This window comes from Toxorhynchites rutilus, chromosome 3 (genome assembly GCF_029784135.1).
Source record: "Toxorhynchites rutilus septentrionalis strain SRP chromosome 3, ASM2978413v1, whole genome shotgun sequence".
Classification (NCBI taxonomy): domain Eukaryota; kingdom Metazoa; phylum Arthropoda; class Insecta; order Diptera; family Culicidae; genus Toxorhynchites; species Toxorhynchites rutilus.
In genome coordinates, this window is record NC_073746.1 from 68262547 (window position 1) to 68329717 (window position 67171).

Consider the following 67171-nt stretch of genomic DNA (forward strand, 5'->3'; position numbering starts at 1 on the left):
GCGCTTGTGATCTTTTTCACTGACGGAACATCCATTTTTGCCGTTCTTCACCTTCCGGTCGATGGTTAGGTTCTCGAAGTATCGTTTTAGTACTCTGCTGACCGTGGATTGGACGATTCCCAGCATCTTACCGATGTCCCGATGTGACAACTCCGGATTCTCGAAATGAGTGCACAGGATTAATTCACGACGCTCTTTTTCGTTCGACGATATTTTTCCAAATATACGAAAAATTGACAGTGAAGCATGGCCAACGTGATCTATACACTCTCATCTGATTTTAAAGCGAAAGTTGAAGATATAATTCCTAAAAATTAAATTTCTACAGCGTTTTTTCCGTGATGCAATTTGATGTGACACACCCTTTATGTGAATCGCACTTTAAGCTTCGTGTTCCGTTAGTGTGAAGCGAAAATTATTCTCAGGTGGTGAATAAAAATTATGAATGAAAAATTTCTTTTGTGTATCAAACATGAATTCCATGTAACGGAGAAACATGTTATTTGCGAGTGAATCAAGAATTTTCAGCGAAAATTATGTCTGAAAAATAAATTTATATGATAGTGCTGAGTTTTGGTGGAAGTAATAGGAAATTTATAGTGAATGGAGATTGTAAAGATCAATCAATGGAGAGTTCTGCGATTGAACCTACGAACGTTCGCTCGGTAAGAAAACGAGGATGTTCGGAAGAATTCATAACAAAAAATATTTTGGGTGGGACGAAATTCGCCGGTTCAGCTAGTAATGTAGTATCATTTGAATCGGTACAATAATTCAAAAGTTATGAATTTAAAAAAAGTCATTTTCGGAAAAAGGTGGATTCTTTTGGATCAACTCAAAATGGAAATTGCCACCGTAATGAAAAAAATATAAAAAATACGGAACTGATATTTTGTCATATGGAAAAAAAACTACTAATTTCTACGGAAAAAACCTGACAGTGCGAAAATAGCATGTTTACATCTAAGGCTGATGTCACATTAGGCGGAAACCGCAGCGGAGGATCTACAGTGTATTGTGAATGAGCCATGTCACACAGAGCGGGGCGATTTTGGAAGCGATTTCAAATCGAGAAAAAAACCGTCGCGATATCCGCGGTGGCGAATCCGCCTAATGTGACATCAGCCTAAAACTTCCAACTGAAAATAGCTAGTGGAAAAGATTTTATTCGATCGAGAACCACGATTGACTAGTTTTCATGTGTTTATACCTAAAAGGTTCAAAAGTAAGAAAAGGCTTACCACAAACAATTAAGTAGTTTCTATTCAAACGATCCTTGTATCTGAAAAATTAAGTAAAGTTGATGTTGATGTTGTGAAGTTGATCCATATTTATTTCCAACTAATGACAGTTTACTACCTTATCCATGCCATCCATTTTTGGAATAGGATTCACAATTTATTTCTTCCGAGCCTCAGGCATGTGGCATGTAGGAAATAAAGCATTTTTTTTCTTATTTTCAATCTCCTCTGCGTTGACATTGTCTAAGCTGCCTTCGGATTCGAATTGTCATTGCAATATAATGCATGTTTATTACGAATACACTCGACAGAGAAAAAATGGAGAAACAGAGGGCGAAGTAGACATTTTTAGCTAATTTTGAAATGCTGTAACCTCGTGAAGAATCAACGCATTGAATTAAATGTACATCATTTGAAAGCTTCAACGAGAGCTTTACAGCTCACGAAAATTTTATTCTTAGGATACGCATAGCACATCGTTCTTCTGATACAAATCGCAATGGATGCAATGTTCCTTTAATTTACTCGAAACATTGATCGATCGGCTGAAAAAAAATACTAACCGTATCCTTTTGGAACGTTCACAGAGAATATACTCGGCTAAAATTTTTCTGCTTAAATTAGAAATTATTGCAATATTGGAAAGAAATACCGAAACATTTCTAAAACACTATAAAAACCTAGTACTTTTTTTTAATTGATGCAAAAAAATTAATAGTTTTTGTTTTGTCAAACCATTGAATTGACCTCGTACAGCATTTATTGAAGTTTTCATAACAGCCTTTCCATTTCCGATGCGAATATAATTCATTGATCATTCATTAATCATCAACAAATACGAAGGGGAAACTTTATACTCAAACAAAAATATCTCTGTATTTTAGACCTTTCACAACATGAACGTCATAGGAATCAAATGAAAGCTGATTGATAAGGATTGCTGTATGGCTTGATTGACAAAAGATTGTGTTAGACCACAAATACATTGAAAAAAACAGAATGAATTTTCTGTTGGTGCACACACTAACATGAAAGAAGTAATTGTAGAATATTCCAAAACTAAAAAGCTTTAAAATTATGTACATTTCATTTTTATGCGTTGATTTTCCACGAAGTTACATTATTTCGAAAATGAAAAATCTCTTTTCCTCTATTTGTTTTGTCGAGTGTATATGAGGTAGCATTTTTCCAAACATTTATTTCAACGCTTTTTAACATTATTTTCTTCACACTCACTTTTCTCATTCTTAAGCAAAACTAGTGTCGCGGTTCGTAATGTTTTATTAGGCCTCTGTCAAACATTGAGCTTATTACAAATTGCACAACGAGAATGATTTGCTAGTCCCAAGCGTCATTCTGTGTGTTCTTGGTGCATTTTGGTTGGTTCAGGTCAATCACGGAGAGTAACTTCGAATTGTACAGTCTACCCAAGCTCAAGCTCAAGCCCTGTCAAAGATTGAACTTATTACATTTATTATACCCTTTGTTCTAGACGCGTATTTATATCTGACAATCGTTATTAGACATTGGACGGATAAGAGACAACTTGTTTTTCTTTCTTCTTCATAGAGACTATCAGCCATGGGTAGGTGGTCTTTCCACAGACAACTCGTTAATAATAGTCGTTGTGGATGAAGTAGCATACCATGCTGCCAGAAAACTGGGTTTATTCTTTCTGATATTTGCACAAAATGAGTTTCAAACATGCCTCAAAACTCGAGCATAGAAAATTAATGTTCCATATGAACAGAGTCGATAGAGAAATTTGTGTGTTTTGTAACACTAGTGGTGAGACTTTGCAGCATAAACTCAGTGAATGCGTACGAGTAGAGCCAGCTTGGAGAATACTGTACTGCTTGGGGGATGGCACAGACTTGACATAAGAGAATTATTAAGACCTTATTTGAGACCTCATTAACCATCAACTGAAAAGGTTCTAACCCTATTTTTTTAAAAATTCGTCATCTTGATTATGCAAGGTAACAATGATATTGATGTAGCTTCGAAATCGAATTGGGAAACGAAGTATAAAAAAATTATTTTGTAATTACTTTTTATTTAACTTCTGAAAAAAATGGAGAATTCATACACCGCTAAAAAAATCTAGAACCCTCGGAATACTGCTGGTTTGTTGATCAGCTTGAACCTAGACGGGACCAGAAGAAAAAAATATATATTTGTGTTGTGTTCAAGACACGACCGCATTGTTGACGTAGAACTACGTTGTAGTTTAATTCAAGTCGCTTGTTTATAACTGCCGATATTATTTTATGATGCTACGAAATTTTTCAAATAACCGTTCTACCAGTTTGATCGCCCTGAAATGTTTTTTTTTATTGTAGAATCATTTGACGATAATTGTTTGATGATTCATTCTTGTGCTCGCAGAACAATATATGCGAAGCGAAACCAAATCACATACAAAATTCCAGAACGACATTTACTTTCTTGGAAACTAAATAAGTGAAATAAACTCTATCTGCTCACGAACCCAAATAAATTAATGAATTATTATAACTTATTGAATAACTTTGTATTCCCCAAAAAAATATTTGGTGAACAACCTTGACACCTGCTTCACCATAGCGTCAGTTCAATGCATTAATGCAATGTCGAATGCACCAACGAAGGCTTTATGATGACAGAAAACAAACAATGTTAACTGCTTGGAAATAGGCTGAATATTTGCCTCAGCCGAGATTCATTACTGATGCCCTAGCGTAATTAATTCCCTCCCGCTATCACCCCTCCTTGTTTAGCTTTATCATTAAAAATGGGGTTTCAGCGTAGCGAAGATGCACTATTTTTATGTACGGGTTATGAAGCACGCACGTACGCACACAAATATCCTCATATCGATGGCTTGAAGCAGAAATATACACGAACTTACCTCTGTTTCGCGCTCTTCTCAACAGAAGCGCTTTCTGGACAGATAATTTATTTTCTTGGTGAGCTGACGAAAGCCTAGCTTCCCCACACAATTGTGTAGTTCAAAACATTAATGCAATGGCGTCAGTTTGATGCAATGATTGCAATGCCAGAGACATCAGCGTGTGAGTAATTTGGTAAAGAGACTTTGAACTTCTTCAGTTCATTCGTCTCTAGCCTTTAAAAAGGCCCTTGGAAAACTCTACTTTTTCCTCATATTACTCCTCCACCCCCATTGTCTTGAGAAAACCATTCGATAACTCGCCGTCCAGCTCGCCCAGCAACGGTGTTGTCCAGTCGGTGTCCTCACGAAGAATGAAGAATTTTTTTTTTGCATTAAAATTAGTTTTATTCAGAAATCTTAGAGCTAAGCTATAATTTATAGTAGAAGTGATTAAGATTTTCTTTTTGTTTGATTTTTGTTTTTCTGTTATGGATAACTATTCTACATTAACCGCAGTCGCGGCTATTTTTTTGTTGAAAAAGGAAAATAAAATAAAATTTATAATCCTAACTATTTACATAAATGAGAAACCCTACCTAAACTATAGGTGATTAGTTTAGGTTGTTTATAATGGTTTGTTCCGAGTGTAAGCAGTCCTCTCGAAATTTATTTAATTTGGTGGCAAATCTGGTTTCCAGTGTTTCAATCTCAGCCAGATCATGGACCTCTGTTATTCTTGTCCAGCGGGGAAGATTGAGGATCATTCTGAGGATTTTATTTTGTATTCGCTGGAGTTTGAGCCGATGCGTCTGGGCACAGTTACTCCAAATAGGCAAGCCATATTCAATCACCGGAAAGATGATTTTTTTGTAGGCAGCAAGTTTAACAAACACAGACACAGAGAAGACTTTCTATTTATGAGTGGGTACAATGATCTGATCATTATACCACACTTAGTCACTATTTTATCAATATGTTGTCTAAATAACAGTTTGCTGTATAAGGTGAGCCCAAGATATGTTACCTCATTGGATCAGTTTAAGGCATTATTTCCCAAGCTGATCCTGAGGTTTTCAGGCGGAACAAGTCGCGGGGATTTCGAATATGGAAAAAGGATGGTCTGGGTTTTCGTCGCATTCACGCGAATCTTCCAGTTGTTATAATATTCAGACAGGACATCAAGACCCCGCTGAAGCTTCTCCGTCAGAGCACGTGTTATTCGTCCCTAATAGATAATGGCCGTATCATCTGCGAACAGAGGTAACTTACCATCATCTGGTAAGGGAGGAATATCCGATGTGTATATATTGAATAACAATGGGACCCTTGTTATTCAATATGAGGATGCTGCCTTGGGGCACCCCTGCAATGATGTTCAGTTCCTCTGAACAGATATTATTCAGTGAGACCCTGAATGTTCTGTCCGAAAGGTAATTTCTGATTATTTTAATCAGAAACACTGGAAAATGACGCTGATGCAACTTATACACCAGACCATCATGCCAGACATTATCGACATCCAATAATGCCATTGCAGTTGATTTGGCGACAGTTTTGTTCCGCCTGATGTTGTTCGTTACCCTGACGAGCTGATGGATTGTTGATCGACCTCTCCTAAATCCAAAGTGCTCGTCAGGGAGAACATTATTATCTATGGCGAAAACTGTGAGCCTGGAGCTGATCAGTTTCTCAAAAACTTTGGAGAGAGCAGACAATAAGCTGATTGGGCGATAGTTTCCGGAGGATGCTTCTTTCCCCGGCTTTAGGACGGGTACAACTTTAGCTAACTTCCACCTCGAGGGGAAGTAGCCAAGGTGTAAGCATCGATTGAAGATCGATAATAAATGTCCGTATAACCTGGAGCTTAGGTGTTTCAGCTCCAGGATGAAAATATTATCAAAGCCGGGGGCCTTCATATTTTTCGAGGCTTTAATTTTAGCCTCAACCTCTTCAGCGGTTATTCTCTGCTCATCATCCAAAGTCAACCTCAGCCACAACTTCCGCAACATCAGCCTCCCGGGGACTGAGCATGGCTTGGCCAAGACTGTGTGAATTACAAAAGTGATGGCCCAACGCATCAGCTTTCTCAGCAGGAGTTATTAAAAGATCAGGCCCACTAGCATAGGGAATTAAAGGAGGGATAGGTTTGGGTTTGGTTTTTAGTATTTTTGATAGTTTCCAGAAGGGACGGGAATGGGATGGGAGCTGGTTCAATTTTTGAGAAAAAAATTTGTTTTTGAGATCCAAGATTCTGGCTAGGACCACTCTGGAAAGCTGATTCGCCGCCAACTTCTTTTCTAGAAGGCGAGTTCGCTGAAACTACCTTCGATAGATGTTTCGCAATCTGATAAGCTGTTTGGTTGGATCATCAATTTCGAGAAAGCTACTTACACACGGAACTTGTTGGACATGCTGTTGGAACACTCAGCGCACTATCAATGTCTTCCTTGGTATGCAGCGAATGGTCAAAAATCACGCCAGCATCGACCAGTTGCTGGAAATCTGGCCAGTTGACTCGATGGTAATTCCTGCGCTGCAACCTACTGGTCTCCACCTGTTCACCAAGAACTATCATTACCGGGTAGTGATCACTACTTAGCTCGTGCACCACCGTTGGCTGCTGGACGTAAGTCAAATTTGTGACAAAAATGTCGAGAGTTGATGGAACGCCAGCCGGAGAAAAGTATGTTGCCTCCTCGGAGCACAGGATGTTGTAGTGCCCGCAGGAAGATCACTAAAGAGAACTCTGCCATTCATGTTTCGTCGAAGATTCCCCCAGGCTTCATGTTTGGCATTCAAATCTCCAGCTAGGATAAATTTGCCACGATTCCGGGTAAGTGCGATGAGGTCTCTGCGTAACAGCAGACTGGAGCCGTCTCCTTCCTTCACTTGGTAGGGGCAGTACGCTGCAATGATGTTGATTGGCCCTGTTGTTGTTATAAGTTCGATGCCGATAGCCTCAATAATTTTGAGGTTGAAGCTTCTTCCGTCTATTTATTTTATGTACTGCAATCATTTTCAGGTTATGTTCGGTCAAACCATCTTGCACTTCTTTGGTTTCCCAATCCAGCAGTCCACGAAGCACAACCTTGAATGGTTTGTTTGCCACTATGTCATGAGTGAAATATTCCACCCCTTTTCTTTTCAGATATTCCTGAACTGAACTGAACTGAACTGAACAGAACAGATATTCCGGAACAATTATTTTATAACCATCAGTACACAGGCTGTATTTAAGATGAAGGCCCTTAGAGATGAGCAATTTAATTTCCTCGCGGAATTTGTCCGGAAAACCTTTTGTATAAAACGGTGGCATCTTTTCTTTTTTGGTTATAATTCCGCCATCTTCCGCTGGAAGCGCCGCAAATTTATTATTTGCAAGTAGCTGTTGTGCTTCTTCAGACTGTTCATCACTTAGTTCTGCCTGAGAGCGAGTCCTTTTCGCAGTGTTTGGTTGCTCTTTATTAGAGCGTTGTTTTCCCATATCGAGGGTAAATGCACTTGCCGAATGCAACGCGCCACGCACACAACAACAAAACTAACTGTTTTAAAAATCACATGCTCACTAAACAAGCGACCGAGATTAACACGGGAGCGGAGCAACGAATCAATTGTGAAGTTTGCCTCAGCAAGGTCCAATGTTTATACTCTAGGCAAATTTTCCCCTTCATTCTTCTTCTTTTCCTTTGTTCACGGAGACTTTCCATCTTACGATTTCCCCTTCGTTGCTCGTCGATAAGTTGTTCGTTATTGACAGCTCTGTTCGGGAAAGCATACAAATGGACAGAACAAATGTATGAGGAAATGGGAATGCTTCCAATTTTCATCAATTTAAACTATATACAGACTATGGTATTGCAATGTATAGTATATCATCTTAGGGAATTTCCGATTCGTTTGGTATGTAAATCGCCAGAGTCCGTTCACGACAAAAATAGTTATTAACGTTTACTTTATATAACTTTATAAAACGTGACCTGTTTTCTGATTTGGCACCCTTAATGAAAGACGTAGTTCTACGTCGAAAAATTCTCAAAAGGTTCATAGAGTTTAGCAACATAACCTACAATCGATTGTCATGTATGTTAGATGTTTCACAGAATTTCACAAATCCCAATTTTTGAACATCATCGTTTGATGCAATGTCCTCTGCAATGGATATGTTCATATTACATATAACCCAAGCAAGTAAGCTTCTTGTCCTGAAGCTCCGATCAAATAATCATTTGGATCAATATCGATTCTCGCGATGTTCTCAAGAATCAGTAATGTTCTAATTTTTAATAGACTCAATAATGAGTATGAGTAAATTCTTGTATTGTTTGTGGTTGTTGTTCAATGTAAATACCTTATTCGAATAAGCTATGTTAACCGACAAGCGCAAAATCAGACCGATGTGGCAGCATTGTATGCATACAGTATGCAAAAAAATTATCCAGCCGCAGTGAAAAAATGTATTTCTTCTAAAAAAACTATCAGAAAAGTAAAATACGGTTAATTGTTGTTCAGTTTATTATTATTTGTGTAAAAACAAAACAAATTCATGCGAGTTCAAAATAAAAAAAACTAATTATCTTGCATTTGAGACATAATGTTGAAAAAATAACACAAAAAAGTATATCCACCCCTTTGACTCACATAGTTATAGTACTTTGTGTGACCACCTTTGGCTTCCATAACTGCTCGGCATCGTCGTGGCATCGACTCAAAAGCTTAGCAGTCGTTTCCGGGGTGATTTTGTCCTATTCAGTTGAGATTATCTGCCGCAATTGCTGGATGCTTGAACAACTGCGAAACCAGCTTCGAGGTGTGCTTCGGATCGCCGTCTTGTTGGAACGAATGCGTCCAACTTTACCTTTTGTGCAGACGCTTCAAAATGTCCAGATAGACCTCCTTGGTCATGATTTCATCGATGATCTCAAATTCTTCAACGCCGGATGTAGCCATAGATCCCCACACCATGATTCTACCTGCAGAAAAACATCAAAGTCATGCTCAGTTGGTTGAAAAATCTATGTTGGTGAAGTAACTCACCACCGCCATGCTTGAATGTAGGCCGCAAACACTCCTTTTTCAAGCTTTCACCAGTTCACCGCCATCAGACCGAAATTTTCTTATTCCAGTTATCACTGGTCCATGAAATGTGGTTCTGGGCCCACTTTAATCTCATCAATGTCACTGACAACTGACAACTGAAAAATCTTGGTCAAATGGTGACTGACGGAGTACGATGCAACACTATGCATTAGAGTGCCAATGGATGTATGGGAAAAAAGAGATCCTCGAATTTTCAAAGCGAAGTTGATTGAAAATGTTGATTCCCACGAAAAACTACCTTATGCAAAATATTAGCTCAATCGGACTTCATTTACTAGTGTCGCACAGCGGTCAAAGTTTGAGCTTTTTGAAAACCGAAAAACTACCCAAGGAGAGCAAGGGGGGAGAAAAACGAAATCGGGGTTTTCGAAAAAAAAAATTTGATGCCAAATGTCTTCAAATTGCATGAAACGTCGAGATCTACTGTCATCTCGATTTTTTTTTTTTTATAAAAAGTCGACGCTCTGGGACTTTGTCGTTTTTTTCGGAATACGAGGCAAAACGTATGGTTTAGGGTGATAATAAAAATCGTCATATCGATTTTTCATACGGGACTCCCTGCGAAATGTTGATTTGCACGTTAAAATACCCTCTGCAAAACATTAGCTCATTCGGACTTCATTCACTATTGTCGCAGATGTCAAAAATTAAGTTTTCTGAAAATCGAAAAATCACCCAAGGGGAGAGTAAAGGAAATCGGGTTTTTCAAAAAAAAAAAACTTTTGATGCCAAACAACAAAAAAAAACAAAAAAAAATTCGTCAAAAATCGACTTTTCAGACAAAAAACGACCAAGCGCCAGAAAGTCAATTTTCGACAAAAAAAAATTATCACGAGATAACAGTAAATCTCGACGTTTCATGCAATTCTAAGACATTTGGCATCAAAAGTTTTTTTTTAAACCCCGATTTCCCCGAAATTTTGACATCTGCGACAATAGTGAATGTAGTCCGAATGAGCTAATGTTTTGCAGAGGGTATTTTAACGTGCAAATCAACATTGCGCAGGGAGTCCCGTGTGAAAAATCGATATGACGATTCACTTGCACCCTAAACCATTCGTTTTGCCTCGTATTCCGAAAAAAACGAAAACGGAAAAAAAGTCACAGAGCGTCGATTTTTGACAAAAATTTTTTTCAAGATGACAGTAGATCTCGACGTTTCATGCAATTTGAAGACATTTGGCATCAAAATTTTGTTTTTCGAAAACCCCGATTTCCTTTACTCCCCCCTTGGGTGATTTTTCGGTTTTCAAAAAACTCAAACTTTGACCGCTGTGCGACACTAGCAAATGAAGTCCGATTGAGCTGATATTTTGCATAGGGTAGTTTTCGTGGGAATCAACATTTTTAATCAAGTTCGCTTTGAAAATTCGAGATGGCCATTTTCATTGTCACTCTACTATGCATGTTACTGAGCTTCGTCAATACGTTTTGATCGACCAAGTTGGCGGTAAAATTGTCAGCAACGAATTGATGATTGTCGCAGATTGCGTTTTATCTTCATCAAGCAAGGGTTCGATTTTCGTTCTGTTTGGTAGTCATATATAAGAATGTATAAGGTATAAGAATGGTAGTCAGGTAGCCCAACGTAACCCAGGTAAACGTGTAAAATTCCATTACATCAAGTAATGTGGTATTTCCCGTCTTGACGATCATAGGGCACTGACTTGCAACATGCTTTGTTCGTCAACACACTCTGACAAACTATTTATCATTGAAGAGGGAGGAATTTGTTTTGTCGGTTTATATTTTGTTGCACGTCGTTTGGTGATAATGTTGCAATGGTCGTCATAGTAGCCCAGATATATGCAGTGACAGTGACAAATTGCAGCTCTGCTTAAGACCTCTCTTATGAGACGATTTCGTACGGATTGTGATGTTAGTTGAATGGAAAACTCGCTTTCAATCGCTAAGACCACGCTCTTTGTACATCTGCACAATCCTTGCGACTGTTTCTTTGTGATGCTGGATCAAATTTCAGATGATGATCGAAATTTGTGCGTTTTGGGAGCGTTTTGTAACAAATAACTTACAATTTAGAAGACGAAACTGAAATTTTGAGCAAACAAACTTCAAGAGCACTAAATGACAGCTAGACACAATGTTTACGTTCGAGAATGTTGCAGAATACACACTAAAACTCCGTAAAACACACAAAAATCGTAGTATCCGTTTGGGAGTGAATGAACATTCTTTGCGTAAATTTTTACCCGTTTTCATAATTCATCACATAAAATCTATAAACACCGTATTTCTAATGGCAATGTGATAAACTGTTAAATCATGAAGGAACACTCATTAATTGAACTTGATTTTCACCAGAAACAATTGTTAATTGGTAGGGATGGATAAACTTTTTTTGCAAACTGTATCTTTCGCTGAAGAAGGAAGAGGTGAAAGGAGGGAAAGGGCTACAGAAGAAAAAAAACTATAACGAGCAACTAACATAGCAGCGAAGCACAGTTTATAAAGGAGAAAGATATTTTAAATTAAAAACCTCTATAAAATGAACGAATAAGAAGAATAAACATTTTTGAAGTATAATTGCGAATCAGTCGCGTGTAAATCGCGGCTAAATGCAAATGCAGTGCTATACGGATCAAAAAATAATTCAAATTTTTTTTTATTCTAAAATAATATCCGAATTAATAAACATGCGAATTAAACCATCGTGTCGAGATTTTCATCGTGCAGGAAGGAAAAAGGAAACTCATTATGTACGCTAGTTTCTAAGATCCATCATTTGACGAAGAATTTACTACTACACAATCGCAAGTAACCTCACTTCGTCTGAAGCCAGGCATGTCGTCGGGAAGGTGGAATTATTTTTTAACGAGCACAATTATTGAAATTCTTCAATCCACACATGCTCGGATTACAAAATGACAATCATCCAATTGTCATCAATCCTGATAAAACACCTGCTGGAGAGCACGTGTGTTGCAGGTGTTGCTAGAATCATAGTTGGGGACTGCATAGTGACGCGAGAAATTGGGATTTGGAGGAAAAACAATAATCTGGGATTCATCGTTAAAACACATCGTTCATACGACTATCTCCATGTTATTTTTCAATAGCACTAAAGTTCCTAACGTTCGCCTTATCATCCTAGTACCGTTCCGGATCATATTTCGGACGTTCAAGGCATATGATGCAGAAAACAGATATAAACTTTATGCACAGGTATTATTTGGTAGATATTTTTAATAAATTAATTCAATATGCTTTCAAGCTTTCTACTTTGGTACCTATTTCATTGAAAACATAATAAAATGCTTTTCAAATGAAGCGAATAAGAATCAAACTTCGGACACTAAATCAAATTTCGGACACATTATTTTGTAATTTTATGGACGAAAATTACATTACACTTGATTATATTTTATAGTCAACTGCGAAACACTTACCAAGCAATCACAGTAAACTGTTAACGATGATGATATAAATATTTATTAACGGGTAAAATCTACGTGCTCACGCAAAGCAAACGTCAAACACAAACGATAATGAGTGGTGCTGTTGAATTTTTTCCTACTATGTGATAATTCAAATGTTATTCTCAAATAAAGTGATAGTGAAACCAAGGAATAATTCTAAAGAAGCAATTGTGATATTAAATTTATAGTTATATCATCAGTGCATGAAGCATTTCAAGATATTAGAACAAAGTGTCCGAAATATGATTCAGAACGGTATTAATCGCATCATTTTTAGTAGTACTTGGTTGAGATTTCTATGTCAAGCAATACGCATTGAATGTATTCTAAGTGACTAGCTCTGGAACATGTGTGACTATAATGCAAGTCAGAAGTGTCAGTATTTTTTTACTTTTAATTGGTGCTAAAAAATCTACCGTTCTGAATCATATTTCAGACAATTTGTTCTAATATCTTGAAATGCTTAATGCACTGAAGATATAACTATAAAATTAATATCACAATTGCTTCTTTAGAGTAATCCCTTGGTTTCACTATCATTTCATATGAGAACTACATTTTAATTATAACATAATCGGCAACTATCGTTTGTTATCGTTTAGTGTCCGAAGTTTGATTTTTATTCGCTTCATTTGAAAAGTACTTTATTCGATGATTTTTTTATGTTTTCAATCAAATCGGTATCAAAGAAGAAAGCTTAAAAGCATATTGACCTAATTCATTGGAATATCATCCAAATAATACCTGTGCATAAAGTTTATACCTGTTTTCTGCATCATATGCCTTATGCGTCCGAAATATGATTCAGAACGGTATCTTAGTTTTTGAACGCAAACTTTCATGATATGACAGTTCACCTTTTTAACTGTCAGAATTTGACGCAATACTTTCAGATACACACTTTGTATTTACCAGGAGTACGACTAAAACGTCAAATCTCTCATATTGCCAGTGTACCCAATATTGCTGCGGTTCACTGACATTTTGGTTCTATCAATTACTGTTGTTTACAACTCGGTCCGGTTATATAGTCGAATAGTGGCTAACTTTAAATTCCATGTTAAATGTGAACACCTCCATGTGAAACCGAATTATGAAAATCGCTCATGCAGTTAGAATAAAGCAGCGCATTTTTCGATTTCAATCCTCGTAAATGATATGTTGATAAACAAATGACGCCATATTGATTTTGATTTTGGGTAGCCTATATTCAATTGATGTCTAACCCCTGGTATTTACAAAGGAAAAATCACGCATTTCAGGGTTAAACAACGAGACCCCACTAAAGGTTATTAATTATTATGAACATCATGTTTCATTTTGAATTGTATCATATGCTGATTCTTTATGATCAGGACAACGCCATTCTACGATGTCGTGAGCTGTCCCAACATTTTATATATGCGCGATGGTACAGAAATGCAAGAAAATTCATAAAAAAGGTAAGTTAGGGTCAGAACTGTGTCTTCTATGTATTCGAACGACATCGAGTAATCATTTTCAATTAATCATTATTCAAATCAATTTGAATTTGTTTCCGTGTCTGCCAATCTGATAGAGAGTAAAATGCTCTACAAATACGGATGAATCATTTTGACGTTTGTTTTGCGACAAACCTTAATTTACATAGAACGATTGAATTTGAGAGGAACGGATTTAAAAATGCAAACGATGGTTTCGATCGAATCGTGAAATCGAGTTTCAAACCAACCTTGTTTGTGGTAACAATATCGTACAGTCGCCCACAGTCTTCAAAATGCAACTCGGTGCTGATGCGCAACAAGATTTTTGTACCCAGTTGAGCTCCCACTTCTTGTGAACACATGCGCTCTGGCGAATGAGCACGCTCCGAAACACAGATGAAATGTTTGGTTGTCAGCGCCGTTCTATCGCAAAGATTTGCGCCCAGTGTTAAGCTGAGTTTTACGCTAAAATTTGCGTCGTGTTTCTATACTGCGCACTTGAATCTGGATTGCTCTCTCTGTTGAGATATTTTTATTCACACAAGCGTATACGGTTCAAATGGCGGCGGGTTGTTGTTTTTATGCTTTACTTAGAACGAACGAAGACAAAGCGGGCACTAGAATTTGATGTGTATGCTCGTGTGTGTGTGTGTGTGTATAAATTGAGACGCGCATCACACAAGTGAGAAGAAATATTTAGTATCTAAGTTCAGCGCCGGGTACATTTTGCGCTGTCGTGCTTATGAATTTTGTGCTCTTCGCACCAAGATAGAATACGAGTTTTCTTTGAGCGCGTGCTGATGAAAATTAAACTCAAGCGCAGCGCTGCGTTTGTTTTCTGAAAACTAATCGCCCACATCTCAGAATCCTACAGCTACAGCAACATCTTGAAAACGGCAAGCGCGTATTTTCCACCGAGACAACAATCGAACGAAATTTATATTGATTTTCTTCATTTGATTTTTCTACTTTACGGCAAAAATATACAGGGAAACTTCGATATAACGTCACTCGATATAACGTACACATTTTCAAAGTCCAAAGGAATAATTTTTTGAATATTGTTTTTTTGAAAGAACAATAAATTATCTGTATTTTGATACTAAAGCTTGAATTGTACTTTTAACCAATCCCGAAGTACAACTGTTTTGTGATTCTGGATTCTAAATGAATTAAATTTTAATCAACAGGACGAAGGGAAACATCATGAGAAAGGTTGACTACGTCTAACCGGAATATATGGGGGGTAAAATGAAAACCTAAACACAGAACATGCAGGAAAACATGAAAGATTTCGATTGTTTATTTCTCTAACATTTTTTACTGGATCGGAATGATGTTTGCATCAATTGATAGGGAATATTTCTACGCATCTATCGCAATTTATAAAATTTTTAATTTTTCATTGGATAAAAAGATTGAATAGCTGTAAAATGTTAGGCGTTATCTAAACACCCTAAGGGCGATTACACATTATCCGGTTTCAAAAAGCGCCGCTGGGTTTGGACGGATAACCGGATAACAATGTGAAAGAGTCATCGCACTACACAAAACCGTACATCATTCACATACACATACATGCATTTATTAATATAGTGGAATGACAGGTAAACATTGCAAATATTTCAGCTACATGCAGCTGATTGCATATGGGAAATCCTGAAACCACAACTGCTGCGGCAACCACGAGCCTTCCCAAATTTGTGTCCATTGGAGAGTACATTCGGCCGGGGTGTAGTACGCCAGGCCTCGCGTACACTACTTGCACATCAGAGCGGAGTTCTTATGTTAAATAAACATGAAAAACCTACTGGACAAAAAACATGGCTGTAATAAACAGTATTTCAAAAAAACTAACTTTAGTCCAGTTGCGGTGTACTTATTCACACGCTAAGTTCTTTTATTTCCAAACATACACAACTAGCATGATTTATTTCACACGCTCTGTTGCCACATATTTTTTCAACAGTCTCAGAAACACGGTTAGAAAAAAGTGTAAAATTTGATGAACCAATAATTATATCATTTCGTAACAAGGGGGGGGGGGGGGGGTACTTAATTATATGTGATATGTGTTCAGTTCCTGTGATTATCCTTAGAATTTACCTACGAGAGAGTATATGTTTATTCATCCATTCTAGACTGTCTATTTTATTCCACCATTGCAGTAATTATTCTTACGATTAAAATTACATAGTAATTTTCCTTCAAACACTATCTCACTATCTCTTCGTCCAGAAAGGCGCTCAGCATACATATGTCGCAATTCCTGGTGCACGTACTCCTGGAGCAAGGACAGCTTCTCGAACGCATTTCGCTTCAACGCACAGCTGTTAATAAGCGGATCCTGGGCGATGAATGACGAATCAGAAATGCCAACAACTGGGTGATTTCGCTCTATCTGAACCGATACTTTTGTGTCGGACAGGGGAACATCTTGATCGCCGAGCACAGATCGGACAGTTTTGGTTTGAGTTCCTCGAGTCGAGTTGCGGACACCTCATCGTCGATCGTGTTCCGGGTCAGGACGAACTGTGTGGAATACCGTATAAGAATTAGAAGAGAGAACTATTTTGGTGTATTTAATTGAACAAAAACTGACCTTCACATTCAGCTCGATGAAGTCGCTCAAAATTTTGCCCTTGATGAACCAGTTGGAAATTTATTTCACATCCTTGATCTCGATCAATACTGATTTCGAATAAGGGAAGTTGTCTGTGAACAAAACAAAAACAGAGGTTAATTAAGAACTCGATCAATTTGTCGAAAGACACTACCCACCGTTAATAACACAATCCATGGCAATATACTCCATGATGCCCTCGTGCGCCTGTGACCATTGCTTCGCTTTGATCAGAAAGGTTCATCACTTAACTTGTTCCATAGCAGCGAAATAAAAATTTCGGCATCCATATCACTTGCGACTTCTGAATTGACTCCAAAACAAACAAACGTCAATACCACACATACTAATGCATGAGAGGAAAAATTGAATAGAGTAGCACGTTTTTTGCAAGAGAGGAAATACCCCGGAACAATAATTATGTTTGATAGTGATTTTATATTACAATATTGAGTTTTAGTGAAAATATCAAGAAAATTATACAGAAATGATTAAACAAGAATCAGTACCGCAGGTTTTAAGAAATGAAATAAGTAATGAAATAAATTTTCATTAAAAATTTAAACAACTCAAAACTGTCTTAAGGTTTAATAATCTTATAGAGAATGATTTGCTTTCCCAAACTGATGTCTCCACCAGACGTCGACACTATACTACTTTCATCGCGTATAATACTTGTCCGATCGCCGGACATGTAGTCGCAGTAGACGGCTGCATCACGGCGCCGTAAATAGGTTGGTACGGTTGAAATTTGCCATTTGGGTTTCAGACCGGTCCGGCAGAAACCGGATAATGTGTAATCGGCCTAACTGCCTCGTTTTGATTGGCCCGATTTACGGTTTCTCCGACATATTTTACAGTACTACTATGACAAAGGCAAAAATGCATCTCAAGCTGCCAATAAAATTTGTGCAGTTTATGGATCCGATACAGTTTCCATTTCCACCGCACAACGATGGTTTCAACGTTTTCGTTCTGGTGTAGAGGTCGTCGAAGATGCGCCACGCTCCGGAAGGCCTGTCGTCGAAAATTGCGACAAAATCGCTGAATTAGCCGAGAAAGACCGGCATAGTAGCAGCCGTAGCATCGGCCAAGAGCTGGGGATAAGTCATCAAACCGTTATTAACCATTTGAAGAAGCTTGGATTCACAAAGAAGCTCGATGTATGGGTGCCACACACGTTGACGCAAAAAAACATCTTTGACCGTATCGACGCATGTGAATCGCTGCTGAATCGCAACAAAATCGACCCGTTTCTGAAGCGGATGGGGACTGGCGATGAAAAGTGGGTCACTTACGACAACGTGAAGCGCAAACGGTCGTGGTCGAAGCCCGCTGAAGCGGCTCAGACGGTGGCCAAGCCCTCATTAACGGCCAGGAAGGTTCTGCTGTGTGTTTGGTGGGATTGTCAAGGAATAATCTATTATGAGCTGCTTCCCTATGGCCAAACGCTCAATTCGGACCTGTACTGCCAACAACTGGACCGCTTGAAGGTAGCACTCATGAAGAAGAGGCCATCTTTGATAAACAAAGGCCGAATTGTCTTCCATCAGGACAACGCCAGGCCACACACTTCTTTGGTGACGCGGCAAAAGCTCCGGGAGCTCGGATGGGAGGTTCTTTTGCATCTGCCGTATAGTCCGGACCTTGCACCAAGTGACTACCACCTGTTTTTGTTCATGGCGAACGAGCTAGGTAGTCAGAAGATAGCCACAAAAGAGGCCTGTGAAAATTAGCTATCCGAGTTTTTTGCCAATAAGGAAGCGAGGTTCTATAACAGGGGTATTATGAAGTTGGCATCTCGTTGGGAACAAGTCATCGAACAAAACGGCGCATATTTGACTTAAAACAGATGATTGTAACTAATTTTATGAACAAATGAGAATTCAAAAAAAAAATACCGCAGGACTTTTTTGTTAGCCTAATAGCTGACTCGCATCTTTTTTTTTTTTTGCTTTCCGGAAAGTGTTTTCCTAACACGGATTACATAACGTTTTGGCTCAGTTATTCAAGACTACATTGAAGAATATGCCTTCATATCTTCATCTCACTGAATTTCTACCCATATCATTGGAAGATTTGGCAAAATGTTGATATCCATTTGCTGCGATAACGCCTATTGATTAAATAATATGCGTTCGGCGAACATGTCAAAATAGAAAATGAGTGCCTGAACTTCATCAAGTCAAGTAAATTCGGGATTCGAGAAGCACGTACACATGAGAGATACGAACTTCAGAGGGAAATGTAAAATATAATAATCGTTTGATAACTCTTCCGTCGACATATTTTGTAAATCCTAGGCATCATACAAAACGTAAAAGGACAGTAATTTTATGTACTTGTAATGAAGAACATAATCTATCACAATGCATGAATTGACCTTACAAGGCATTTGTTCAATCTTTTTACTCACAAATCAAATATATTGAATTCAATTCAATTCGGAAATTGTTTTATTCAATCAAAAATTTATTCAATACAAATAAATGATTACTAAACTAAGATAGTCCCACGTCAACCTTGCGGTTATATCTAAGATATAACCCACCCATTTTTTCATTAACCTTACTCTAACAGCAACACAATAAAGTAACATAATCTACGTTTGTAGGTTCTTTATTATGCTTCGATATAACGTACAATTCGATACAACGTGTAATTTTGAAAGCAAAATGTACTATATGTCGAAGTTACCCTGTATTACTTCTTTCGCTTTACGTTTAAATTTTTAGAGATCAAACATATCAGTTACATCAATGAAATACATTGAATCAAGAAACATTACACATTTTCGTTCTAATCTTTTCATTCGTTCTGTTTTGTTGATCACATTCGAATAATTTTATAGATCATTGAAACATTCAAACACGTTTACAAAACATTATATATGTTTCATTAAAAGCCATTAACACATTTAACATTTTCACTAGGAATAATTCATATGGCACGTTTGCCGGGTCAGCTGGTTTGCTTATAAAATGTGGCAAGCTCTATGTGATCGCTATCAAAAAATAGCAAGAGTTCCGTAACGGTTTAAAAAAAAATTCGAATTTGCAAAAAAAAAAAAGAAATTATAAAAACCGATTTTACTTTACTCATCTTCATTTCCAAAATTGGAATGGACAGAATCAAATATCGTATCACAGCTTATCTACATTTACAAAGTTTACTTCCGGAAAATAAATATTTCAATGAAACAAGAAACTTCACATATATGCTTCGTAAGTATTCAAATGTGCTTGTAAATATAGTACGATCGAATTTTTATCCCAATAAAGCCAACCACGAAAGCTCATCCAACCTTCCCACGCATCTGTTGATAACTACCAAATTCCATCAATGTCGAAAAAGTACCTCCCATATATACATTTCTTTTTATTTCCAAGCAACTACTTAGGCCACTGCAAACGCCCATCTCTCCTTTAGTCTCCTCGGCCCCGGGACGAGTCGCATCTATTCCATTCGGTCTGATGGAGCTTTCAATTTCCTGAAAGTTTTATTTGATGTTTATCCACTTGACTACTCCTCCACCTCGCGCGCTCTTTCGGCTTCTTTTTTTGGCCAAGGATGAGAGCAGGGATCGAGGACGAGATGCTACTGCAGTTTCCTCAACCTCAAAAGCCTAATATTAATAAATTTCGCCGAACGGCAAAAGCAAATATCGAAGGTAATTGCGCACTTGGTTCTTCCTCCCCGCCGTAGCTTGCTCCCTCAGACCTTGAGTCGCTGTGCACAGATAAGCATCTCGGCTGGGATGCTGTTGTGTGTCTTTCGAATCGTCTTCATGGTCGGAAAAATATGAATACTTTCGCCGGCTGCTAAGATTTGGGAACACCATGGGAGAGCATATCTGTTTGGGCTGAAAGCGGCCCATAAAAGTGGAGCGCCGAACGTATATATGCATGCTGGGAAATCATTGGTACTTCACCTGAGGAAAAAGGCTGTCGCATTTTGGACTACTCCTGCTGACGATGTACTCGATATACTTACAATAATTGTACTCATCGTTTGTATTGAGAGACGGAATGGAAGAAATGCTCTGCTCCACCTCTTGACTGAACTCAAGACGAACGGTCCCATAAAACGATGATATCCTTCTTTGCTGCGACCTCTCCGAGGCGGGCTTCGGCCGAATCCGAATCCGATGGGAAGCTGTGCAGATGGAGAAACGGTGCCCTCGAGCGCGCCACAAACTGGAACAGAAGAAAACTCTTGAAATTTCATTTCGTGTATTACTATATAAATAAAATCTAATACTTTCATTTACTTAATAATGGAAGCTTGTTATTTATTTTGCTTTTCTCCGCCGGGAATGGTAGCTTCCTAGCTTGCGCAATAATGAGAGCGCGTTGGAATACCTGTCCCTAAAGATGCTGCGTGCAAGGTGGGTTGGGGGGCGGTTGAGTTAAAATGGAATTGCGATGGAGACGCGTGGCAGCGGCTACGAATCCCCCTCCCCCCCTCATTGTACACAGGTATGAGGTATGGGCGCTCCAGCATCATTTATCATCGCGTTTCCCGCACCCGAGTGATGCGATAAGTCCGACAAAAAACGTTTTCCATCTACCGTTATCGTGAAATTGCTATCACCAGAGGGGGAGAAAAAACATTGGCCGAGTCACAATCATTATTTAAATTAATAATTTCGAGGAAGTGCAATGGAAGAAGGAGCGCGATTGTTAAAGTCCGAGCTGCATTATGTACATTTCAATATCTTACTTTTCTAAAATTTTTATTTTGTTTCTCCAAAGGGTCATTTTCTTCAGTTTGATTCATTTTTATCATGATTTTGAAGTTGAATTATTTTGTTTTTACCCATCCAAAAAATGTTATTCGACATTCCTTGTATTCGGTATCTCTGAGAAAATTCATATGAGTAAAACTGTCATATAGCTGTCCAGGTGATCTTCTTGTTGACAGAAGGTTTATATATTCGTATGTTCTTAATGTTAGACGAGACCTAAATAACTAAAGGCTGGTCGAAAGTTTTTCTTGCTAATAAAGTCTTTGAACTCGTACATGGTGAATTAACTCGCGAAGTGAGGATCCTGAGATGTATCTTTCAGGCCTGAACTCAAACTGATGCAAACTGAACATTTGCCTGATTCAAACATTTGTTGCCAACTCGAAGAAAACCCGATTGAAGAACAATATACAAACTAGCAGTCGAAGGTTGCGTAGGTACATAAATACTCTTCAAATCGGATTCATCATCTGTTTGGAAGTTTATTAATGAAGCGGAAGAACTTCATACAAATTGAGGACAAGTAAATATATTTATCTACTTTTCCAAATCATCTCAACGCTATCTTCTGCCACACTCTTTTTCGATTTTTTGTCCAAACGTGTATAAAGGGAACTCACCTCAACCCTCACACCAGTAAATTGACATTCTATCATTTTATAATCTACGGTTCCAGGCCCTTGTGGTGAATGAACAAATCATTCATAAAGCACTCAATCTAGTAGACGCATCGAAAGGACCTAGTCCTGATCGTATTCTGTCTCAATGAATAATTGCGCAGCGGTGCTCGCCAGACCCGTTTCACCTATTCACAACCTGTATCTGCGTGAAGGTATCTTTCCAAAAGTTTGGAATGTTGCACCCACAAAACGAGTAGCTTTCAAAATTTCGAAAATTATCATTCGATTTCTATTTTGATCTGACTAGCAGACGTGCTAGAAGGATTGTACTACACGGCTTCGTTGATAAAATGCGTGACAGCTGAAACTGTAATGTTAAACTATTTACGCGACTTCAGTTCCCAATTGTAAATATGATGCTGATCTCTCCATTGGAAAGATCATGTCTGATAAAAAATTATAGGAGGTTGTGTCCAAGATACGACCGCATTGTTGATGTAGAACTACGCTGTTATTTTATATAAGTCGCTTGTTTATACCTTCGGATATTATTCTATAATGCTGTGAAATTTTAGAAACAACTGCTTAGTAGAATAATCTCTGAAATGATTTTTTCAATGAATCAGTTGACGATAATTGATTGATGATTCATTCTTGCCCTCGCAAAACAATCGTAAGTCGCAATTTATTTCATGTCAATGCATTGAAAATTTACCTCGAAGGCTATTCCGGTGTCCTTTTTCGAAATTGACATAGACTCGGCTACAGTCGATTATATACATGTTGCACCAGCACCATTATTCCATATCTCATAACTACATCAATATATCTTTGGCACCACATGTAAACAACAACAATGACAACACTTGCAAGTATCAAATATCATACTACATGTTATTTAGTATTGCCTCAAAGGAATCGCACTACTACTAGCAATAAAAACATTTCTCATCATTTTGCGCTATTCTCAAAAGAAACGCTTCTGTTAATATTACTGGCCTCGAAAAGAGTTGCATTACTTTCTCATGCTCGAGATAAGCGCAGCTGTCTCCCTTAGTGGAGAAAGTTTGCCTACTGGCGAGCAAAACCTAATCACATACAAAATTCCAGAACATTTACTTTCTTGAAGACTAAACAAGAGAAATAAACTCTTTTTGTTAGTAACAACCTCGAAAACAGTAGCAATGCTTCATTATGATCAATATTAGCGCAAATGCAATCCTAGTTGAAGGCAGTTTTGCGACTGGCACGCGAACCAAAATAACTTATAACATTCCAGTAAGATATTCAAGATGCTTAGTATTCCCAAATAATTTTTTGGTGCACAACCTTAACGTCTGCTTCGCCATAACGTCAGTTTAATGCATTGATGCATACTCAAAGGCACAAACGAAGCCCTTATGAAGACGGAAAATAAACAATGTTAACTGCTTGGAAAAAGACCGAATTATGCCACACAGCTTGTACTTTGCTGTAACACCCATCGATGCGAATTCGCTGATGAGTTTGTCAAGAGCGACCGCCTTCACCACCAGCGGGAGGAGCTTGATTTTGGTTGCTGCTTGGGCGTTTACATTTTCGACCGACGCGCCGAAATCGCCTACTTCGCTGTTGTTCGGTGCGGTGTCACATTCGTGAAGGCTCGGTTCAGTGCGAGCGTTTTTCACTGCATCATTAGATGACGCTTACCTCGAAATTTTATTCCCTTCTGGCAATGCGTTCGTTTTTTGCAGGGCTCGAGCCTGCCTTCCTCTTCTTCTTGCTCATCGCACACTACGCGAAGCGTCCAATTTATGACGCGGAGAGAAGAACACACGATACGAATAACGCGAAAAACGAACAGAAAAATCAAACGACGATTTCCAAGTTGGATTACCACTGGTGGGGTCCAATCTTAGATCGAAGCGCAGCGAAAGCAAAGTGAACTGGATTACTCAACAGTCCGATGCCGAATGAAAGTTTGCCTCAGCGAGATTCACTGTTTATACTCTAGTCAAGTATTCCCCTTCATTCTTCTTCTTCTCCTTTGTTCACGGAGACTTTAAATCCTACGATTTCCCCTCCGTTGGTCGTCGATAAGTTGCTCGTTATTGATAGCTCTGTTCGGGAAAGCACTCAAATGGACAGGACAAATGTATGGGAAAATAGAAACACTTAAAGTTTTCATGGATTTTAACCATTTACTAACAAGGGGATTTTAATGTATGGCATATTAAACAAATCTTACGGAATCTTCGATTCGTTTAGTATGTAAATCGCCAAAATCCGTTCGCGGCAAAAATAGTTATTAAAGTTAACTTTATTTCATAGAAACGTGACCTGCTTTCTGATTTGACACCCTTAATGAAAGACGTAGTTCTACGTCAAAAATTAGGGAGTTCTTCTTCTGTAATTGTAAGATGTGAAGAGATTTCATTTAAACGCACGTAATTGACGAATTGATTGAGAATATCACATTTGGGAATCCCATCAAGGCGCATTCATGATATTTTTTTTCAATGTGTCACCTAGAATAATTTTTCATCATCAAGCACGTTATAGGTAATTTAGGAAAAATAATTGATCACAACCTTGTCACGCTTGATCTATAGTACAATGGATATGTGCGATTCGATTCCTCCGTATAGTTTATTGTTTATTGCATGCACAGAGTATGCTCAATTAAGTGCTTGAAGGGCCTCATTTGAAGTTTAAGTTCCGCCTTTGCACAAAAATGGCATTGAGCGAAAATTCAAAGACATGTCATTTGCTATATCTGTTCTGATCTTGCTCTAGCTAGCGTGCAGTCAGGTTTCACCTAACATGAGAAACTGTTGAATATCTAGTTACCGACACTATATAGCTGACTAAATGATTCGAATGGATCTTGTTTTTGCTTTTTCCCAATGTATCAAGAGGACCAATAATTGTGTGGAACATGGATGGATGTTTCACAAAAAGCGATTCAACGATCTTGGGAGATATATGATCGGTAGAGTTTGTTGAAATCATTAATAAATCCATAGATTCCATCATATGTATCAATCAGTGTTGCTACATTTTCATTTGTACCAGAGGGGTTAAAAACTTTCCCATCTGTACTTTTCCTTCTAAAAATCTGTACCGTTGAATATTCGTTGCGGAGAAAAATCTATTTTATTAGCATGAAAAAATACTCATTTATTTACTACAAATCAGCAATTCCAAATGATGAAATCGTCCTGAAAATGCAGATTTTAAAAACTTGTATTTTTGATTCTAATGAAAGTGTGTATTCCGTTTGGGTTGGAGGAAATATGAGTTTTTCACAGCAATTGGGAATTTTTTGACTCAAGCGTAACTTTTGAAAGGGACGTATCGATTTTAGTAAGAGAAATCTTTGATAATGTATATCTCAAAAACTATGAGTCGTACCGAAATAGTGTCTTAGAAAGAGTTATAGAGTTTTGATGGTTGAATATGAAAAAAATGTACACTGAGAAAAAAAAATTAGTACTCTTTTTTTATTCACAAAATAAAAATTTAATTTGCAATATCCAAAATACATATTTTTGATTTTTTTTTTCATTCAAAATAGAAGTCATGCAGAAAATTTGAAAAATGAGCCCAGGATGGTAAAACTATTTTTGACGAACTTTGTGGAACATCGAATTTTTAGGAATTTTCGAAACTTCGAATTTTTGTATGCTAACAATCATTTTTAGCCAAAAATTATGAATCCTGATGTGATTTAAAACAAAAAAGTTTATTATCAATCTCCTTCTAAATGTAGCCATTCTCGAAATATTTAAAAAAATATTTCTAATTTATTGTCTTTTTATAGTAAATAATCCCTTTTAATGTGTTTGTCGTGTTATACCGTCATGTTCATGAAATTTTATGAATTTGCTTATAATTTCCAACAACTTTTCCAGATACATCATCATGGTTCATTTTTTGACTCAAGCGTAACTTTTGAAAAGGGCGTATCGATTTGAGTAAGAGAAATCTTTGATCTTTGATAGTTTATATCTCAAAAAATATGAGTCGTACCGAAAAAGTGTGTTAGAAAGAGTTATAGAGTATTTTTGGCTTAATTTGAAAAAAATATACACTGAGAAGAAAAATTAGCACTCTTTTTTTTATTTACAAAATAAAATTATAATTTGCGATATCAAAAAATACGTATTTTTTATATTTTTTTCAATTTAGCCATGTAAAATAGAAGTCATGTAGAAAATTTAAAAAATGGACCCAAGATGGTAAAACTATTTTTGACGAACTTTGTGGAACATCGAATTTTTAGGACTTTTCGAAACTTCGAGTTTTTGTATGACTGCTAACATTTTAAATCACGAATTATGAATCCTGATTTTATTTAAAACAAAAAAGTTTATTATCAATCTCCTTCTAAATGTAGCCATTCTCGAGATATTTACAAAAATATTTGTAATTTATTGTCTTTTCAATAGTAAATAGGCCCTTTGAATATGTTTGTCGTGTTATACCATCATGTTCATGAGATTTTATGAATTCGCTTACAATTTCCAACAACTTTTCCAAATACATAGTTATGGTAAAGACATATGTTTAGGAGTTACGTTACGAAACATTCGAAGACATGTGAGTTAATACAAAACGTAGCGAAACTAAAAAATCTTTTTTATCTTAATACAAACTTCAATCAATCAAAAAAGTTGTTGGAAATTATAAGAAAATTCATAAAATTTCATGAACATGACGGTATAACACGACAAACATATTAAAAGAGATTATCTCTTATATATATAAAAATGTTCTGTTCGTTTGTGTACGCGTCAAAAACTTGAAAAGTAAGGAACCGATTGAGCTCAAAGTTGTACACAATATACAATCCACTTCAAGGAGTGTTGTTACGGCATAAAAAATTGGAAAATTGGAAGAAAAATGATTTTATATATGACCAGAGTGCGTTTCTAAAATTGAGCTTCTAATGAAAATCGACTGTTCAGTAATGAATATGTGTCCTATGTGATGGAAACATCTTTTTTCCACGTGTTTGATAAAATCATGAACTGAAATTGTGTTTCGAAGTGATTCAAAATTTATCGATTTCCCTCATCTATCTATATATATACATTTTCTGTTCGTTTGTGTGTGCGTTAAAAACTCGAAAAGTACGGATCCGATTGAGCTCAAACTATGATACAATATACAAAACAACCAAACACATCTAGGATTGTTGTTACAACATAAAAAAAATGAAAAATTCAACTCAACCATGCCACCACAATGTGCCACAGCAAAGCGTGGCAGGGTACAGCTAGTTTACTATAAAAAAGATTATAAATTAGAAATATTTTTTTAAATATCTCGAGAATGGTTGCATTTAGAAGGAGATCGATAATAATCTTTTTTGTTTTGAATCACATCAGAATTCATAATTTGTGGCTAAGAATGATTGCTAACATACAAAAATTTGAAGTTTCGAAAATTCCTAAAAATTCGATGTTCCACAAATTTCGTCAAAAATAGTTTAGCCATCTTGGGCCCATTTTTTAAATTTTCTTCATGACTTCTATTTTATATGAAAAAATTGAAAAAAATATTAAAAAGATACATATTTTTTGATATCGCAAATTAAAATTTTATTTTGTAAATAAAAAAAGGGTACTAATTTTTCTTCTCAGTGTATATTTTTTTCAAATTAAGCTAACAACATTCTATAACTCTTTCAAACACACTATTTCGGTACGACTCATATTTTTTGAGATATAAATTATCAAAGATTTCACTTACTCAAATCGATACGCCCTTTTCAAAAGTTACGCTTGAGTCAAAATATGAACCATGATGATGTATTTGGAAAAGTTATTGGAAATTATAAGCAAATTCATAAAATTTCATGAACATGACGGTATAACACCACAAACATATTAAAAGGGATTATTGACTATAAAAAGGACAATAAATTAGAAATATTTTTTTAAATATTTCGAGAATGGCTACATTTAGAAGGAGATTGATAATAAACTTTTTTGTTTTAAATCACATCAGGATTCATAATTTGTGGCTAAAAATGATTGTTAACATACAAAAAGTCGAAGTTTCGAAAATTCCAAAAAATTCTATGTACCACAAAGTTCGTCAAAAATAGTTTCACCACTTGGACCCATTTTTAAAATTTTCTGCATGACTTCTATATGGTATGAAAAAATAAAAAAAACTTAAAAAATATATGTATTTTGGATATTGCAAATTGAATTTTTATTTTGTAAATGAAAAAAAGAGTACTATTTTTTTCTCAGTGTACATTTTTTTCATATTCAACCATCAATACTCTATAACTCTTTCTGAGACACTATTTCGGTACGACTCATAGTTTTTGAGATATAAATTAGCATATTTCCTCCAACCCAAACGGAATACACACTTTCATTGTTATCAAAAATCAAAGTTTTTAAAATCTGCATTTTAGGACGATTTCATTTGGAATTGCTGATCTGTACTTTCCCTTCCAAAAATCTGTACCATCGAATATATTCGTTGCGGAGAAAAATCTATTTTATTAGCAAGAAAAAATACTCATTTATTCACTTCAAATGCTAATTTACATTTGAAAGCCATTCGTGTGTTTGATGATGCTTATACATAGTTTTTTAAAATCTAGATTGCATACTATCATTTATTGAAATTTTCGAGTTGCCGCCACGATGTTTAATCAAATCATTTGATCTCAAAACAGCGTTCTTCGTATCGTTGTTGAGCCGATTACGAAACTTATTCTTGTTCTGATTATATTCAGAAAAAATCGCTCGATAGTTGCCGAGAAGTGAAGCATAGTGTGACAAACAAGGCATCGAAGCGCCGAAAATGCGAGCGAACCGTGAATTCTTTTTAGGTATCCAATTTCTGCACATGATCGTTTTCTGAAACTGTGATTTCCTTACGGATTAATTTTATCTTTAGGGAACGGAATTCTTTCTCCAGATCTTGTACATTCTCATCCCTGGCAACGCCTCTATCATAACGTTAATGCTTGTCAAATTGGGAAAGTTTCTGGGTTTTAACATTGCCGCAGCCTTGAGCGTCGGATCACCAAAATCGAATCTTTTTCTCATTTGTTTGATGGCTCCACAAAAATTAAAATGCGACTGCCTTTCGTTGTCTATTGTTCTTATAATTTCTTCTGCTGCCATTCCAGGCTTAAAATTCTTGCCAGCTTTCAAATGATCTTCAAATTTAATAGAATTGGACATTGCAACAACGTAAGATTCCTCGCAGATATTGATCAAATAAAAAAATTTCAGCTCTTCTTGTAGCATCGTAAATTTTAAGTTTGCAGTCTGGAACAAACTATTCAATTTGTTGATCTGGGGCAAAACATACTCAAAAAAAGCAACTGCGACGTAAAAGTTGTCATGTACCTAAATGTTGCTTAGTTCAAATGTAAGACATTTCACACACGAAAAAAATCTGTAGCCTAATTGGTTGCGCGTCCACTACTAAGCGAACGATCATGAGCTCGAAATTCAAGGTTCTCAAATGACCATCTTTGTGTGTTATTCTAGCACTACGTAACAATCTAAATAAAATAAACAGATGGGATAAAAAAATAGCAAGCGAAACTTTTTTCAGATTAGTGAGTGTCAGTGACAGAGTGACAGAGTGTCAGAAAAGTGTAGAAAGTAATTGGACGTCGATGAATTTTCTGTTCAAAAAATATGTATGAAATAGACTCACAATTTCATACACATTCTCAACAAGGTTTATCCACTTGTATCGTAATGTAGGTGTTATATTTACAATGTACTGAAAATCTTCCAGGCACTCTCGCATCAAGACGTTCGTCTGTTTTCGCCATCTGAGTTTCGGCTGCCTGCTCATATTACTCATCATTATAATCGACGCTAATTTGTTTGATACGTTTATTTTCTACCCGATCCTCAGGTCTAAACTCTAATCACGAAAACATAACGTCATCAGTAATAAGCCGCAGTTCGTCTACCTACCACATTGGGAGAGAACTGCTCATTTTAGTTGGAATAGGTAGCTGACAATCGGTATAAAATGCGTCCCACAATCAGTCGGTAGGTGAAAGGTTATCATTAAGGCTTGTAGCATTTCGGAGCAGTCGAAATAGTCCGCGTAGTGTGGTTTCGAATCTTCGCGTACGCAGTTAGTTAGCTCCAACATGCTGTCACAGACCCAATTGGTGCGCTTCCTGGCCCGATTTTGCCGGCAGCAGCAGCACCTGGCCAAGGCCAACCTATCGTCCGGAGGTGGATTGGAAAAGTCCAAGACAATTAACTACGACAAGATTGGAATCGTTGGAGTGCCGTTCGAGAAGGGCCAACGGAAAAAAGGTGTTGGCTTGGGACCGAAGGCAATCCGGGAAGCTGGCCTCATCGACAGTCTGCAGGAAGTTTCACACAAGCTGGACATCCGTGATTATGGTGACATCCACTACGAGGCGTTGGATCTGAGAGGCAGAACAGCGGTGAACATGAAGAAACTCGAACACGTGGCGAGCTGCACGCAAGTTCTTTCGGATCGAGTGGCCCAGGTGCTGAGAGAGGATCGACTCTGTTTGACACTGGGAGGCGACCATGCGATTGCGATTGGCTCGATTGACGGACACTTGAAGCACTGCAGCGATGTGGGTGTGATCTGGGTGGATGCGCATGCCGATTTGAACACAAATTCGACGTCGCCATCGGGAAATATCCACGGAATGCCGATGGCGCTGCTGGCGAAGGAGTTGGCGGACTACTGGCCGTACATTCCGGGGATGGATTGGCAGAAGCCAATCATTTCGGTGAAAAATTTAGTTTACATCGGACTCCGCTCGGTGGATTCGTACGAGCGGGTGATTATCGAGAAGTTCGGGATACACGCGTTCGGAATGCGTGAGGTTGAGCAGTATGGAATCCGTGAAGTGATGAAGATGGCCCTGCAGCGAATCGATCCGGAGGGGAAGAAAAGTTTGCACGTGAGTTACGATATCGATTCGCTGGATGTGTTGGAGGCTCCCAGCACCGGTACCGGTGTGCGAGGGGGGCTTACCTTGCGAGAAGGTATTTATATTATGGAAGAAGCCTATAACACTGGCCGACTGGCTGCGGTGGATCTGGTGGAAGTGAATCCCGCTATTGGGACGCCCGAAGATGTTAAGAAAACTGTGGATGCTGCTATTCACCTGCTGGCTGCCGCCTGTGGTAATGATCGACGAGGGAACATTTCAGATTCATTAGATTTAATCGGAGCTGATAGTTTTATAAAATAAAGTATGTTCGATGCAACAGAAAACATGTTTCATTATTTATCACTTCGAGTATAAGTTCTGTGCTGAAATTCCTTTATTGTGATCCCAAAACAAGAAGACAATGAAAAGTAACCGTACTAAACAACTCTTCTTCGGTCGGGTATCTCCCAACAGCGTAATTGAATCAAAGTACTTGCACTTCAACGCAACGGAAGAGGATAATGCCAAAGATTAAATATCTTAATTAAAAGAATCTCCAGCAAAGCTTGCGAAACTCGCTACCATTTTCCTCGTCAGCAGCTTATCGCGCATTCTCCGGTGACAATGTCAGGAGCAGAGGAGAGGAGGGACCGAGAGCGGAAAAGAAAACTTATGTTCATAGTACCTCCGAAGCGCCGTGGAAACAAAGGAGAATCGTTATCAGCTGGTTTTCTGGTTTCTGGGTGCAAATACAAAGATATTAGCGAGAATCATTTCCCGCAAGTCTATTGTTATTGCGTTGCTCCTCTCGGTGGCACACAATGAGGCACAAAACGCGCGTTTATGTTACGACATGAGAACGACCTTGCCACAAAACCGAGGCAGACGAGAGGAAAACCAATCATTCTGACAGGCCAGCCATTATCGTTGACATTAGCAGGCGAAAAAGGAAGGGGATGCTGGGTGTCGGGGAGTGCTATCAACGAAAGATTTCAGGCGAAACTCTGTCCGAGACACTTCAAGCTCCAAGTTGGAAAGCGCAAGCAGACGGAGGGTCAAAACTCATTACAAGTGGTAATCTCTCGTCATAATAATTAATTATCGTTCCCTCGGTGAAGCCCGCAGCGAAGGTGAAAGTTAAACGCTTAAGTTTGGTGTTTGTTGCGGAAATGTTGTTTTGCTTGGACAAGTGAGGTCCCTCCCCATAATGAAGTACCGGTACTGTAAAGATAAGTAAATGACGAATAAAAGAACTGACGAAATACTGCAGTAGCAATTTAGTGGAATTGGTTTGCTTAAACTGAGGTACATTTATAAAAGTACACAAATTAAAGTTTGGAGTAGAATGCAGAAGCAGAATGTTGGCACTTCTTCGCTTATCAATCAAACGCATCTTTCAGCTGTATTTTATTATGAGATTAAAAAAAATTACAGAATATTACAATACTACACCACAACTTAACAATAAGTTAACAATTTGAAAACTTTTCACTAAAACCCAGTCGCCGGACAGCATCCTCTTTCCCTTCAAAACATTATTGAATAAAATAGTATATGTCATGAAACTAACTATCGAACAATTGAAAAATCGCACCTCTATCCTAACGGAAATACCCACTTCTGATTGGTCGAAATTGACGACACATGCGGCGGGTCCCTGACAGAGACATCAAAACCAAGCTGCCTGGTGAAATCGACATTGCAAATACATGAAAGTAGGGGGAACTTTTGTTCCTACCGAAATGTGTTCCCTAACAGAGACATCAAAACCGAGCTATCTGAGGGAAATCGGCATTGCAAACACATGAAAGTATGGGGAGCGGTTGGTTCCTACCGCAATGTGTTCCCTAACAGAGACATCAAAACCAAGCTGCCTGGTGAAATCGACATTGCAAATACATGAAAGTGGGGGGATCTTTTGTTCCTACCGAAATGTGTTCCCTAACAGAGACATCAAAACCGAGCTATCTGAGGGAAATCGGCATTGCAAACACATGAAAGTATGGGGAGCGGTTGGTTCCTACCGCAATGTGTTCCCTAACAGAGACATCAAAACCAAGCTGCCTGGTGAAATCGACATTGCAAATACATGAAAGTGGGGGGAACTTTTGTTCCTACCGAAATGTGTTCCCTAACAGAGACATCAAAACCGAGCTATCTGAGGGAAATCGGCATTGCAAACACATGAAAGTATGGGGAGCGGTTGGTTCCTACCGCAATGTGTTCCCTAACAGAGACATCAAAACCAAGCTGCCTTGAGTAAATCGGCATTGCAAATACACGAAAGTGGGGGGAGCTTTTGTTCCTATCGAAATGTATTCCCTAACAGAGACATCCAAACCAAGCTATCTGGGGGAAATCGGTATTGCAAATACACGAAAGTAGAGATAACTTTTGTTCCTACCGAGATGTGTTCCCTAACAGAGACATAAAAACCAAGGTGTTCAGGGGAAATCGGCATTGCAAATATATGCAAGTCGGAGGCATTTTTATATTTACAAGTAAGGTGAATGATACGATTAATTCTAGCAAATAAAATTTGAATATAGAACATTAATGTTGGTTGCTTCGTGAAATTTAATATCAATGACGGATCGTGTATTGTGAAAAATTTAGCACGAGTGTTGTGTAAAATTGCATATGGTAGCAGTTGCGTGAAAAACTACTTGATAAATGAAACGATTTATTCAATTTTCGTAAACAAAAAGCAAGGTGTGTTCCCGCTCGAGAACGGGTCGTTCGGTTTAAGCTAACTGTTTTGTTGTGCTCATTTTCACCCAAGTTCATGCGGCGAGAAAAATTGGAAACGTGCAGATTCGAAAAAGTGATTTCCCATATGCTCAACATATGGTATAAGGTGTTGTTAATCCAATTAAAATTCGCATTGTGTTGAATAAACACTCAGAAAGTAAAAATTATAAATTAAAATTATCTTCTCCATTCCAAATATGTTTTCTCTATATTAAAGTAACATGTTTTTACTGATGAGAAGAATTGATAATTGTGTTCGGTATTGGTAATTATATTACATTGGTGAGTTTTTTTTCTTTATTTCATCCATACATAACACAGGAGGCATCTCTTCTAGGATCACAGAGGACGGTTTTCATATTTCATTCTACTTCGGCATCTTCTATCTGATATGCATCACTGGTGGAGTGAACAAACAATATCCAACAATGAACTAAAACGGCTCTTTTCAGGGCCACCAAATAATTATCAAAGAGTTCAACGATGTAATTTTTCAAACATATCCAAAATGAACAGATAGCGTAACGGAATCCTACGTCAACTTTGCGGTCGTGTCTCGGACACGTGTGACTTTTTTTTTTGGGAAAACTGGTAGTTTTGTTCCATATCGCAATATATTAGACCTGTATTTTTTATTTGTTTTTTAAAGTGCCCAGTTCCATTTGAGAGTGTTCCAAAGAATAAATTTTTCCTTTTTTTTTAAACTGACTTTTCTTAAAAATTAAAAACTTTTGAACTGCTGGACCGATTCAAATGATCGATAAATCAAATTGAAGCCAGTGAGTCTTTTTGAAACAAATACAGGGGAACTTTGATATAATGTCACTCGGTATAGCGGACACATTTTCAACGTGTAAAAAAAAATTCGGAATAGGTACTGAGAGTTTCTTGTCAATCTCACTGGTTCAACAAAGGCCACTTGATGGCCTGGGTGTAGGTTCACGAATTTTAATTAGAGCATTGGAAATTCCAAAAAACAACCTACCTGTTTATCGTGCATTCTGAATAAGCTGATAATAATCTCATGTCGGAGACCATAGCCCAAAACCAGGACCTCCTTCCGAAATTTTTGCATTACATACTCTGCAATATGGTTTGAACACTTGTGCTGAAGAAAAAGGTGCAAGCGGTCTCTATTTATCCTTAAAATATCATTCAGTTAGAATCCGGAATCCCACTTTTGGAAAACTTGTATCTTTTGACGGTGAAAATTTCATGTTGATCCGTTTTGTTTTGAAACAATTGTGCAGGATGAATGCCGAGAGAATAAATTTGATTTTGAACACCCACATTAAAAATCCGGTGTGGTGACTAAATTGACAGTGTATGATGTGCTGAAACGTTTCCGTGAACGTGTAAGTATTGTTCCGGTGGATCAGAAAACGCGTCTCAGTGGAACATACGATCGGAAGCCATGTGTGACAAGACAATGCACTAGAAAACGTATAAGGGAGAGTGCCAGCAGATACGGCCGGTGAAGCTTTGACCAGATTTGGTAAACTGCCACTATAGTCGAGGAGTGCTTCAGTGGTACCCAGGGTTACCATATCTACAGAATAATCTGCTTTTATACAGATTTTAAACACTTTTTAAAACCAGGAATCTGTAGATACAGATTACAGATTTTTGGAATTTCATACAGAATTTACAGATTTTTTAAAATAAGTTTCCAATTTTATACAATCATTATTTTTCTTCGATCAATTTCAATATTTTTTCCCACCTCATCTATATCATGAAATGGTAATCTTTTTTTTGACATTCATATTATGCTACGCTCTGCTTTCTCATGTTCGATCCAAGATGTGTGGAATAAAGGTGTGACCGTGTCGTCAATAAGCGCGCGAGGGGAAACGGTATAAATATACAGAGGATTGTGAGAAGGGATTTGACTGTAAATAGAGATGTCTAAATTTTTCGTTTATTCGATTGTCAATTAATCGTGGGGTCATTTTTATATACTCGATTCATTCGAATAAAAGTCTTTCAGTATTCGATTAATCGAGCGAATATTCAATTCTTGTAATCAAAACGAACAGACATTTATGATAAAAAAATATGATGTCATAATTTTGAATTAAATTAAATTAAATATAATTTGGAAATAAACACGGTGCAACATAAAGGTGAGACCAGAATGTCGTGTTATACGTCGCGTCGTGATAATTGTGCTTTGACAGTTCATTTTGAATATGTGTGTTCCTATATAATCGACCACAATGATGCGTCGCGCCATTAGCATCGTTGTACTAAACGCTGACGTTTGCTCTAAACTGCTTGCGTTGAATATGTCAATGTGTTGTTTTTATAAACATTCGATCGATGTCGTGGACACAACAAGAACAAGATTTTTCTACGTTCTCAGATTTGTTGAAAATCAAGTTTGAAACAAATTTCATCGAATTAATGGGAACAAACGAGTGCCTCTGGTCGAAGGAACATCGACTGTATAAAAAGAGCCACGCAAATGAAAAAACGGAGGATGGGTTATACCTATGATATAACCGCAAGGTTGGCGTAGGACTGCCGTTGGTAATCATTTGTATTTTTTACAATTAGCAATAATCGCAGTTCGAATGTTCCTCATTGGGTAAATTATTGATTAAATTATTGATTAAACTAGTGAATGAATGAAACAATTTACCATCGCAACTATCGCAAATAGTTATCAACATTTTGCCTAATCATCTAACGGTATGCGAAGAAGTTCAGTGAGCTGGCGATATGAAGAGGCATGCAGTCCTGAATAACCGAGTCAAAGCGTTGTATTTCTACCCGCTTTTGTAGACCGTGTTAGCAAAACGAATTCCGGAGTGTAAAAATGCATGGGGTATAAAAAGTACTGCCGAGATTTGGAATGCCGATTTTCCCAACTTTTTGGTTTCTGAATCTGTGTTGGAAAAACTGTGTTTATGTACTCGCAGCTTGCATCTAATTTGCAATGCCAATTTCCCCAGGCTTCATGGTATTGAAGTCTGTGTTAGGGAAACATTCCGATTTGCAAAAACGATTTCAATAGCCTGGTTTGAAAGCAATTTTAAGGCTATTGAAACATGTTTTTGGGTCAAAAAGTAACAAGTATAGAACGCGTAGACATTTTATCTTTCGAATGAAGTGTTTATCATACCATTTCGTTCAGTTGTTTAGGAGCTATTAACGCTCAAAATCTTGTTCTCCGCCGTAACGCTTTCGTTTTCGAAACTTTGATTTTACACCCCGGTATAGAAAAGAAAGACGTAGTCCTACGTCAAAAATTAAATCCACTGAAACAAGGAAGCAAGTTGCAGCTAAACATTTTTTTAAATATTAAGACATATTTTTATATGGTTTTATTTTATAGTGAAAGAATGGTAGTGATGAAAAGAAGGTAGAAGAGCTTCTGCGAGAAATATATTCGCGGAATAAATGCGCTATCACAAGCTAAAGTTCAGGATCAGCATCGACTGCAGTTCCATCATGGTCGTACTTTTAAGCAACAAAGTTTTTGAAAACACATCCGAAAAAGAAGGTAAATTATAACTACAGCCACAGTAATACTCGACGGCTGAAATAACAAAATTTTTATATTGTATGACTGCCAACAAAAATTAATCGGATCTCATGTGGATAGTTCCGGCGAAGCATCTTGTGCGCTGAATATTGTTCTGGTTGCCGGGGATGAACGCGAAACTCCAAGAAAACGAAATAAACGGTAGCACAAAGGTTTTGATTTTCGTTCGGTTCATGGTGACAACAATGTGTGCAGCAGAACCTGCGAGACATGATGCCCTCGCAAAATACCTTTGCGAATCGATGGAGAAGATACCGATATCGACTGTTGAACCACTGGAAGCTGAGTTCTTGGACTGATGCCTCACCGATTTTTATCTGAATAAGATCGTCGACCTCAATGAATCCTCAAATGTTTAAAAGTATTATCAATGGGAATGCGAGAATAAAATAAAAACGAAATTGATGTTTTTATTGTTTCATTTTTAACTAGCTGATCCGGCGAACTTCGTCCCGCCTAAAATAGATTTTTTGATTTGAATACTTCCAAACATCCACGATTTCTTACTAAGTGAACGTTAGTGAGTCCAATCACTGAACTCTTCATTGATTGATTACCCTTTGACCCTTTACAATTTCCTTTTACTATGAATTGTTCAGTACTTCTATAAAAATTCGTCCTTATAATATAAAATTATTTTCACACACAATTCTCGTTCAAGATTCTTCAAGCATTTGGAAATAACATGTTTCTCCGTTGTATGGAATACATGATCGATACAGAGAATATTACAAAAAAATGACAGCTCAAATCGAACCATTCCTTCCTCGGGTTTTGCCCTTACTGACACATTTGGCCTTCCATTTTTATTTATAGATGTAAGATATGGAAATGCGTTATTTCGCCTGAAAATCCATTTCCACTTACGAACAAAGATCAATTTCGATAGCGCAAATATCGAATGGACTAACAACGCTTATTATGATGTAATTTTCGAACATGTGGGAATTAAATTTTCCGAATTCTCCGACCTTCCTTAAGGATTTTTCGAAAATTTTCCAATTTTTCTCTCCACTATATTGATCTACGGGAAGAGACGAATACAACAAAATAGAGGAGGCTAAAATCGTACCATCCCTTCTTCGTGTTTTCCGCTTATCAACAGATGTTGCCTTACATTTTTATTTATATAGATTATCTTTTATATAACCAGTAAGCAGTAAATCAGGTAGTTGATACGAAAGCCTTACTAGAATTGCTTCCTATTTGAATTATGTAGCTGGAATATTCATAAGAAATCAAACTTGAGAACGCCCTTCTCTGAAATTCATAGAACATTCACAACCCTCTGCACTCATGAAGTTCTGGAGCACCGTTACCGCAATTTCTGGGAGTAATTATATTGTCTTTCTTGATATTTTTCAACGCTGTGTTACCGACAAAATATTGTGGAAATATTTTGAAGGAGTCAGATACGATATAATGCACCATCATCAATGAAGCGTAGTGAATCTGTTGAGCGTTTTGCTTTGTTTTTGTTTACGTGTAATGTGCGATTCACATAGCACGTTACGGAGAAGAACGTCTACGTTCCGTCAACGTCTCCACCAATTCACACATGCAGTCAATGCTTCCACCAGCAGCGTCACGTCAAATGCCAAACGAATGCAATGCCCTCTTTCAAATCAGCATGCCTAGAATCAGTTCTAAATTTTGAAAAATTCAATGAGAATCATTGAATTCAATTATTTATATGCTTAAACCCCGTAGTCCGCAATAATGCAATAATAATAATAAATCGAATAATTCTTTCAGCTAGTCGCGAATAATTTTCACTCCGAAATTTGGAGCTAAGAGATATGTTCGCATAAAAAGTACAGTAAGTTACTTATAAAGCGATATGCTGAGGCACCACTCAGTGTCGCATTGAAGTCGGTTTTGACCAGTAATTGGACATTTGCGACTGGTGGCGACTTTCAATGTGGGGCCATAATTTGGACCCCGAACTCAATGTTTACAAAAATGTCCAACTAGAGGTAAAAATGTCTAATTAAACGTGTTGCATCACAGATCTGTTCAATTAGCTTAATGTCGATGTTGATGTAATTTACTGTATAACCAAATCAAAACAAAAGCCGAGACACAAAGCCCAGACAAAAACCAAACGAGCCGTCCGTCTCCGTCAATTATTCTTTTCTACAAACCCTGCCGGTCGTTTTCGTTGAACGTATGCTGACGGGTCGTTACGTTGCTGGTGTATGTGAATGTTTTCATGAGAATTGCATGGTAGAATCATTGACGTGTCGTGACGTGACGGGACGTGAACGTGACGTGTATGTTGTATGTGAATCGCGGCGACGCGAACGTTAGATTGTGATCACAAATCAACCGATTGCGTCAAGCGAATGTTTTAGTACAAAACGCAAGCAATGACAGTTGACGAGAAGCGACGCACAACGCTGCATTCTGGTCACACCTTAAAATGGTTTTTGAAAAAAATGTTATTTCAGTATATTGAGAAATTTATTTCATGATTATTTTGAGGAATGATGCACAATACAGGGCGGACTCGATTCTATACAGTTTCTGATTTCTTTTCACTGTATATAATCGAGTCAAAAAAAAACAGGAAGTGGGTTATATCTATGGTATAACCGCAAGGGTGACGTAGGACTATCGTTGATTTAGAGATCATTTGTATGAAGTTGAATCTGAATTCATTCTGAATGAATGAATATTTGGAGAACTTCGAAAACGAGAGCGTTACGTTGGAGGCACAAGGTTTTATGCATCCAATATTGGATACGGAAATATCCTACTGTTGATTGCGATTGATTGAAAAATCACAAAACCTAATGTATTTGGTCACAGTGTTACATGGATAGAAAACATTCAATTAAACTCTTTCACATGAATATATTTTGAAAATTCCCAAAGGAACTGGCAGATTATTTTCCAGCAATGATTAGATCTTTCCGGAACTTTCTCGATGCTGAATGGCATCCTAACGGAAAGAGTTCTGCGCGTGTATGTGTCGATCCTTCGCCGTCCACCTCCTGCAGCACGTTAGGCAACGATGTTGTCTTGTCGATGTCCTCACGAAAAATGAATGTGTCTCACCACCAGAATATCGCTTAAGTATGCTTTTTGTGTGTGATTGAATCGAGAGAAGGTGTGGTTTACGATGGCAATTTGGAAGGCAAACTAGAGGGGAATGAACTCTCTGAGCTCGGAACTTTCGGCGACTGAGCAATAATCGATTGCGGGCGCATACAATATTGGATACGGAAATATCCTACTGATGGGGAAGAATAATCTTCAGAAGCTATCCTGTTAATTGCGATTGATTGAAAAACCACAAAACCAAATGTATTTGGTCACAGTGTCACATGGATAGAAAACATTCAATTAAACTCTTTCACATGAATATATTTTGAAAATTCCCAAAGGAACTGGCAGATTATTTTCAGTAACGATTAGATATTTCCACATTTTCCTCGATACTGGAAGCCCACCAGTGGTTAATGCCAACTCGATAACCACCTGTTAATAGCACTTGATTGAAACATATTTGGTCACAGTGTTACATGGATAGAAAACATTCAATTAAACTCTTTAACATGAATATATATTGAAAATTCCCAGAGGAACTGGCAGATTATTTTCAGTAACGATTAGTTATTTCCACATTTTCCTCGATACTGGAAGCCCACCAGTGGTTAATGCCAACTTGATAACCACCTGTTAATAGCCGCGCGTGTATGTGTGTGTAGCGATGTCTTCCCAGGGAACCGTTTGTGGCATCACTCTCCTCCTGATAGATTCCCTTCTGGCCTAGGGTGCACAAACAGGCTCTTGGTGACACCGTTCATCCGCGCTTTCATGATAAATAAAGAGCTTCACCGCAACAGCGACAACATTTTAAGACTATTGAAACAAGTTTTTGGATCAAAAAGTAACAAGTATATAACGCGTAGATATTTTATCTTTCGAATGAAGTGTTTATCATACCATTTCGTTCAGTTGTTTAGGAGCTATTAACGCTCAAAATCTCGGTCTCCGGCGTAACGCTTTCGTTTTCGAAACTTTGATTTTACACCCCGGTATAGAAATGAAAGACGTAGTCCTACGTCAAAAAAGTTTTTGATCGTTGTTTTGCATGTTTTTTTTTTCATTTTTTGAATATGAAAGAGGAATTTGATTTTTGATTCATCCCCTTAAAGTCAGAAAACACCTTTCTCGAATGAAAAAAAAATAAATTTATCCAGGTAATACTCTGGTGGTACCCCGACGTGGATCGATTTTATTGAAAAATACCTCAATCCTTCCAATTTCCTCCAATTCGGCTGAATTGAAAAATTTTGGGCAAATACGAAGCGGAAATGCGGAATTGGTGCCAAAGTGAAGAAATCGTGGAATCCAATGGCCGCAGAGGTTGACCAATAGAAAGTCCAAACTTTGATGATGGGTATCCGAAGAAAAGTACGAAAACTCATATATCTTAATATAACAACATTTTTGTACTTTTAACCAATCTCGAGATACAACTGGTTTTATGATTCTGGATTCTAAATGAATCAACATTTAATCAATAGTATTGAGGAAAACATCATGAGATTGGTTGGCTTCATCTTCTAGTTGAACTTTTTCATCATTATTTACATACATTTATGATGCTTCGATATAACGTACAATGCGTTATATCGAAGATTTTTAAAATGCTGTAACTTCGTGAAAAATCAACGCCTAAAGATGGAATGCCATCATTTTGAAGCTTCAACCTTCCAATTTTGGAATATTTTACAAACACATTTTCATCAAGGTGTGTATTAATTTTGTGGACAAAAAAAAATCGAAAGAAAAATCGATTTAATTTCGTTTTTCCAAACTTTATGTAGACTAACACATTTTTTTGCTAACCAAACCAATAGCAAATTCAATGAACCTTATCCAACAACTTTAATTTGATTCTTAGAACATTTCATACAGAGATATTTCTGTTTAAATGAAAAATTTCCCCTTCGTGTTTGATGATGAATAATTCAATAAATAATGATCTCACCTCAATCCGGAAGATAGTTTTGAAAACTCAAAAAAAATCTGTACGAAACTTATTTACCTTGACGAAAAAAGAATTATTATTATTGACGTAGGATTACGTCTTTCGGAAACATATTGGGGTAAAAATTGAAAATCGAAAATCGAGCACATCGTGAAAATGGTCCAATTTCAAACGCTTATTGCTCAGTCATTTCATGATGGATTGATGCCATTTTTGCGTCAATTGATTTCGGCACCCCATAACTATTTTTTATATTGAAGAAAATAATATATGTCATGAAACTAACTATCGAACAATCGAAAAATCTCAAATGTGTTCCCTAACAGAGACATCAAAACCAAGCTGCCTGGGGGTAATTGGCATTGCAAATATATGAAAGTCGGGGGCATTTTTATATTGCAAGTAAGGTGAGTGATACGATTAATTCTAGCAAATTGAATTTAAATTTGGAATTTTAATTTTGGTTGCTTTGTGAAAATTCATATCAATGACCTATCGTGCATTGTAAAAAATTTAGCACAAGTGTAAGTGTAAAATTGTATATGGTAGCAGTTGTGTTAAAAATGACTTGATATATAAAACGATTTATTTCAATTTTCATAAATAAAAACCAAGGTGTGTTCCCGCTCGAGAACGGGTCGTAACATGTTTTTACTGATGATAAAAATTGTTAATTGTGTTCGATATTGGTAATTATCTTATATTACATTGGTGATTTTTTTCTTTGTTTCCTCAGGCTCAGTTACATAAGTTTAAAGGAGCCGAAATCTTAAATATATTTTTAAAACTATATATATGAACAATTTTCTTAAATCTATGGTTAGTAATGTGGGAAACCGATTACTCGTGGTGGACTCGAGATTAAAAGGGTGACATTTTCTCAGGAAAAGGATGGGGTATAAGGAAATTATTACAATGTTGATAATCACACACACTCAATTCTTAAATCTATTCGTACATCAGTTGTGAATTTACATTTCATTCTTCTGTTTATAGCAAGCGGACCAATTACTCACAAAGGAAGAAATGGAGGGTATAAGGATATAAGGATAATCACACACGAACATCGATAGATTTAAGGAAAACATATATTTGGGACATGTAATCAAGGTCTAACCGAGCCAACACATCTCTCACCGGCACATTGGGCTGCCTTCCTCTAGCCCGAAGGGAGTTCTCTAAATTCGATCTGGCAACAAGATACACCTCACACGACCAAACAACGTGTTCGATGTCGTGGTAACCTCGGCCACAAACGCAGATATTGCTGCCGGCCAGATTGAAACGAAAGAGTAGCGCGTCTAACGAACAGTGATTGGACATGAGTCGGGAGAAGGTGCGAATAAAGTCCCGACTCAAGTCCAGACTTTTGAACCATGGTTTGTAGCTAACCTTAGGGATAATCGAGTGAAGCCACCGGCCTAATTCATCTTCGTTCCATTTGCGTTGCCAGTTAGCGATGGTATTTTTACGGACTAAAGAGTAAAATTCATTGAAGGCGATTTGACGCTGATAAATATCGCCTTCAATCGCACCTACCTTTGCTAATGAGTCAGCCCTCTCATTACCCGGAATTGAGCAATGAGAAGGGACCCACACAAAGGTAATGACATAACAGCGTCTGGATAAAGCACTCAAAATTTTTCGTATTCTCTCAAGGAAGTACGGCGAGTGCTTTTCCGGCCTCACTGAACGGATAGCTTCGACAGAGCTAAGACTATCCGTTACAATGTAATAGTGTTCAACAGGTCGTGAGGCGACGCTGTCCAGCGCCCAATGAATTGCTGCCAATTCAGCAATATACACTGAGCAAGGATTCTGAAGACTGTGTGAGGTGCTAAAAAATTCGTTGAACACTCCAAATCCTGTGGACTCATTTATAGTGGACCCATCAGTAAAGTACATATTATCTCAATTGATACCCCTATATTTTTCATCGAAGATCGTTGGAGCGATCCTCGATCGTTGGTAATCTGAATATCCATGGATATCTTGCTTCATGGACAGATCAAAATGCACAGAGGAATTGATGTAGTCAGGGAAACAAACACGGTTGGGAATATACGAAGAAGAATCAACCTGCATGGAGATGAATCCATGATATGAACTCATGAATCCGGAGTGAAAATTTAGCTCGATTAGCCGCTCAAAATTTCCGATCACCAATAGGTTCATGACCTTACACCGGATGAAGAACCGAAGAGATAATAAATTGAAGCGATCTTTTAGTGGGAGTAGGCCTGCCAAAACCTCGAGACTCATGGTATGCGTTGAGGGCATACATCCCAACGCAATACGGAGACAAAGATACTGAATTCGCTCGAGTTTAATTAAGTGTGTTTTGGCAGCTGATTGAAAACAGAAACTGCCATACTCCATCACTGAGAGAATAGTTGTTCTATACAACATTATAAGAACTTCGGGATGGGCTCCCCACCAGGTGCCGGTAATTGTACGGAGAAAATTTATTCTTTGTTGGCATTTTTTACTCAGATACCTAATATGGGCCCCCCAAGTACATTTGGAGTCGAACCAGACCCCAAGATACTTGAATGACATAGCATGAGTGATCGGTTTACCCAAAAGTTGAAGCTTTGGTTTTGCTGGTCTATGCTTCCTAGAAAAAACCACCATCTCTGTTTTCTCCGTGGAGAATTCGATCCCTAGCCCAATGGCCCAGGTTGAAAAATTGTTCAAAGTATCTTGTAAGGGTTCTTGTAGGTCGGATTCTGTTGATCCTACGACAGACGCCACTCCATCATCTGCAAGTTGTCTTAGGCTGCAATTTTGTGTAAGGCAATTGTCGATGTCGCTTACATAGAAGTTGTACAAAAGGGGGCTTAAACATGAGCCCTGGGGGAGGCCCATGTAAGAGACCCGACTTACTGCCGAATCTCCGTGAGAAAAGTTCAAATGCTTCTCACAAAGCAAGTTATATAACATATTATTCAATAGAGGCGGCAGACCCCGAGAGTGTAATTTGTCTGTCAAAACCTCTATTGAAACAGAATCAAAGGCCCCCTTTATGTCCAAGAATACTGAAGCCATTTGTTTTTTTTTTCGGCGTAAGCCATTTGAATTTCTGAAGAAAGCAACGCAAGACAATCATTCGTCCCCTTGCCCCTGCGGAACCCATATTGTGTATCTGAGAGTAGGCCATTCGTTTCAACCCATCGATCAAGGCTGTCAGTGGCTTGATGTTATTGTGAAGCTTGGTTCATTTTCGGTATCCCGAACACAAGTCTATTCACTCTATCGGCAACCAGTTCAGTTCTTTCATGGAAAAATTTTCTGTATTATTATAGTATTCTAATGACTACTGTGTTTGGATTTTAGAGCAACTTCATGGAAGTTTTTCTCTTGTTAGCAATTGTAATTACTTTTTTCACAATTAGGGTGTTGAACACTTCATTCTTCTAAAACTAAGACACAAGCGGAAAACTTTTTGTCTCAATCTAGGTCATACGGAGTCAATTAAATTTATTTTTCAAGTGCATTTTACATGAAAAAACTTGCAACCTTTTTTCCCATCCACTGTCAAATGTTTCTCCGTTAAAGGAACAAAAGATTCTGTGACTCTGACTTTGTTCATTTACGTTTTTGGTCGACGAACGAGAAGAAAAATTGAATTGAAATTATGTTTAGAATACCTCAATAATACTGAAATTTCTGTTTCTGCTAAATTGTACGATTCTGAACGCTAACATTGATTTAAGAAAAAAAAAGTTCGTTCATTTCATCTGCTTACTTTTGATAGCAACACTTTTCCTATGTAGTGTACTATTATAAGAAAAGTAACATGCATAAACAAAATTTGTGACGTCACAGATTTGAAAATCATCCCACCTTTCATTTTCCATCTCGTGATAGAGTCGTGCATTGAGCACGATATGATCGTACATAACCATTCTAATACGTTTTCTAGCTACATTTAACCCGCAGAACCAGGTTCTCGTCAAAATTTTAGGGTTAGAAGATAGCGATGTTCCAAGATAATCTCCTTTACATTGGTCCCGTTAACTGATAAGTTTTTCCTGTCGGGAAATGCGGATGATTTCAAATACACACCAATTATGCCTGCCACGAAAAATGGAGAGAATTAATAATAATAAAAGCTGTTCGCAATTAACGAAGGTTTTATGTTTGACGACAGATTCCTATTCTGTTGTGCAGGGATAAAGCCGTTTCGATTTTCTAAAATCTCGGAACGATTTCGGCCTACAAAAGTCGACAAATCTTCTAATCTCATCTGCATCATATTCTGCGATTAATACGCGAGATAAATGTACACAAGGCGATACAATTACTTGGCTGTCATTCGGCGGCAACAAATTATTCCACGTTATTACCATTGCCACATTTCGGAAACAATTAAATACCCTCAAATACCTGCTTTGTATCCCGAAGCACAACACGGAGGCAGGCAGGCAGCTGGAGCTTCCCAATAAGCTGGGATCACTAGAGCTACGTGATATATCATCGCTAAAATGTTAATCTGCGCCACACTCTCTTTTTGCGGGACCTACCTTTCATTTTTCTTCGCTTTCGGTATTCGCCTTGTTGTCCCCCCACCACGTGTGTTTGGTTGAGGGGAATCTGCTACGCACCACCACCCCCGGAATTGCCACAATCTGCTGCACACAGGTGTTCGAGCGGGCTGGCATAATAGAATTGTCATTGTCAAGGCTGGCCGCGAACAAAGACTCGCCCCATACCTATACATCTTCCTTCCATGTGCTGCTCGCTTAGCTTATCATGCGAGCGCGGTAAGTAGGGTCTTTGGGTAGCAGGAATTGAATAATGTCCGGAGTTTGGGATCGAGAAAAGAAAAAGCCTAGGCTAAGGCTAACAATAGGAAAACCCTGGTTGGTTCTCGACCGATGCGGGAAGCATAAGTGATGTGCTGCTACATGTTACAATAGCGCAGAGTCGAACTGAGGGTCTGGCAGCGTTGCCAATGTTCCAGTTTAAACTGGATTCTTCCAGTTTTTTTCTCCCGATCCAGTCAAGCAGTTAAATTTTAAAATCTTCCAGTTTTTTCAAATATCATCCAGTTTTATCTAAATTTTTTTTATATGTGTGCTTCTGTTTTACCCATTTTATGTAAAATGAATTCACGATGTATAAATAATATCCCTCAAAGGGATTCCAGGTGATTTTTTCGAATGTCTTTACATGGTACGAAAAAATTTCTTCAAATGTATTCACAATCATATCGGAGGAAAATAAAACTCATAACTTCATTTTGAACAAAGTTTGATAGCTTTTCAATGTTTATTCTAATAGGTATTGTTATATAGCGCATTTCATTAAACTCACCTTGAGTTTTTGATGTTTATTTCAATAATTGTGAACAAAGAATATATTGCACAACTGCATACTAAATTTTATGAGTTTAGAAGTGATAATTGGATTGATAAACCAATTGATTGATTGAATATAGCTTCAGTTCTTCCGCTAGAACGGAACTGTGATAACTCAATTTGTTTATTTCAGCCTTCAAGTTTTGGTTGTGACTAAAACCATATCCATAAAACTAATTATTGAAACGGTATGTAACCGGAAAACCGTCGATTCGAAAAGTGGTCGTTTGAAGGATCTCGGTTAATCTTTTGTATAGTTTAGACCCAAAATAATAAAAAAACAATGTCACAATCATCCGAATTCTCGGGCGCAAATAAGCTAATGTCTTCTAGAGATGTATTCAGTCCGCTTGAAGTTCTCCAGAATTTGAAGTAAAAACCACTTAGTTGATGAATTCATTCTTTATGCTTGTGGATTTACTGTTTGGAAAAGTTTTAAAAAAGCAAGTGAATAACCCCGAGACAAAAGTCTCCGTCAATTACTAGGAACAAAAGTAAACAAGTGACACTGATAAAAAGGCGAGCGGATGACACTGTGATAAAAGTCTTTTGACTATATTTTCGGCCAAAAGTTAGAATTTCATGGAAATAACATTCTTCAAACCACGTACGTTTCATACTGAAGTGTTTTCACATATTTCATAATGTCTTCAAAATCTATTCACAAAATGAAATGTCTTCACAGTAAGTCAAATGTCTTCAAAGTGAAGACATGTTTGGCATCTCTGATCCTTCACTCACCCTTCCTATCTCTTGATCAATTTAATTTTTTTGAAATTTATCTTTCGCTCGATCCAACGTGTATTTACATTGGATCCAAGACGGGTCTATGGTACTAGGTGAGGCCGTTTCGGCACTATGTTGGTTAGGGGAGCGGTATATGAAAACAGTACGGAAGAAAGCAGAAGGGGAATTATTTGCTTGTAGCGTGAAAGAGACAGACTGATCACGAGCGAGCTTCGGCACTAGCGTATTGTGTTTTGTTTACAAACAAAACACAGTAGACTTCCAAGATGGCTGAAGAGTGGTTTTAGCAAGTTGGCCCACCTTAGGATATACTTCTAGGCGCCTTGATTGGATCTATCATTCGTGTCTTACACACTCAACTTAGTGTTTTCCTCTTGTTTGCGCTTCCGGATTCATTGCGTGCTACTCTGTCTTTGAATTTGTATTAATATCATATATTCTGGTTTCCACAAAACCACAAACCAATTGAACTACCATTTCAACCACAACTGGCAATGTACATAGCAATAAATCTTACCCATAAAGGTTCAAAGAGCCCGTGTGCTATGCTGGCGTTGAGTTTACATAATCATCAAATGTTATAGATCCTCCAAGTAATTCTAAAGTTCAGATGATCATAGAGTCAATATAGTCGTTGTTAAGTCAGAGGAGACCAAGTCGCAAAATTGAAAATATCGAGTTATTGATTGTATTAGATTAAGTATTTCGTAAGCTACAAGTTAGTGCAACACCAGGCAGCCACTCGCGATAAGCAAAATGCGAGTCATCACAATATCGATCAAGCCAAGCGAGCGATCGATAAATAAACATAAACACACCACATCAACAATCATCCAGACTATAAACATAAACATCATGCCACCCAGATCGTTCCCACCAAATATGCTGAATTAGAATAAGATTAAATATTGTAAACCATTTCATTCAGTATAAAAAGGCAGGGATAATCATTGTGAAGAACAGTTCTATGTGATCATTCAAATCTATATATATATATATATAAAAATGGAGTGATGTCTGTCTGTCTGTCTGATTCTTATAGACTCGGAAACTACTGAACCGATCGACATGAAAATTGGTATGTAGGGGTTTTTGGGGCCGGGGAAGGTTTTCGTGATATTTTGAGACCCCTCCCCCCTCTCTAAGGTGGGGGGGGGGCTGCCATACAAATGAAACACAAATTTCTGCATTACTCGGAAATTAACCAAGCAAACGAAACCAAAGTTGGCATGTGAAAGTTTTAGGGTGCAATAAATGTTTCTATGATGGTTAGACAGTCCTTCCCCCACTCAAAGGGGGGGCTGCCATACAAATGAAACACAAATTTCTGCATTACTCGAGAATTAATCAAGCAAATGAAACCAAATTTGGCATGTGGAGGTTTTAGGATGCAATAAATGTTTCTATGGTGTTAAGATACTCCTTCCCCCTCTCTTAGAGGGGGCTGCCGTACAAATGAAACACAAATTTTTGCATTACCCGAGAATTAATCAAGCAAATTAAACCAAATTAGGCATATGGAAACTTTAGGGTGCAATGAATGTTTCTATGGTGGTTAGATACCCCTCCCCCCTCTCTTAGGGGTGGCTGCCATACAAATGAAACACAAATTTCTGCATTACTCGAGAATTAATCGAGTAAATGGGCGGGACGAAGTTTGCCAGGTTAGATAGTAGTGAATAAAAAAGGAGCTTCACTCCGAAATTATTTTTTTTACATAATTTAGTCCGAAAGTTATTAACTTACATTCCACATTTATCAAATTTGTAAATCACTTGTGCGGCAGGAAATCTCATTTAGATCTTGATACCAAAAATACCAAAGAATAATACCAAAATTGGAAAGAAATAGCTTTTAAATACCAGTATTTCATAATTTCAATACCAAAGTAACACTTTATCAGTGTTGCTTTGGTATTGGAAGTGCTCTTTTTAGTATTGGAATAATATTGTAGGACCTGATAAAAAATTGTTCTTGCATTTCAATATATAAATCTGCTCGAATGATATGAATAATTAATTGTTTTGCCATTTTTTGAACTACATATAAATACTACACGAAGCTTCGAAGGAAATCCTATTGCTCAATCATTAGAATAAGTAAAAAAAAATCATTTTAGAGACGATATCTTTTTAAGTAAAACGATTTTACAGCATCCAGTTTTCTTCCAGTTTTTTTAAGAGCAATCTTTCAGTTTTTTGAAAAATATTATTGACACCCCTGGGGTCTGGAGTGCTTCGGCGGCGTTGTTCGTCCACTTCGTAAACACTAATTATTTTATTGATTTGGTTACTACATGCTTCCAACTAGACAAGCATTTGAATAAAAATGTGTTTTTATGATTGTATGAAAGCCTCCATAATCTCCTATGATCTGAAGGAGCTACACAATTTGACTGAAAAAGCTTTGATCTTCACATCTTCTGTATTATGAAGTAATACCAAAAACCAGCAGATATATTCTAACAATTACTGCTTGCAACAGGATAAATTGAAGGGTACGATCCAGGACAAACATCCAGAATTAGTCAATATGATAGGCGTCGTGTTTCATCCAACAACGGAAAAAATTAATGTCCTGATGTTCTTCTCAAAAGTGAATGTCGGAAAGTCGGCCATTAAGTAGCATATTTTGGGACACCGTGAATATGCTTAACCCTTTCAGGACCATAAGGTTACGGTACCTTATTAAATCAATTTAGCTATATGTTATGAATCAATAGGCACCCTAAAAACATAATTTATACTAAAAATTCAAAAAACTTTTACCTTTTTTTTTGTTAAATTTATGGCACAAATATGTCCCTATGGTCGCTATTATGTATTGCCAGTAAAAATAATAAAAAGGTACATTCCGAAATATTAAAATAAAAAAATAATTTACAATGGTTACGTGAATATTTAATTAATCCATGATTTTTGCTTGGGACATCGGCGTCCCCGTGGTCGTGAAAGGGTTAAATCTGCGCATGCGTTTCCGTAGTGTAGCGGTTATCACGTCTGCTTCACACGCAGAAGGTCCCCGGTTCGAACCCGGGCGGAAACACACAATGACAACTTTTTGTTTTTGTATTTCTATTTTTAATCATGTTTACTCTGTTTTTTAAATGAGGGGCTTAGAATGAAAGGGGTGTAAGTGATTTGATCGATTCCTCTACATCGACTCTCTCTTTTGGTCATAGCTTAGCCTCAAATACATTCCCAGCTGTATTTGACAATGTGGAAGATAGGTCAGAACCTCACCTATCAGATTCTATAGCAAACGTAAATTGGAACGTTTTTGCAATTGAGTTATTAACTAAAGAAAAAGTTGATGAAGAGAAATCGAACAAGTCACTTACACCCCTTGCATTCTAAGCCCCTCAAATTAAGTTTAAAAAACTAATGTTAGATAAGGATCAAAACACCAGTGCCGACCCTGCAAACCTTCCAAAGCAAACGTAGAAACGTAGCGATAGAGATGTCCGAGTGTCTACTAATATATTACACTTCCAACCTCGACAAGTGGCAGCGCCAAGAAATGGACGATTTTTATGCGATATCAGTGATATATTGCCGGTGTTCGGCGGGTTACAATTGTAACAGCAGCAATGGCATCCCACGCTTTCACTCCACCGCACCTTGCCCCCCACACACACAAAAGATATGAGATATGGGTGGCGAAAAATTTCGAAATAAATGCTCGATTGGATTATCGGGAAAGGATCGGCGAACGTGCGGATGGGTTTTGAGTGATTTATGCCGGAAAATTCGGTTCACTGGATTTATTATACAAATTTTCAATTTGAGCTGCACGATACATTTGGCCAAGGAGTGATAGGATTCGGTGTCCGTCCCCTCCTGGTCCCTCGTCCTATATTGTGATTCATCACTTCATCCACTGCTGCTGCTGGGGCGGGGGAGAGAGTGAAACGATGCAAAAAGGTTCACAGAATGGAATCTATATCTGTGTGTAAGCGGGTATCAACACAGATGGAAGACTAGTTATTGATAACGTATTTTTTCTCGACTCGCCCAAATGGGCAGAGTCATTAGTGTGAGATTAGGAGAATTATTGCACCTTTCAAGAGGATACATGATATGAGCAGCCGACAAAGGATAACAAATTGAATTAATGTAATCCCAAATTGATATTGGGGCGATTTGGAGCGAATTACATCGGCTCTCACCGGCCGATAAACAACTAAATTGTTAGGGATCTTTTTCTTAAGGTAATTTCAATCTCTCCTTTCGTTTCATCTATGTTTACATAATATGTATTCATTATCAGTGCCTCTTCCTCTTCAAGTGCCTCCTCATACCTCTTCAAGAGATGAACATTAGCTCGCAGCGTCGTATATATATAAAGGGTGTGTCACATCAAATTACATCACGGAAAAAACGCTGTAGAAATTTAATTTTTAGGAATTATATCTTCAGCTTTCGCTTATAATCAGATAAGAGTGTATAGATCACGTTGGCCATGCTTCACTGTCAATTTTTCGTAAATTTGGAAAAATGTTGTCGAACGAAAAAGAGCGTCGTGAATTAATCATGTGCACTCATTTCGAGAATCCGGAGTTGTCACATCGGGACATCGGTAAGATGCTGGGAATCGTCCAATCCACGGTCAGCAGAGTACTAAAACGATACTTCGAGAACCTAACCATCGACCGGAAGGTGAAGAAAGGCAAAAATGGATGCTCCGTCAGTGAAAAAGATCACAAGCGCGTAGTTGAGCAGTTTAGACGTGATCCGAGAAGTTCGGTCCGGGATGTCGCCAATAAGCTGAATTTGTCAAGTTCATTCGTCCAGCGGACCAAGCAGCGGGAGGGCCTGCGTACATACAAGGTTCAGAAGGCTCCTAACCGCGACAAAAGGCAAAACATGGTGGGGAAGACGCGAGCCCGGAAGCTGTACACCGAAATGCTGACGAAGCCGCATTGCCTGGTAATGGACGACGAAACCTACGTCAAAGCGGACTTTCGTCAGCTGCCGGGCCTGTTGTTCTTCTCCGCAGAGGACAAATTCAGCGTTCCGGAGGAGATTCGCAAGCAGAAACTATCCAAGTTTGCCAAAAAGTACATGGTGTGGCAAGCGATCTGCTCTTGCGGAAAGCGGAGCGCCCCCTTGGTGATGACCGGCACGGTAAACGGGCAGGTTTACCTTAAGGAGTGCCTACAGAAGCGCTTACTACCACTATTGAAGCAGCACGAGGGCCCGACCATCTTCTGGCCGGATCTCGCTTCGTGCCACTATTCAAAGGCCGTGTTGGAGTGGTACGAAGCCAACGGGGTCACCTTCGTGCCAAAGGAAATGAACCCGCCCAACGCGCCGGAGCTTCGTCCAATAGAGAAATATTGGGCGATTATGAAGCAGGCCCTCCGGAAGAACCCAAAAGTTGTCAAATCGGAGGCAGACTTCAAGAGAAAATGGATTTCTGTTCAAAAAAAAAGACGGGTGGGTAATGTCGGAGACATAACCGGAGTGACGTAGGACTAAACAAAGGGGACAGTTTTTTCTAAACATATATTTTAAATATATCGTTTTATTTTCTTCTCCTACGTGAATACCTTCCTATCTACCTGAAATATGGATTAGTTTACTGTTTACTCTTTATGAACATGTTGGGAGTTCTGAAGAGTCTTTGGTGTTGTGTTTTTGCGTTTTTTTACAAATTTTCTAATTCTTTTCTCACTGTCTTATAGTTGATTCTTGATTTTTTTCTGAAAGCTTTGTACTTATTAAATGTTTAACGCCGGTCATCTTTTTGCGTATACACATATCGTACAATCAAAATGATGGCTGTGATAGGGAATGCATAGGTGGTCATCAGCTCATTCACTATCATATATTTCACTAGCACATTACCGTACCTTAAACTGTGGTTTCGGAGACGAATGAATTGTAAGATTTGTAGTCTCCGCAAACAAAGTAAATAAAAATGAAAAAACTGAGGTTTTGGAGACGAACTCTACGATATGTCGAGAAACAGACGAGTTATAAGCGTTCTGAAAAACCAACAGTGAATAAAGGGCGGAGGACCTTCGGATTGAAGTCCTTTAAAATACGAACAGAGCAGCAAGAAATGCATAGCTCATCATATTGCTCCTTGGTTATGTTTCTATACAATGCAGATGTAACGTCAGTCAATTTTCAACATCAGTTATCAACCTAAGAAAGCAGTTCTTGCTACCGAGAAAATTCGTTAATGCCATCCTGCATACAATGTGTTGTAATTTGAAGCCACTTTTGATTCGGAGACTATACATGGGTTTGTGAAAACTGAATGATTAATTTCAAAGACCTCAACCACCAATAAGTTCAAAAACAAGCATAAACTAAATAATTCAGTTCATATTATATGTCATATTATGTCACTTTAGAATGCATTGGTATTGTGAATAACTTTTAATAACTCTTCTTTGAATGGTTTAATGGCCCTGAAAAGCGCCGTGTTTTACGTTCGCTGGTTTTGCCACCAAAGCAGTCTGTATAAACAAACTTTTTTCTTCTGCTACCTGCTGCCGTTTTGCGAATGCGTTTGCCACTCGCTGCAACTGCCTGTTGCTGTCTTGATGTCCACCGAACCGAATGTGTTCTGTTATGAATGCGGGTTTTCTTATCGTCGCGAGCAGCTTTACCAGCCAACTCGATCACTTCGGCGGCCGAAACTATATAACGCCGGCTAGGTAGACTGGTGCACTGGTACTAATTCGCTCGGCCTAGCTACCCTTGCGGAGCAATTGGCGAATACACCTACGGGGAACTGCACACTTGCACGGTTCGAGTGGGACTTTGCCTTTCCCTTAACTTGTCCTCCTTTGTCACGTCCACACGTCCACGTTGCTGCTTGTGTTGCTTTGTCGATGTGATGCGATGCGATGTTAAACGATGCCGTACAACCACACGGGTTTACGGTTTGAAAGAAAAAAGACGGGTGGGTAATGTCGGGGACATAACCGGAGTGACGTAGGACTATACACAGGGGACAGCTTTTGTTAAATATATATTTTAAATATATTGTTTTATTTTCTTCTCCTACGTGAATAGTTTACTGTTTACTCTTTATGAATATGTTGATGGTTCTGAAAAGAACCTTTGGTGTTGTGTTTTTGTTATCACTCGATATTCCCATCTTGTTCGGTTAAACCTTCCTGTTTAGCTATTGCGTTTGCCACTCGCCACAGATTTCACAGTTGGAAAATTTCTTCCCATCCAGCTTGTGACATGTTGTTCAGTAAATTACATTTGATGCGACGTGCCGGAGAAACACTTTGCCACTCACTGAAACTAATTGTTGCCTTGATGAGCGCCGAACCGAAGCTGCTCTGTTCTTGATGCGGGTTTTCTGATTGTCGTGAGCAGCTTTGCAAGCCAACTCGAGCACTCCGACGGCCGAAACTCTATAATCGCTGTTAGGTATACTGGTGCTCCGGCACCAATCCGTTCGGCCTAGTTACCCTTGCCGAGCAATCAGTGAATGCGACCAACAGGGAACTGGAGACTTGCACGGTTCGAGTGAGACTTTGCCTTTCCCTTAACTTGTCCTCCTTTGTTACGTCCACGATGCCGATGCCGTACAACCACACGGGTGTACGGTTTGAAAGAAAATAAGATATTTTTTTGGGGTCCGCGTGTTTTATACTCTAGCGGTACACACTCACAGGATAGAGACAAATCGACAGACTCAGCCAGAGGGGCGAGTCCAACGAGACGAACGAATGAACGTTAAAAGGGAGCGATGGCAAAAAAATACATTCATTACGATTTGTTCGCTCGTTGGATTCACATGCAGGCTAAAAAGGGTCCTTTTCAGGATCACAAAATTATCTTCAATCTAAAGAGTTTATTGTTTTGTTATCACTCGATATCCCCATCTTGTTCGGCTAAACCTTGCTGTTTAGCGATTGCATTTGCCACTCGCCACAGCTTTCACAGTTGGAAAATTTCTTCCCATCCAGCTTGTGACATATTTTACAGTAAATTACATTCAATGGCACGTCGCATTACCACCACTCAGTGTCGGATTGGAGGTAATTTTAACCTGTAATTGAACATTTGCGATGACAGTGGTACAGTGTCGACCTTCAATGTGGGGTCATAATTTGGACCCCGAACTCTATGTTTACAAAAATGTCCAACTAAATATGTCGCATTACTGGTCCGACCAATTAGCTAAATGTCGAGATAAGTGTAAATTACTGTACTTTCAATCTAGAAGCAATTTAAGAGTTGGTGAAAATCAATAAGCTCAGAACAACTGCCAAATTCACATACTCATCATATCCTGGCAAACAAATTATGAAAAAATCAATTTGTGTTTTATTATTATTTTGGATATTGTTTTAGAAAGCATTGAACTGTATTTCCTAAACTCTTTTTTGGAAGGTTTAATGGCCCTGAAAAGCGCCTTGTTTTATGGAATGGTTCAAATTTAGAAAACTTAGTACTCGTGGTTTTGAAAAAAACCATTTCGAACGCCCTCGATGCCGCCTTGTTCTGGATTTGCCACCAAAGCAGTGTGTATAAAGAACAAACTTTTTTCTTCTGCTACCTGATGCCGTTTTGCGATTGCGTTTGCCATTCGCCACTCGCTGCAACTGCCTGTTGTCTTGATGTCCACCGAACCGAATGTGTTCTGTTCCGAATGCGGGTTTTCTTATCGTCGCGAGCAGCTTTGCCAGCTAACTCGATCACTTCGGCGGCCGAAACTATATAACGGCGGCTAGGTGGACTGGTGCACTGGTACTAACGCGCTCGGCCTAGCTACCCTTGCGGGGAACTCCAGAACGACACGGTTCGAGCGGGTTTTGCCTTTCCCTTCACTTTTCCTCCTTTGCCATGTCCAGACATGGCTGCTTGGGTTGGTTTGTTGATGTGTTGTGATGCGAACTGATGTGGTGTACGGTTTGAATGAGAATGATCGTTACGGCAGCGGAGCGGGGATTTTTAAGCTGACTGGCTGGCTCGAGAATTAGGCATGTGTGAGACTGCGACCAATGTTTCGTTCATTTTTTTCTTTTTCCTTTCCAATCGTGCTTCATTCTATTTCGCTGCTGCTCTGGTTGCCCGTTTTGGTCGGTACGATTTGAGGAGCACAAAATGGACCAATCAAAAATGGACACATAGTGCATTTGGACAATGCTTGATATTTCACAATTATTCAATTATTTATCTCAAGAAAAATGAAATGTTATTCGTTATGATAGATGCGTAGATATATTTCCTATCAATTGATGCAAAAACCTTTGCGATCTATTGAGAAATGGTCGAGTTATAAGCGTTCCAAATCTTGCATTTTTTCCTACTTGTTCAGTGCCTAGATTTCCATTTCACCCCCTATATCTTCCGGTTAGACGTAGTCCTACGTCAAAACTACAACCTGACGTTGTACAGAACCTTATGGACGGGGTAAAGAGGAAGGTGCGAGCATACGGGCTTGGGCTCGAAGTATGAATAAAAAGAAAATGCCAAAAGTTGTTTAATAGTTTTTATTTTACTGTCTAAAATTTTCAAAAGGAATGGTCTACTGGGCGAATTTCTACAGCGTTTTTTCCGTAATGCAATTTGATGTGACACACCCTTTAATTTCACACTGTTTTCCATGTTGTACAGACATTTAATACAGCTGAAAATCATTTCATTTCATGGAAAATTCCATAATTCCATCGTTCGTGTGTTAGATTTCACAAATAATAGTAAATAGCATGATGGACCGGTTCAATGTTCATTGTCCAAACATGCATACATCAAGAATAAATAAATATCTGGGAGTGGGTCCTTGAGCACTGCAGTGCAAAGGATAACGTTACGTTCTTCCATTAATCCAGGGGTTTTCAGATTTTATAGCAACATTATTTGACGGATTATTTGATTCAATAAAACAAATCCTATTTGCATTGACAATACTCAACTGGGAATAATTCTATTTAGGTTGCGTGTAGCAGTTTTACGACATCTAACCGGAAGTAAACAAGATAAATCACTATACGCCTCGTGAAATTAAATTGAAAAAGGTTTTATTTAAGGTGAGTTTTCAAGTGGGAGCATTTACTATAATTTCGCGGATCACAAAATTCCCGCGGAGCACCATTTGAAAACCCCTGCATTAATCTATCTAAATGAGTTCATTGAGAAAAAAGAAATCGGATTTTCCACCAATAATATCTCCAGCATAAGCTACTACCAGACCCAATGTAAAATAGTGCCCTGAATTGCACAAACAATGCTTTTTAAGCGCCCCACACACGCACAATAATAATACTATTGTACGAATTTATTGACATTACTATTGAAGGTTGTTCACAGACGTACAATATTATGGCGTCACAATCATATTTGTGCAATGAAATTGAATCAATTGGGGATGATATTGAAGTGCAAGGCTGGCTACTGAAGTTCAATATTTCATCGCAAGTATTCGTTGGAACCTGAAACTTGATATTCCATAATGATTAGTTTCAATAAACTCGCCGTCGGTGTTTTTGATGGCCATCGCGACACACGCGTCCTCGAGAAACAGTCTGTGAATTTTTTAAGGATAACACTCACTTTACACCCGAGACCATGTATATGTAAACATGAGTTTTGACATTAACTGACACCATATTGCACAACGTCACACATAGATCATGCAATATTGTAAGTGCTGCACAATAAATATCTAAATTTTTTGATATCATACAATATATTGTACAACATTTCAATATCTGAAACATACCCTCAATATTATTTCACAATCACCTATGTTGTGCAATAATATTGTTGATGTATGGGCCGCTTTAATCTGATGCCCAACTCACGCTACCTCGTTTCCTGTTCCATCGAATGTAAAGTGTCATTTCAAGTAAAACCACACCAACGGAACGTGCGACATCTACCGGTGGCATTTGTGAAACAGGTGATTCAAACAGGCACAAAAGAGCAAACACAAATACTCAACATATCATGATGCATAAGCAGCAACCGCCCGGCTATTTATGCTGAACAGGATGGATCCGGCTGGAGGCTAGTGGCATTCGATCGGAACAGCATCAATTCCGCCACAAGTGCACTTTTCTGTTCATCGTTTAATTTTATTTTATTTGTGCATTCTGTTGCTGCTGCTGTTGCTGTGTCGAATTGCACTCTCTGATTTATGCAAAACCGCAATGAACCTGAAAATTAAATTTTATATCAATTAGCAATTAATTACACACGAAATTAATTGAATTTGTTAAGCATGTTTGGTTCTGGGGCACGTTACACTCGATCAGCGTGAACCACGCTGACTGATTTTTTCCAGTCGTCGGAAAGTTCGATGGTTTGGATGCACTGGTTGAAAATATATATTCAAATTTTTATAAGTACCTCAAGATAGCGTTTGATATTCGTCAATCAACCATTCGTCTCATCATTCTTCATGATTCTGATTTTACGATTGATTGTTAGTTATCTTATGTGGATTCATTTTTCGAGCTTGATCCTTGTCTGCATTAACTACACTGCCGTTCGGGTAAATGAGCTCAATGAATAATCCCTTTCGAGAGCATTTAATATGATGTCACAGCAAGTAATTACGCTCGAAACCAATGCAGTGCTATAAAAATTAATTGACGCAGTCATTTCCGAATTTCGACTGATGAATCTGTGTTCGTCCCTGAATCGAATTTACTGTGGAAACTGGAGCATACCAAGAATCGATATGGAACATTTGGGAATTCGAGAATTATTCTCGCTTTATTGGATCAAATCCTGAAATAACATCACATCAATGGAGTGTCAACATGGGTTGTTCCTTTGTATTTAAAGCAAATATCATGAAACGTGAAATTTAAAAAAAAAATAATGGAAAAATAATGAAGGGTATTTACTTATTTTTTCAAAACCTTAGTCATGAATAATTCAAATGAAAACCACTCTAGACATATAAAAGAACAATAATAAACTAATGAAAGATCATTCTGTTGCTTCATTATCGGTCTGTGAAAACTTTAAGTCATAGCCGAAATTTGAATTACATTTCAAGAACATTCTTTATCGCCTACTTTCAGTGCATTTTTCAAATTCCAGCTGCACCCATACCTCGCTTTATGGCCTAGATACGTTCCACGAAATTTGGCCGTAAAGCGAAAAGCCGTATAAGGAATCAATTATTCTAATACAAGTTCATACAAATTCAACCAGATCGGTTCCAAATTTGTTGAATATGTAACATGGTTTATCATTCAAAATGCACTTCACCTTTTTAGTGTTATTTAATTTGAATTGAAAATTAATTTCATTTAAATCAAAAATACATAAAACATACATAACTTACAGCAAACATACATAAAAATCAACAATAATCTATAAACAAAAATGAAACAACTTCCTGTTACATAGAATATGTGTACGTTTACTAGGGTGCATCATGATATGTTGCAACGGATCTATGGAAAAAAATCATCATCGAATTTCAAAAATCGACCATATACATTTTGTTTATTGGCCCAAAAAAAAATGATCTGTGCAAAGTTTCAGCTCAATCGGACATCAAAGCTCAATCGGGTGCCTCAAAGCGCTCAAAGTTTGGATTTTGACGTAGAACTACGTCTTTCATTAAGGGTGTCAAATCAGAAAACAGGTCACGTTTTTATGAAATAAAGTTAACGTTAATAACTATTTTTGCCGCGAACGGATTTTAGCGATTTACATACTAAACGAATCGGAAATTCCGTAAGATTTGTTTAATATGCCATACATTAGAATCCCCTGATTAGTAAATGGTTAAAATTCATGAAAACTTTAAGTGTTTCTATTTTCCCATACATTTGTTCTGTCCATTTGAGTGCTTTCCCGAACAGAGCTATCAATAACGAGCAACTTATCGACGACCAACGGAGGGGAAATCGTAGGATTTAAAGTCTCCGTGAACAAAGGAAAAGAAGAAGAATGAAGGGGAATACTTGCCTAGAGTATAAACAGTGGATCTCGCTGAGGCAAACCTTAGAGGCGAATGAACTGCAAAGTTTAAAGCCTCTTAAAACAAAGAAGAAGAAGAAGGCAAACTTTCAATCGGCATCGGACTGTTGAGCAATCCAGTTCACTTTGCTTTCGCTGCGCTTCGATCTAAGATTGGACCCCACCAGTGGTAATCCAACTTTGAAATCGTCGTTTGATTTTTCTGTTCGTTTTTCGCGTTATTCGTATCGTGTGTTCTTTTTTCCGCATCATAAATTGGACGCTTAGCGTAGTGTGCAATAACCAAAAAGAAGAGGAAGGCAGGCTCGAGCCCTGCATAAAACGAACGCATTGCCAGGGGCAATAAAATTACGAGGTAAGCGTCATCTAATGATGCACGCGGTGTTGGCGCAGTGAATAGCGCTCGCACTGAAGTGAACCTTCGCGAATGTGACACCGCACCGAACAACAGCGAAGTAGGCGATTTCGGCGCGTCGGTCGAAAATGTAAAAGCCCAGGCAGCAACCAAAATCAAGCTCCCCCCGCTGGTGGTGAAGGCGGTCGCTCTTGACAAACTCATCAGCGAATTCGCATCGATGGGTGTTACAGCAGAGCACAAGCTGTGTGGCATAATTCAGTCTTTTTCCAAGCAGTTAACATTGTTTATTTTCCGTCTTCATAAGGGCTTCGTTGGTGCCTTTGAGAATGCATCAATGCATTAAACTGACGTTATGGCAAAGCAGACGTTAAGGTTGTGCACCAAAAAATTATTTAGGAATACCAAGCATCTTGAATGTCTTACTGGAATGTTATAAGTTATTTGGGTTCGCGTGCCAGTCGCAAAACTGCCTTCAACTAGGATTGCATTTGCGCTAATATTGATCATAATGAAGCATTGCTACTGTTTTCGAGGTTGTTATTAACAAAAAGAGTTCATTTCTCTTGTTTAGTCTTCAAGAAAGTAAATGGTCTGGAATTTTGTATGTGATTAGGTTTTGCTTGCCAGTAGCAAAACTTCCTCCACTAAGGGTGACAGCTGCGCTTCACTCGAGCATGAGAAAGTAATGCAACTCTTTTCGAGGCCAGTAATATTAACAGAAGCGTTTCTTTTGAGAATAGCGCAAAATGATGAGAAATGTTTATATTGCTAGTAGTTTCAAGCCACCAATGTATGGCTCTGTATGCATGCTATGGTGAACGCTTGTTTGGCGCTTGGTTTACGCTTATTTTGTACGAACGATATCTAGAGGTGCGATTCCTTTGAGGCAATACTAAATAACATGTAGCATGATATTTGATACTTGCAAGTGTTGTCATTGTTTTTTGTTTACATGCGGTGCCAAACATATATTGATGTAGTTATGAGATATGGAATAATAGTGCTGGTGCAACATGTATATAATCGACTGTAGCCGAGTCTATGTCATTTTGAAAAAGGCCACCGGAATAGCCTTCGAGGTAAATTTACAATGCATTGACATGAAATAAATTGCGACATACGATTGTTTTGGGAGGGCAAGAATGAGTCATCAATCAATTATCGTCAACTGATTCTACAATGAAAAAATCTTTTCAGAGATTATTCTGCTAAGCAGTTGTTTCTAAAATTTCACAGCATTATAGAATAATATCCGAAGGTATAAACAAGCGACTTATATAAAATAACAGCGTAGTTCTACGTCAACAATGCGGTCGTATCTTGGACACAACCCCCTATAATTTTTTCATACTCGAAAATCTTTTAACACTTTCGTCGCCCAGAGTGATTCGGTCGAGTTTCTTGCGGGGCCCAAATTCAACTGTCGGTGCGCTAAAGAAATAAGCGGGCAACGATAATAATGTATTCGGGTTCCATTCAGGACTACTTTTCTGCTGAATCCGAATGAAATCAACCGACTGCTGATCAGAAAACTAAAAATAATTTTTCAGCCAATTGTACAGTGTTTCCAATGATAATAAAAAATGAAACACATCCGAACGTACTTGCTCTATATACTACAGGGTTTTCCATTTCGGGCTTCCGAAAGTATACAGCCCTGCGCTGACAACCGTTTGACATAGCTGTCCACCAAAGCGTCATATCGTTAGTTGAATGTCTGCCATTTTACAATATGGATCGTTTTAGCATCGCACAACGTGTTAATTTTGTTAAATTATACTATAAAAATGATGAAAAACCGGCAAATGTTTTTCGAGCATTACGGACGGATTTTGGTCGTCATGGACGGCCTACAGAGCACACAATCGCTAATGTAGTGCGTAAATTCGAACAAACTGGATCCGTAGCGGATATTGTGAAACCTGTGCATCATCGTAATGTGCGTTCGGCCGAAAATATTGCTGCTGTTGCTGCCAGTGTGGAGGATGACCCGAATGTTTCGATTCCACGGCGTGCTCAGCAATTGGGCTTGTCAAACACATCATTGTGACGAATTTTGCATTTGGACTTGCACCTACTTCCATATAAAGTCCAACTGGTACAAAAATTAGAGCGTGGTGACCATGGAATGCGTCGGGCATACGTCGATTGGGTGAACGAACAACAGCAGCAAAATGCTGAATGTTCGCATCAAATTTTCTTCAGCGATGAGGCACATTTCGAGCTCGGTGGCTATGGGAACACCAAAAATTTCCGTATATGGGGCTCAGAAAATCCACACGTGATTGTTGAGAGGCCATTGCATCCGCCATAAGTCACTGTTTGGTGCGCATTACGGTCTGGTGGAGTCATCGGGCTGTATTTCTTTGAAAATGAGGACGGCGAGACGGTAACTATGAATGGTGAGCGCTATGGCCGCATGTTAACCGATTTTTTGACGTAGGACTACGTCTAACCGGAAGATATAGGGGGTGAAATGGAAATCTAGGCACTGAACAAGTAGGAAAAAATGCAAGATTTGGAACGCTTATAACTCGAGCATTTCTCAATAGATCGCAAAGGATTTTGCATCAATTGATAGGAAATATATCTACGCATCTATCATAACGAATAACATTTCATTTTTCTTGAGATAAATAATTGAATAAATGTGAAATATCAAGCGTTGTCAAAATGCACTATGTGCCCATTTTTGATTGGTCCATTTTGTGCTCCTCAAATCGTACCGACCAAAACGGGCAACCAGAGCAGCGAAATAGAATGAAGCACCATTGGAAAGGAAAAAGAAAAAAATGAACGAAACATTGATCGCTGTCTCACACATGCGTAATTCTCGAGCCAGCCAGTCAGCTTAAAAATCCCCGCTCCGCTGCCGTAACGATCATTCTTTGTGTGGACACCGACTGGACAACATCGTTGCTGGACGAGCTGGACGGCGAGGGATCGAGTGCCTTTCTCAAGGCAAGAGGGCGGAGGTGGTAGCGCTGGAGTAGAATAGAGTAGAGTTTTCAAAGGGCCTTTCTCAAGGCTAGAGACGAATGAACTGCAGTTTAAAGTCTCTATAATTCAAGACCTTGCTTCCTTCCGTAACGATCATTCTCATTCAAACCGTACACCACATCAGTTCGCATCACAACACATCAACAAACCAACCCAAGCAGCCATGTCTGGACATGGTAAAGGAGGAAAAGTGAAGGGAAAGGCAAAATCCCGCTCGAACCGTGTTGATCTGGAGTTCCCCGCAAGGGTAGCTAGGCCGAGCGCGTTAGTACCAGTGCACCAGTCCACCTAGCCGGCGTTATATAGTTTCGGCCGCCGAAGTGATCGAGTTAGCTGGCAAAGCTGCTCGCGACGATAAGAAAACCCGCATTCGGAACAGAACAAATTCGGTTCGGTGGACATCAAGACAACAGGCAGTTGCAGCGAGTGGCGAGTGGCAAACGCAATCGCAAAACGGCAGCAGGTAGCAGAAGAAAAAAGTTTGTTCTTTATACAAACTGCTTTGGTGGCAAATCCAGAACAAGGCGGCATCGAGGGCGTTCGAAATGGTTTTTTTCAAAACCACGAGTACTAAGTTTTCTAAATTGGAACCATTCCATAAAACAAGGCGCTTTTCAGGGCCATTAAAGCTTTCAAAAAAGAGTTTAGGAAATACAGTTCAATGCTTTCTAAAACAATATCCAAAATAATAATAAACACAAATTGATTTTTTCATCATTTGTTTGCCAGGATCTGATGAGTATGTGAATTTGGCAGTTGTTCTGAGCTTATTGATAGTTGGGGACTTTCCTGATTATTCAATTTTCACCAATTCTTGAATTGTTTCAAGATTGAAAGTACAGTAATTTACAATTAGTTCGACATTTAGCTAATTGGACGGACATGTAATGCGACTTATTTAGTTGGACATTTTTGTAAACATAGAGATCCAAATTATGACCCCACATTGAAAGTAGACACTGTACCACTGTCATCGCAAATGTTCAATTACAGGTTAAAATCGCCTACATCCGACACTGAGTGGCGCTTCGGCACGTCGCATTGAATGTAATTTACTGTACGACATGTCACAAAGCTGGATGGGAAGAAATTTTCCAACTGTGAAAGCTGTGGCGAGTGGCAACAAATCACTAAACAGGAAGGTTTAGCCGAACAAGATGGGGATATCGAGTGATAACAAAACAATAAACTCTTTAGATTGAAGATAATTTTGTGATCCTGAATAGGACCTTTTTTAGCATGTGATTGGAGCGAACAAATCGTAATGAATGTATTTTTTTGCCATCGCTCCCTTTTAACGCTCATTCGTTCGTCTCGTTGGACTCGCCTCTTTGGCTGAGTCTGCCGATTTGTCTCTATCCTGTGAGTGTGTACCGCTAGAGTATAAAACACGCGGACCCCCAAAAAATATCTTATTTTCTTTCAAATCGTAAACCCGTGTGGTTGTACGGCATCGGCATCGTGGACATAACAAAGGAGGACAAGTTAAGGGAAAGGCAAAGTCTCACTCGAACCGTGCAGGTCTCCAGTTCCCTGTTGGTCGCATTCACTGATTGCTCCGCAAGGGTAACTAGGCCGAACGGATTGGTGCCGGAGCACCAGTATACCTAACAGCGATTATAGATTTTCGGCCGTCGGAGTGCTCGAGTTGGCTTGCAAAGCTGCTCACGACAATCAGAAAACCCGCATCAAGAACAGAGCAGCTTCGGTTCGGCGCTCATCAAGGCAACAATTAGTTTCAGTGAGTGGCAAAGTGTTTCTCCGGCACGTCGCATTAAATATAATTTACTGAACAACATGTCCCAAGCTGGATGGGAAAAAAATTTCCAACTGTGAAAGCTGTGGCGAGTGGCAAACGCAATAGCTAAACAGGAAGGAACAGTAAACTAATCCATTTTTCAGGTAGATAGGTAGGTATTCACGTAGGAGAAGAAAATAAAACAATATATTTAAAATACATATTTAACAAAAGCTGTCCCCTTTGTATAGTCCTACGTCACTCCGGTTATGTCCCCGACATAACCCACCCGTCTTTTTTTTTTGTTTTTTTAATTCGTTTATTTTTACAGGCTCAGTTATTTAAGTTTAAAGGAGCCGAATTCTTAAATATATTTTTAAAACTATATATATATATAGAAACAATTTTCTTACATCTATGGTTAGTAAGGTGGAAAACCGATTACTCGCGGTGTACTCGAGTTTAGAAGGGTGACATATTTTTAGGAGAAGGATGGGATATAAGGAAATTGTAACAATGTTGATAAGCACTCAATTCTTAAATCTATTCGTATATCTATAGTTTATTTACATTTCAACTTATTCTACTATTTATAGCAAGGGGACGAATTACCCGCAAAGGAAGGAAAGGAGGGTATAAGGATGTAGGGACAATCACACACGAATTTCTATAGCTTTAAGGAAAACATATATATGGGACATGTAATCAAGGTCTAACCGAGCCAACACATCTCTCAC

At 38.2% G+C, this 67171-nt stretch overlaps 1 protein-coding gene, 1 long non-coding RNA gene and 1 other non-coding gene across 3 annotated transcripts; 2 read left to right on the top strand and 1 right to left on the bottom strand.

Moving 5' to 3' along the window:
• Positions 1-16251: 16251 nt before the first annotated feature.
• LOC129779430 (uncharacterized) lies at positions 16252-17097 on the bottom strand. Its single transcript, XR_008743645.1, has 3 exons — positions 16892-17097; positions 16713-16825; positions 16252-16642 (listed from the first exon to the last, which is right to left on the bottom strand). It is a non-coding gene; the product is annotated as an uncharacterized LOC129779430 (long non-coding RNA).
• Positions 17098-29697: 12600 nt separating this feature from the next.
• LOC129777423 (arginase, hepatic) lies at positions 29698-31346 on the top strand. Its single transcript, XM_055783678.1, has 2 exons — positions 29698-29826; positions 29988-31346. The coding sequence occupies exon 2, from the start codon at positions 30232-30234 to the stop codon at positions 31321-31323; it is 1092 nt and encodes a 363-aa protein (XP_055639653.1). The 5' UTR covers positions 29698-29826; positions 29988-30231; the 3' UTR covers positions 31324-31346.
• Positions 31347-51387: 20041 nt separating this feature from the next.
• Positions 51388-51460, top strand: Trnav-cac (transfer RNA valine (anticodon CAC)). Its single transcript has one exon. It is a non-coding gene; the product is annotated as a tRNA-Val (tRNA).
• The last annotated feature ends 15711 nt before the right edge of the window (positions 51461-67171 follow it).

Excerpts from the sequence above, each read along its gene's own strand:
- LOC129777423 (XM_055783678.1), top strand. The coding sequence starts at position 30,232 with ATGCTGTCACAGACCCAATTGGTGCGCTTCCTGGCCCGATTTTGCCGG.